This window comes from Macaca nemestrina, chromosome 1 (genome assembly GCF_043159975.1).
Source record: "Macaca nemestrina isolate mMacNem1 chromosome 1, mMacNem.hap1, whole genome shotgun sequence".
NCBI lineage: Eukaryota > Metazoa > Chordata > Mammalia > Primates > Cercopithecidae > Macaca > Macaca nemestrina.
This window is the reverse complement of record NC_092125.1, coordinates 29,283,563-29,355,651: the sequence shown is the minus strand read 5'-3', so window position 1 is coordinate 29,355,651 and position 72,089 is coordinate 29,283,563. Positions and strand designations below refer to the sequence as shown.

The following is a 72,089-nucleotide window of genomic DNA, read 5'->3' as shown; positions in this document are numbered from 1 at the left end:
GGGAAAGGGAGGCAGTTAACTTGCATATAGTGAAGGGTGAAGAATGTTTCAGGCAGAGAGACCAGTGTATGGAAAGATCCCAAAAGCCAAATGGAACATGGCATGTTTGAGGATTTTAAAAAGCAGCTTGATAGCTCTGTTGTTCCTAAAGTAAAAGGGAAGAGGTGGAGGGGGTGGGGGGAAGGTGAAAAAGGGGGCCAAAAAGCAAAACTTCAGAGATGATCAGAGACCAGACTGCAAAAAGTCATGTAAACTGAGTTTGTATGACTGAGGGCAATAGGAGCCAATGATTAGATTTAAACTGGGATATTACATAGTCTAGATAAAATGTGTAAATTTTATTGATATCACATAGGAAATACAGCTTAATGTATATTATTCCTTAGTGACTTTTTCCTTCGACAAGTATTAATTGAGTGTGAACTATGTACCAGTGATTGTGCTAGCTGCTGGAGCTATAAATGATTAGTGTTTGAAACCTTTCTTTAGCTGAAATGTGAAGAATGGTTTGCCTGGCACAGGAGCAGCTGTGTTAGGGGCTATAACGATAATCCAAGGAGTAGTGAGAGGAGGCTTGAATCCTGCAGTAGACGTTGAGAGAAGTAGGCAGGGCTGTATTGTTTCCTCGGATTGTTTTTGCTTCCACAGAAACTCCATCATGATTCTCTTAAGAAACTAGGGATTTATTCTTGCAATGATGTGATTTCAGAAGGCAAGCATTCTAAAACCCATTTGTGACCATTAAATGTAAAATGTATTTATTTTTGTCATCCAGGCTACAGTGCAGTGGCTGATCACAGCTCACTGTAGCTTCAACTGCCAAGGCTCATGTGATTCTCCTGCCTCAGCCTCCCAAGAAGCTGGGACTACAGGTGTGTACCACCTTGCCCAGCTAATCTTTTCTTTTCTTTTTTCTTTTCTTTTCTTTTCTTTTCTTTCTTCCCCTCTCCCTCCCTCCCTCCTTCCTTCTTTTCTTTTTCTTTCTTTCTTTTCTTTTCTTTCTTTCTTTTTTTTTTTTTTTTTGTAGAGATGGGGGTCTCACTATGTTGCTTAGGCTGGTCTCAAACTCCTGGGCTCAAGGGATTCTCCTGCCTCGACCTCCCAGAGTGCTGGTATTACAGGCATGTGTCTAGCTGCAAATTTAAAATTTTATTAACAAACTAGTATGGCACTTGACTGATGGTTGTGGTTTTGTTTGTTTGTTTGTTTGTTTGGGATTTTTATTTTATTTTATTTTGAGACAAGGTCTTGCTCTGTTTTCCAGACTGGAGTGCCGTAGCACGATCTTGGCTCACTTCAACCTCTACCTCCTGGGTTCAATTGATTCTCCTGCCTCAGCTTCCCAAGTAGCTAGGATTACAGGAATGCACCACCACACCCAGCTAATTTTCGTATTTTTAGTAGAGATGGGGTTTTGCCATATTGGCCAGGCTTGTTTTGAACTCCTGGCCTCAAGTGATCTTCCCGCCTTGGCCTCCCAAAGTGCTGGGATTACAGGAGTGAGCCACCATGCCTCCCTTGTATTTTTAAAATATGTAAAGTTTTTACGCATTTGAGAAATAAGGGTTCTGTGTCTCAGTGAGAGAACCACCAACGGCGGTGGACACTGAGATGTGCTGCCCGGTCCCTCTTGGGGAAGGAATGACTTATTTTAGAGTTCTTGGGAGTGCTGGGTGAGAATGGCCCTCTTTGAGACTGAGCCTTCTTTTGAGATTGCCTCAGCTAATGAGAACTGCCTTGCCCAAGGTCGCAACTCTTTTCAGAGGTGTCCACCATCTAAATGACTGATTGGTGTGAGGGTACAAAGATCTGGGCCTTTTATCTCATCTGAGGACCATTGTGAAGGGACATTTCAGTTTCAGAACTCCATGTACTGTTGGCAAAGGCCTTTATTGGGACTTATCATAGATCAACTGCTCAGTCTGTCTGATTCTGCTTCTCTCTCCTCTTTTCCCCTGGTGGTCCCTAAAACATGCTAGTTAGTGTTCTGCATGCTAATTTGACTGTTACCCCAAGGAAGCCAGCCTGCAATACCATCATCTATCCAGTTTGCTCAAGCCAGAAATCAGGGAAATCCACCAGATGTCATTCTCTCCTTTATTCTGAAAATCCACTATATCTAATCAATTGCCAAGCCCTTATTTTTTTTCCCCATTCCAGTTGCCACCATTGTAATCCAAGTCACCACCATATGTCATTTAAGTAAACTATTTTTTTTTTTTTTTTTTTTTTTTTGAGACGGAGTCTCGCTCTGTCGCCCAGGCTGGAGTGCAGTGGCCGGATCTCAGCTCACTGCAAGCTCCGCCTCCCGGGTTCACGCCATTCTCCTGCCTCAGCCTCCCGAGTAGCTGGGACTACTGGCGCCCGCCACCTCTCCTGGCTAGTTTTTTTGTATTTTTTTAGTAGAGACAGGGTTTCACCGTTTTAGCCAGGATGGTCTCGATCTCCTGACCTCGTGATCCGCCCGTCTCGGCCTTCCAAAGTGCTGGGATTACAGGCTTGAGCCACGGCGCCCGGCCCACTTAAGTAAACTATTAAGGTCACTGCTATTTTGTTTTGCTGTCTTTACCTTTGTCTTTATCAAAGTCACTTATTTTTTCTTACAATTTTATTACGCTGAATAGATTTGTTGAGGTATATATGACATCCAGTATGCTGTGTATATTTAAAGAATACAGGTCAGCTTGGTGTGGCAGTGCATGCCTGTAGTTCCAGCTACTCAGGAGACCAAGGTGGGAGGATCATTTGAGCCCAGATGTTTCAGACCAGCCTTGGCAACATAGCAAAAACCTCATCTCAATTTAAAAAAATAATAATAAATTAAAAATTAAAGTATATATGTTGATACATGTTGACATTTTGGTGTGTCCCTTACCCATCTTTCCAGCTCCCCCTGGCAGGGTTCTCTTTTTTTCAGCCAGGCAGGACTGGACCTTAAAACCGAGTTCTGTGATGCCTTGCTTCTCATGCCTCAGGGCCTTTGCCTGTGCTCCTTCCTCTGTTTCTACTCCTCATTTTCATCTGCTTTTATCCCTGCGTTTGCATCATCTTAAATTTTCTCCAGACCTGATCATAATGAATATTTAAATGTAATATGTATTTAATATATATGTTTAAAGTAATTGCTAAGTAATGTTTATTAAGCGCTTACTTTTTGTTAGGTTTTTGTGCTTTTGACATTTTATCTGGTAAGCCTCACAAAACTTAGAATTTGCATTATTTCCCTTATGTTGCAGATAATAAACTGTTCCTTCCCCTAGATCATGAAACTAGAAAGTAGAGTTGTGGCTCGGCACGGTGGCTCATGCCTGTAATCCCAGCACTTTGGGAGGCTGAGGCGGGCAGATCACGAGGTCAGGAGATCAAGACCATCCTGGCTAACACAGTGAAACCCAGTCTCTACTAAAAAAGAGAAAAAAATTAGCCGGGCGTGGTGGTAGGCACCTGTAGTCCCAGCTACTCTTGGGAGGCTGAGGCAGGAGAATGGTGTGAACCCAGGAGGTGGAGCTTGCAGTGAGCCAAGATCGCGCCACTGCACTCCTGCCTGGGCAACAGAGCAAGACTCCATCTCAAAAAAAAAAAAAAAAGTAGAGTTGCTGGATTTAGGATTCAGCTACTTGCTGAATCCTTAGACCTGCCAAAGACACTCTCTTTTTGCCAAAACTCTAATCAGCCTCCTCTGAGTCCTCTGCTTGAATAAACCTCTCTGGGTTTCCCTCTCTGTCCTCATAGAATCCAGTTTGAACAAAAATCCCACTAAATCAATTTAGTGAAAAATTCCCCACCATTGGTATCTCATTACCCCCATATCTTACCACTCTAGGCTAACCTCAACAATAATCCTATGAAGTTGATTTAGCTAGAAATCCCCTTATCCTTGATGTTCCCTCTAAGTAATTTTCCAACCACTGACTCCCATCTCGCTACTTGTTACAAATTTCCCTTGTTTTTGTTGGAGTCAGAGTTGAGTCTAGTCTCCTTCCCCCACTGCAAGACCTCATTACAGTCGTTTCTATACCCATTGCCATGGCCCTCCTCCAATAAAGTCAGCTTTACTGTCTTTAACAAGTGTCAGAGTAATTTTTCCTTTAACAGACCAAGATAAGTTACTGGTTACAGGCTACTGTGTAACATCCTGCAGTTTTCCTTCATAACACTCATTGCTGTGACTATTAAATGTCTGCCATGTGTGATCTATATCTACATCAGGGCCTAGTGCACAGTAAAGGCATACTTTATATTTCTTGGGTAGATATTGAATGGGTAGTAACTTCCATTGCACTTGCAGGTATAATTGGTTAGTAACAATAGCTTGGGTTCTGAGCCAGGGAAGTTCAAATTCAAATTGTGCCAATATATAACCTTTAGCTGGTATTTTACCTCTTGAGGCTTTGTGGGATTTTTTTTTCTTTTTTTTTAACCTGTGAGATAGAGATAATAATACACCCCCCACCACACCTCTTATAGAATTGCTCCAAGGAATGAATTAAATGATGTCAACAAAAGTTCTTAGATAGGATATGACACATTTTTTCCTCTTTCCAACATTACATGTAAAAAGTATCCAAGGGCAGTGATATAGTTTGGCTATGTCCCCTCCCAAATCTCATCTTGAATTGTAACTCCCATAATCCCCATGTGTTGTGGGAGAGATCTGGTGGGAGGTAGTTGACTCATGGGGGTGGGTTTTTCCTGTGCTGTTCTCGTGAGTGCATAAGTTTTGGAAATCTGATGGTTTTATAAAGGGCAGTTCCCCTGCACACTCTCTCTCGCCTGCTGCCACATAAGACATGGCATTGCTCCTCCTTGCCTTCTGCCATGATTGTGAGGCCTCCCCAGCCATGTGGAACTGTGAGTCCATTAAACCTCTTTTTCTTTATAAATTACCCAGTCTTGGGTATGTCTTTATTAATAGTGTGAAAACGGACTAATACATGCAGGTATCAAAGTTTATAATTATTTTGTATCCTCTGCTATGCCTAGCATATACAAAGTAAACAGGACATAGCAAGATAAAATTTTTATTTATTTTTTTCTTCAGACACAGGATCTTGCTCTGTCACCCAGGCTGGAGTGTAGTGGTATAATCATAGCTCACTGCAGCCCCAACGCCTGGGGTCAAATGATCCTCCTGCCTCAGCCTCTCAAGTAAATGGGATTACAGGCACAAACTAGGGCACCTGGCCCTCAGCACCTTAACATTTTAATGAGTTTATTTAAACATTCAGTGATTCACAAATTAAGCGGCACTAGATCACAAGTGATTCAGGGCTCCACTGAGGGAACATGAGGAAATTTTTATAAGGTGCTCACACAAGCAAGACAAATAAAATATTTGGTTAAAGAGAAAAGTCCCGAATTAGAGGTTAGAGTTGGTAGTTTATGATTGTTAATGTCTCTAACGGTTAGCTTGTGGTTTCTTTTCTTTTTGAAACAGGGTCTCACTCTGTTGCTGAGGCTGGAGGGCAGTGGCACAATCACAGCTCACTCTCTGCCCAGCCTCCCAAGCTCAACAGATTCTCCCACCGTAGCCTCCTGAATAGATGGGACTATAGTTGCATGCTCACGATGCCCAGTGAGACGGGGTTTCACCATGTTGCCCAGGCTGGTCTCAAACTCCTGACCTCAAGCAAATGCGCTCACCTTGGCCTCCCAAAGTGCTGAGATTATAGGCATGAGCCACCACACCCAGCCAGTTTGTGGTTTCTGATTGGTTAAGCTTATACTTTGTTTTACTGTGTACACTGAGTGGGCTTTTGGTTTGCTTATGTAGGAACCCAAGGCACTGCAGCCTTCTCAGCCTAATGGCTTTCCAATTAATTATTTTAGCAATATATTGAATGCCAGTAGGCATTTCTGCGGACTGGGATTTAGGATTCAATCTCCTTACTTTACAAGTCCGGAGATAAATAAGGCAAAGCTTTCTTTCTTTTTTTTTGTTGTTGTTTTTTAGTTAGTTTGTTTTTGAGACAGTTTCGCTCTTGCTGCTCAGGTTGGAGTGCAATGGCACAATCTCAGTTCACAGCAACTTCAGCCTCCCTGGTTCAAGTGATTTTCCTGCCTCAACCTCCTGAGTAGCTGGGATTACAGGAATGCAACCACCATGCCCGGCTAATTTTGTATTTTTAGTAGAAATGGGGTTTCTCTGTGTTGGTCAGGCTGGTCTTGAACTCCCAACCTCAGGTGATCTGCCCACCTCGGCCTCCCAAAGTGCTGGGATTAGCCTTCCAAAGTGTTGGGATTACAGGCGTTAGCCACACGCTCAGCAGCTTGTTTTTTGAGGTAGGGTCCTGCTGACTGCTCAGGAGTGAAATGGAATAAGGCAACACAGATCAGAGTTGAGCCAGCATCTATCTGGCCAAATGATGTAAGAAGCAAGATACTTAGAAGACTCATAGACCAATAGGCCTCGGGTGTGGTCAGAGCTCACAGAGTTGCTCATTTCCACAGTGTTTCAAATACATTTTTATTTATTTATTTTTGTTTTTGAGACAGAGTCTCGCTCTGTCCCCCAGGCTGGAGTGCAATGGCACGATCTCATCTCACTGCAACCTCCACCTCAAGGGTTCACGTGATTCTCATGCCTCTGCCTCCCTAGTAACTGAGACTGCAGGTGCCCACCACCATGCCCAGCTAATTCTTGTATTTTTAGTAGGGACAGGGTTTCACCATGTTGGCCAGGCTGGTCTCAAACTCCTGACCTAAGTGATCCGCCCGTCTCAGCCTCCAAAGTGCTGGGATTACAGGTGTAAACCACCGAGCCCGGTGCATTTCCAGTTTTGATTCATTTGTTTATTTACTCATTCATTGAACATTTACATACAACTACTATATGTGTAAGCTGCTCTAGGTACCCTGGGCAGTAATTCTCACATGCTGTTGGTATTGGTCAACAGAAAAAGCATCTGAGGAACTGTTAAGATAACAGATTCTTGAGTCCTACTCTCTGAAGTTCCTGATAAAGGGTAATCCTGGGGACTGGTGTTTTTTTTAAAAAAAACTCTTCGTGTGATTCCGATACACTCTTCTGAGGGAGCAAACTAATGAAGGCATTGTTTCTATTCACAAAGATGAATGGGAGAAGAATAAACATAACTTATAAGGAAAACTGCATCAAGGTACATTAGTTTTTTTGTTTTTTGGTTTGTTTTTTGTTCTGGTTAACATGAATTTATTTGCCCATATTATCCTTCCTGCAAAACATAGCCTAAAACTTCGGGGGAGGGTCATGTGTTGTTACTTTATCATGCGACTGTTGTTGGGAGTGAAAGTGTGCTGGTAGAAAACGATGTGGGCTGATATTTTGTGTTTTTATATATGCTGGTATGTAATTAGAACACATGTGATAAGTAAACTCTATGTAGCTCTGGTAAATTTCAGGCTAGAAAAGGGTGCAAATAGAATTTTCTTTTCTTTTTTTTCTATGTATTTAGGTCTAGGGCAACAGTAGAATTTTCTGGAGAGGTATGACATCCTTACCAAGTAGGGTGTTCTTCCAAAAAAAAAAAAAACCCAACACTTCACTGATATATAAACAGGAAGTATTGATAAGTGCCTTTCTATCAATTTCCAGAAAATGTCCCCATCATCGCTCATCCTGTGGACAGTCCTGGAAGTTATGAATGGGGGTAATGTAGGGATGCTGTATGTCTCCACCCTACAAGCACAAATTCAGCGTGAACACTGAATATGAATATATAAATGTACATATTTGGGACAGCAGGTAATGTCCTGAATGCAGATTTTAAAATGTATAAGAAAAAGCTTCTCAGTCTGGGCAACATAAGGAGACTTTGTACAAAAAAATTAAAAATTAGCCAGATGTGGTGGTGTGTGCCTGTGGTCCTGGCTGCGCAGGAGGCTGAGGTGGGAGGATAGCTTGAGCATGGGAGGTCAAGGCTGCAGTGAGCTATGACCACACCACTGCATTCCAGCCTGGGCAACAGAGCAAGACACTGTCTCAAATGAATGAATGAATGAATGAATGAATGAATGAATAAAAAGAAAGAAAAGAAAAGTGAAAGCTTTTTTCCCTACTCAGTTCCAGGATGCAGGATAATGCATATCCATTACATTTTACATAATGTGAAATTCAATACTTGCTATGTTGGAAAATTTTAGTTTCAATATTAATTCGAATCAACAAATACTGTTGAGCATCTTTTATGTGTGAAAGAATCTTTCTAAACATTTTAGTGAAAATAAAATACTGGTACTTAGAGTTTACTCAGAGCCACATTTTTTTTTTGGTTTTTTTTTTTTGAGACGGAGTCTAGCTTTGTCACCCAGGCTGGAGTGCAGTGTCGCTATCTCGGCTCACTGCAACATCCACCTCCTGGGTTCAAGTGATTCTTCTGCCTCAGCCTCCCGAATAGCTGGGATTACAGGCATACGCCACCACGCCTGGCTAATTTTGTATTTTTAGTAGAAACGGGGTTTCACCATGTTGGTCAGGCTGGTCTCAAATTCCCAACCTCAGGTGATCTGCCCGCCTCGGCCTCCCAAAGTACTGGGATTACAGGCGTGAGCCACCGTGCCCTGGCCCTGGGCCATGTGTTTTATAGGCTATCTCAAAATTGCCATTATTAGTGTCTGCTTTTAGTATGGAGGGTAACGTCGTCTGTGACCCAATGGTCATTTATGTTTTGTGATTTTTACATTTTTTTTTAGGTGTGAGGTTTTTTTGCTTTTTTTTTTTTTTTGAGACAGGGTTTTGCTGTTGCTGCCCAGGCTGGAGTGCAATGGAGCGATCTCGGCTCACTGAAGCCTCTGCTCCACCAGCTTCAAGAGATTTTTCTCCCTCAGGCTGCCGAGTGGCTGGGATTATAGGTGCCCACCACCATGGCCTGGCTAATTTTTTGTATTTTAAGTAGAGACAGTGTTTCACCATGTTGCCCAGACTGGTCTCGACCTCCTGGTCTCAGGTGATCCACCCACCTTGGTCTCCCAAAGTGCTGAGATTACAGGCGTGAGCCACTGTGCCCGGCCTAGGTGTGAGTTATCTTAAGGGTGTTTTGTATTATCTCTATGTGGGAGATAATTGAGTCATAGGACAGACTATTAACACAGGCCTTTCCAAATGACTAAGTGTCTCATGCAAAGTTATGGACACAGGCTTTGACAACCATCCTGCTTTAGCTTTAAATTTATCGTTTGATCAAAATTTTTCATGATGGATCTAAAATATTTTTCTTTTTTAAAAAGTATGATTAAATATATTAAACTGATGTTGGGTTAAAACGTCAGGAAGAAACAGATAACTAAAAATAACAGGATATGATTAATGGTTTTGATTCATAGGGCTATTTTTAACCTCTTCTGTAGTCTGAGTGCCCGGATTTATATTTGCAGAGCAATATGAGAAAGAATAAGATTGCAATTTTAATTTTGAAAGTTTTCCCCCTTTTAAAATTCTTAGTCTCATTGAAAATCTATCACTTGAAAACTCGATCCATTTATGAATGCTCTGATAAAATTAAGTTTCTCCTGGACTAGATCTTAGCCTAGCTAAGGATTTCTTGTTAATGTTATGGGATATGACAAAGTTATTGTGATTACGTTGTTTAAAAAATTCTCATCTCTTAGAGATACTTGTAGAAATATTTATAAGTAAAAATGATGCAAAAGGCCAGGCGTGGTGGCTCATACCTGTAATTCTAGCACTTTGGAAGGCCAAGGCAGGCGGATATTGCCTGATCCCAGGAGTTCAAGACCAGCCCAGGCAACATGACAAAACCTTGTCTCTACAAAAAATACAAAAAGTTATCCAGGTGTGGTGGTGTGTGCCTGTAGCCACAGCTACCTGTGGCTGAGATGGGAGGATCACCTGAGCCTAGGAGTTTGAGGCTGTGGTGAGCCATGATCACACCACTGCTCTCCAGACTGGGCAGCACAGTGAGATCCTGTCTCAAAAAAAAAAAAAAAAAAAAAAGGATTGGGCATGGTGGCTCACACCTTATCCCAGAACTTTGGGAGGCTGAGGCAGGCAGATCACTTGAGGCCAGGAGTTCAAGACCAGCCTGGCCAACATGGTGAAACACCATCCCTACAAAAAAATTATAAAAATCAGCTGCATGTGGTGGTGCACGCCTGTAATCCCAGCTACTCGGGAGGCTGAGGCATGAGAGTCACTAGAACCTGGGAGATGGAGGTTACAGTGAGCCAAGATCGCATACCTGCACTCCAACCTGGGTGACAGAGTGAGACTGTGTCTTGAAAACAAAAAGAATCATGCAAAATCTTGGTTTTGCTTTAAAAATATTCCACCACTAGCTAGGGGTGGTGGTACACGCCTGTAATTCCAGTTACTCGGGAGGCTGAGGCATGAGAATCGTTTGAACCTGGGAGGCGGAGGCTGCAGTGAGCCAAGATCACATAACTGCACTCCAGCCTGGGTGACAGAGTGAGACTGTCTCAAACAAACAAATAAACAGTATATGTATTCCACCATCTTCTCTGTAGGCCTAAATCTGAATTTACAAAAAAACAAAAAATTAACAATTAAAAAAAAAATACCATCTTGATTAGTATGGTGGTGAGTTAATAAAAATAAAAAAACTAATATAAAAAAATGAAAGAAAAATATTCCACTAAACAAAACAAAGCAAAATGAAAAAGAATGTAGGGGAATGCATTTGTAATAAGAATGGCAGAATATTGATAACTGTTTAAAGTGGTGATAGAGATTCATTATATTCTCTCATTTTACAAATTAAAAAGATTTCCAAAATAAAATATTCTTTAAAAGGGTTTTCTCCAGGATATATTCTACATTATATTTTTACTTCACCCTCTTTTAGAAATCTTTCTTTTGGCAAACCTTCTGTCTTAGTCAGCTTGGGTTCACCCTCTTTTAGAAATCTTTCTTTTGGCAAACCTTCTGTCTTAGTCAGCTTGGGTTGCTATAACAAAATACCATAGACTGTGTGGTTAAACAACAGACATTTATTTCTCACAGTTCTGGAGGCTGGGAAGTCCATGATCAAGGTGCTGGCCAGTTTGGTTTCTGGTGAGGGCTCTCTTTCTGGCTTGCAATGGCCATCTTCTTGCTGTATCCTCACATGCCGGACAGAAAAAGAGAGAGAGAGAGCGTGCTTGATTTGGTATCTCTTCTTATAAGAGCACTAATTGCACCATGGGGACTCCACTCTCATGACATCATCTAAACCTAATTACTTCCCAAAGGCCTCACCTCCTAATACCATCACATCATGGGTTAACTCTTCAACATATGAATTTTGGGTAGACATAAACATTCAGTGCATAACACCTTTTCCCTGAAGCACATCTAGAATGTAAATGATGATAATGACACTATTCATTCTTTGTTCATGAACATAAATTCATCACCTTTTTATCAAATAATGTGTGCTTGGTGCAATTGCTGCTGAGGTAAGGGGATTCAAAAGGACCCTGTGATCTGGTCACTAGGAGCAGACCACATTTCTGATCTTCAGTTTCCTATGGTAAAATGAGCAAACTGGACGGGATGAGCTCAACAATCTTCCAGTTCTATGTGTCCTTGAGCATAGCTTCATGGAAATAAGGACCACAATTATCCCTTGGTTAGAACAATTAGATGTTAAAAACATATGCACTTAATGGCAAGTGACTTTGAACCCCATACCCATTCCTTCATATGATAATAGAATACTCTTCATAGCACTCCTTCTCCTGCCAAGCGTCTGCTACTTTTGTTACAGTAGGTAGTCAGACATGACTAGGACAGGAGAGGGTAATGCCCCTACCAGTAATGTCAAGTGACCATTAGGTGATGGTCAGGTAATTGTTAAACTGTCTCTATAAAATAATAATTGGTCTCAGCTGGTGCCAGGGAAAGGCAGTCTCCCAATAAATAACACCTGAAGCTGGTGATCAGCAACTTCCCTGTAAGATTTCAGGAGTGTGGCAAGTGGGCTCAAGCATGTGCACTAAGAGGCAAAATGGCAGAGTTTAACTGGCACATGACCTCCTTCTAGGAACACTTAGCTGGTAAGGGAAGAATGCCTCAGGTCAACATGTGTACAATTTCAGTAAACATACTGTGCATGTGGCCCCTCCAAAGGGCTGGCAGGCCACTGTGCATGCGGACAGCTCACCTCAAGGGAAGGATCAGGGGAGAAGTAACAGAAGACCCCAAGTCAAAAGTCACACCATGCACTTGAATCTCACAAGTTGTCTGCTTGGCCCTCTTCCAAGGGTACTTTACTTCCTTTGGTTCCTGCTTTAAAGCTTTTTAATTAACTTTCACTCCTGCTCTAAAACTTGCCTTGGTCCCTCCCTCTACCTTATGTCACTTGGATATATTCTTTCCTCCGTCGAGGCAAGAATTGAGGTTGCTTCAGACTCATATGGATTTGCCACTGCTCACATACTTTGGTGCTTCATGAATATGTTCCTTGGTGCTAACATTGTCTCTCCTGGTGCTAGTTTATTTCCAAGAATAATCTAGAGTTTTCAGCCAAATAGTCACATTCAAGAACCTACCTTACAGACTTAAGTGAATCTTTGAAATCTGCTGGCAATAATATTTATTTGTAGTAAAAGATGACCTAGTTGTTGCCAGACAATTTATGCTCTTGCTTCCAGTATTTATGACATTATAAAATATCTTATTAATCAAAACTGTTGGGAATTTAACTCACCCAGCTTTTTTAAAAAATGAGAGTTAATTCAGTTTCAGACTTAATATGACTATTTTCCTCAGCTACAAAGAAGTGAAATCAGGAACATGCTAACAGAATAAGCCAAACATAGTTTGGTATTCAGGTATTAGAACATTGGGAAGACTTAAAACTTCTATTTTGACATCCTATTTTAAAAAAGGAAAATATGGCTGGGCATAGTGGCTCATGCCTGTAATCTCAGCACTTTGAGAGGAAGAGGCAGGAGGATTAAATGAGGCCAGAAGTTCAAGACCAGCCTGGGTAACATAGTGAGACCCTGTTTCTACAAAAAAAATAGAAAAATTATCTGGGCATGGTGATGTGCAACTGTAGTACCAGCTACTCAGGAGGCTGAGGAGGGAGGATTGCTCGAGCTCAGGAGGTGAAGGCCGCAGTGAGCCGAGATCTTACCACTGCACTCCAGCCTAGTTGATAGAATAAGACCTCATCACAAAAAACAAACAAACAAAAACACAAAACAGGATGTTCTGAAGAAATTAAATTAAAATAAATGTGGCTACTAGAGCATGTATTTAGCAGAAGCATGAACCAAAGGTGTTTACAGGGTTGAATACTGCTTGTGTGGAGAATTCAAAAGTTAATTATATATGTTTTTTACAACAGAAAAGGGTAAATTGGCCCCCCCTTACACAAAATCATCTTTTATTTGAAGCTTTTTACACTAAATCATAGTTGTAATCACTTTTTTGTTGTTGTTGGTTGTTGTTAGTATTATGATTTAGGTATAACAAATATCTCTATTAAATATTATCCAAATAGTATCTTACTCAGGGAGACGTAGAGATTTATTTTGCAGTCAACCTGACTAAGTGTGTCTTTTTAAAATCTTTTCTTTGGAACTGGGAGTATAGAATGTAACTGTATGCCTTAGTTAACATTTTTTATTGGCAGAGGGATGGGGATGGGTGGGCTGAAACAAACTGAGATAAATTGGAAACTTACTTTTTCTTCTACTTTACAAGTAAAAGAAACCATCTTGGGTTTGTTCTTTTTTTCAGCTCCTTCACTCATTCTTCCCTTCTCCTTTTCTTCCTTCCTTACACATTTATTGGGCTCTTTCTCTCTGTTAACTCTTAGGGATTTAGAGACATGGAGATGGGGAGCTAGAGGAGAAGTTCTGACATGTCAGTCATAAAGTCCTAAATCTAGGACAGACCTGTACAACACTATCTTTCCAATCCATGGACCACAGCTCTGATTCCACCTGCAGTTCTAGAATTGTGTTTTCAATTTTTTGTTTGTTTGTTTGAGATGGAGTCTCACTGTGTCACCCAGGCTGGAGTGCAGTGGCACGATCTTGGCTCACTACAACCACTGCCTCCCGGGTTCAAGCGATTCTTCTGCCTCAGCCTTCTGGGTAGCTGGGATTACAGATGTATGCTACCATGCCCTGCTAATTTTTGTATTTTTAGTAGAGACAGGATTTCACCATGTTGATCAGGCTGGTTTTGAACTCGTGAACTCAGGTGATCTACCTACCTCGGCCTCCCAAAGTGCTGGGATTACAGGCGTGTGCCACCATGCCTGGCCTCTAATGATTAATTGGTCTTTTTTTTCTATCATTTGTTAACAATTGCTCTTGAGCTTTATGTGCATTTCTCATTAAACTCTCCTACGAAACCCTTATAAGACAGGTAGTCTGGCCATTTTGCAGGTGAGGAGATGGAGGTTTATTATTTTTCTTTTATTACTTTTATTTATTTAATTTTTAAGACAGGTCTTGCTCTGTTGCCCAGGCTAGAGTTCAGTGGCATGATCACAGCTCACTGCAGCCTTAACCTCCAGGGCTCAAGTGATTCTCCCACCTCAGCCTCCCAAGTAGCTGGAACTACAGGCGTGTGCCATCACCCCTGGCTAATTTTTGTATTTTTTGTAGAGATGGGGTTTCAACATGTTGCCCAGTCTCGTCTCAAATTCTTGAGCTCATGTGATTTGCCCAACTAGGCTTCCCAAAACACTGGGATTAGAGGTGTGTGCCACCGTGGCTGGCCCATTCATGCTTTTTTTTGGTGTGTTTTTTTTTTAAATGACCAGCTCTCATGAGAGGTGCTTTTTAAAAACTACCTTATCACACTGTGTATACCAGGATCCCCAAATGTCTGCAGGAGGTGAGAGTCCAGTGCAGACTGTGGATGTCTGGGTGAATTTGTGCTACATTAAAGTGGCAGAAGCTATTGATTGGCTCTATGCAACTGAGGCTAGGCAGAAATGCAGTTTTGGTGTTATAGTGGTTCTAATGTTTTTGAAAGAAGCCAAATAGAATTTTTTGGGGGTGAAATCTTCCAGTCGTTAAGTGATGGCATTTAATTACACACACAGTTATAAATAACGTGCGATCCAAACAAAACATGTCTGCCGACACCTCAGTCTCAACACTTCTACAACTGCAAGGGCTTCAATTATGCAAATGTTGGCACTCCTTAATTTGTTTTCTCTATCATCTTTCTCCAATTCTTTTGAATCCTGTATTTCACTTTTCTTGTGCTCCTTCTAATTTCATCCTGATTCTTATTGGATTTATTTATTTTTTCCTGTACTTTTAGTTCACATGTTACCTCCTATTATTTCTCATCATTTCTTCCCAGAGTTCTTTTCTTTTTCTTTTTCTTTTCTTTCCTTTTATTTTTATTTTTATTTTTTCATTTTGAGACAGGGTCTCACTCTGTCCCCCAGGCTGGAGTGTAGTGGTGGGAGCTCGGCTTACTGCAACCTCTGCCTTCTGGGTTCAAGCTATTCTCCTGCCTCAGCCTCCCAAGTATCTGGGACTATAGGCACCCGCCACTGTGCCCCGCTAATTTTTGTATTTTCAGTAGAGACAGGGTTTCACCATGTTGGCCAGGCTGCTCTCGAACTCCTGACTTCAGGTGATCCACCCGCCTCGGCCTCTTAAAGTGCTGGGAGTAGGTGTGAGCTACTGCGGCCAGCCTAGTTCTTTTCTCTCTTGTCTTGTCTTGTCTGTCTGCCTGCCTGCCTGCCTTCCTTCCTTCCTTCCTTCCTTCCTTCCTTCCTTCCTTCCTTCCTTCCTTCCTTCCCTGCCTTGTTCCTCCCCTCCCCTCCTCTCCCTTCCTTTCCTTTTTCTTTCTTCTCTGTAGTCTAGGCTGGAGGGCAGTAGTGGGATCATGGTTCACTGCAGCCTCAAACTCCCCAAACTCAAGCGATCCTCCCACTTCAGCCTCTTGAGTAGCTGGGACTACAGGCACGTGACATCACACCTGGCTAATCTTTGTATTTTTTGTAGAGACAATAGGGTTTCACCATGTTGCCCAGGCTAGTCTCAAACTCCTGGGATCAAGCAACTTACCCGCCTCAGCCTCCCAAAGCGCTGGGATTACAGGTGTGAGCCATTGTGGCCAGCCTCATCTGTTTTTTGATAGCTATTATTCTCCTGGTTAGAATGATTTGTTCATTGGTAAATTTGTAATTTTTTTCAGTTTTCCTTTTCTTTTTTTTTGAGACACAGTCTCACTCTGTCATCTGGGCTGGAGCACAGTGGCCCAATCTCAGCTCACTGCAACCTCCACCTACCAGTTTCAAGTGATTCTCATGCCTCAACCTCCCAAGTAGCTGGGACTAAAGGCGCCCACCACCACACCCGACAAATTTTTTGTATTTTTAGTAGAGATGGGGCTTCACCATATTGGCCAGGCTGGTCTCAAACCCCTGACCTCAGGTGATCTGCCCACCTCAGCTTCCCAAAGTGTTGGGATTACAGGCGTGAGCCACCAGCCTGGCCCAAAATTTTTCTTTTGGTATGCTTGTATCAATGCTTTCAGTGCCAGATTTTTTTTGTTTTTTATTGCCTAACAATGAATGAGTTAGATTGTCTTCTTACTTTTTACTTTTTTTTTTTTTTTTTAAGACAGAGTCTCACTCAGTTACCCAGACTGGAGGGCAGTGGCATGAACACAGTTCATTACAGCTTCAACTTCCTGGGCCTGAGTAATCCTCTTGCCTCAGTCTCTGGTATAGCTGGGACCAAAGATGCATGCCACCACTCCTGGCTAATTTTTAATAATACAAAATAAATTTTGTAGAGACAGGGTCACACCTTCTTGCTCAGGCTGATCTCAAACTCCTGAACTCACGCAGTTCTCCTGCCTCAGACTCCCAAAGTGCTGGAATTACAGGCATGAGCCACCATGCCTGCCCGAGTTAGATTTCCATTAACCTAACTATTTGTAGGAGATTATTGCATAGCAAAAGAGGTGAGACAGGGTAACCTTTGAGACTTTACAACCCAAAAGTTTTCTCCTTTGCAGCAAAAATACACCAGTCCTATCTTTTTGAATTATCTGTGTAATTCTTTAGGTAGTCCTTCCATGCCTGCTTCTCTGGATCACACAATGTCCAGGAGGGCTCCTGCTAAGAGCCTTGCTTACCCCACTTCCCATAACCCTTTTCGCAAAGAAGTGATATTGCCTTCGAACTGCAGACTGGGCCCCCTTGCTTTCAGAAAGTGACCCCCACCCAGGTATTTCCTGAGCTCGAATAAAAAGAACCTCTCATCACCCTTCAAATTTCTTCTCTCCATTTTCTGTCATAAGGCTTTTGCCCAGTCTCAGCTATTTTTAACTGCCCTAATAGGTGTTTTGGAGTCTGCAGATTTTATCTATTTTATCCTAGTCTCACTGAAAATGGAGGATTTTGGCCAGGTGCGGTGGCTCACACCTGTAATCCCAGCAATTTGGGAGGCCGAGGCGGGCAGATCACCTGAGGTCAGGAGTTCAAGACCAGGCTGGCCAACATGGTGAACCCCTACCCCTACTAAAAATACAAAAATTAGCAGGGCATGGTGGTGCATGCCTGTAATCCCAGTTACTCGGGAGGCTGAGGTGGGAGAATTGCTTCAACCTGGCGTGACGGAGGTTGTAGAGAGCCAAGATCACACCACTTCCCTCCAGCCTGGGTGCCAGAGCGAGACTGTCTCAAAAAAAAAAAAAAAAAAAAAAAAGAAAAGAAAAGAAAAGAAAATGGAGTGTGCATTTGTTTGTTTTTGTAATTGTGATAAAATATATGTAACATAAAATCTACCTGTTTTTTTTTTTTTCCTGGGAGATAGTGGAGACAATCTTACTCATTGCAACCCCCCACCTCCTGGACTCAAGCCATCCTCGCACCTTAACCTCCCCAATAGCTGGGAGCTGGAATGACAGGTGTGCACTGCTGTGCCCAGTTAATTTTTTTTTTTTTAAATTTTTTGTAGAGAAGGGATTTCACTATGCCAAGGCTGGTTTTGAACTTCCGAGCTCAAGCAATTCACCTGCCTCAGCCTCTCAAAAAGATCTGGGATTACAGGTGTTAGCCACCATGTCCAGCCAAAATCTACTCTTTTAACCATTTATTTTTAAGATGGGTCTTAGGCTGGGTGTGGTGGCTCATACCTGTAATCCCAGCACTTTGGGAGGCCAAGACAGGTGGATTGTTTGAGTTCATGAGTTTGAGAACAGCCTGAGCAACATGGTGAAACCCTGTCTCCACAAAAAATACAAAAATTAGCTAGGCATGGTGGGGTGCACCTGTAGTTTCAGCTACTCAGGAGGCTGAGGTACGAGGATGGCTTAAACCTGGGAGGCGGAGGTTGCATTGTGCTTAGATCAGACCACTGCAATCCAGCCTCAGCGACAGAGCCAGACCTTGTCTCTAAATAAATAAATAAAGATGGGTCTTGCTATGTTGCCCAAGCTGGTGTCAAACTCCTGGCCCCAAGTGATTCTCTCACCTCAGCCAGCCAAAACTGCTGGGGTTACAGATGTGAGCCACTATGTCTGGCCTTAACCATTTTAAAGTGTGCAGTTCAGTGGCATTAAGTATATCTACGTCATTTGGGTTTTTTTGATCTAGGATCTTGCTTTGTCACCCAGGCTGGAGTGCAATGGCACAATCACAGCTCACTGCAGCCTCAACCTCCCAGGCTCTAGCAATCCTCCTACCTCAGCCTCCTGAGGAGTTGGACCTTTATTTTTTGTAGAGACAAGTTCTCGCTATGTTGCCCTGGCTGGTCTTGAATACCTGGGCTCCATCGATCCTCCCACCTCGGCGTTTCACAGTGCTGGGAATACAAGCATGAGCTATTGTGCTGGCAATATATTCATATCATTGTACAATCACTGTCACCATCTAACTCCAGAACTTTTTCATCATCCCATACTGAAACTCTACCCATTAAACACCAACCGGTTCCCTCCTCCTCCAGTCCCTGGCAACCACCATTCCACCTTCTGTCTCTATGAATTTGAGTACCCTAGGTACCTCATATAAGTAGAATCATACAATATTTTTCCTTTTGTGTCTGGCCTATTTTTTTACTTAGCACAATGTCTTTCTAGTTTATCCATCTTGTAAAATGTATCAGAATGCCATTCCTTTTTAAGGTTGAATAATATTCCATCGTATGCATATACTATATTTTGTTTTATTCATCTGTTGCTGAATATCTGAAGTGATATTGTTAGCTTTCTTTCCATGTAAGCATTCATCTTGTGGGTTGCTTTCTTCTTGTGGCTATTGCGGATAATACTGGTATAAACATTGGTGTAGAAATTGTATATCTGTTTTTGTGTTTTATTGTCGTTTTTCATGTTGCTTTGAATGCTTTTCGGGAGGTTCAGGATGCTGATTCAGCTATAGTTATTTTGGTAGTTGTTTTGGAAGCTGCATTTCAAAATAAATATTTTAGATGATTCTCAGGATTAGGCAAGTTCGGAAAGCACTTCCTACCATTTCCATCTGAATGAAATCAGGTCAAAATGACATCAGAGATAGTCTCTCACAAGAAAAGAAGCACCAAGAAATCTGGGTAAGGTTTTGGGCAGGAGAGGCACTGATGATAGCAAGAGGGAGGTTTGGTGCTTTGAGCAGGTTAAATACATACAAACCAATTGTTCTACTAAGCACCATCTGTCAGAACTGTTCCTGCTTCTGTGAATCACTATGCAAGCAGAGAGAGGATGAAATAGATGGGCTAAAATTGCCTAATTCCCTTTCTGGGTTGACTGTATCTTAGGAAAATCCCCATTTGGCTCTGCTTTCAAGAATGACAAGCTTAACTCAGCATTTCTGTGCATCTGCTGATGCTCATATTTTGAACTGGGGGATAACCCAATCTATGTCAAAGTAACTATTGATTCTTGGTTTTAACATAGTAATTTAACAATCTCTAAAGTTGTCCAAGGGTAGTCTGCAGGGGCCTTTGAAAACAGTATGCTGAGAATAGATAGGGCTCAAGGACAGTATCTCCAATTGAACTTTTAATGAACTCCCGTAGGCGCCAAGAAGGCGGGCAGATAAGGAAGAGTATAGAAACAAAGAACTGAGTAGAAGGTTACATCTGGGAAAAGAAAGTTTGTTTTGCATTGCATTCTTTCTGCTGACGTGGGGTTTATGGAGTATAAATAAAGTGAGGCGGAGGCTCTGAATGCGGCCGCCATGTTCTCTGTGTGTCTTTGTCTTTTGTGTGTTCTTTCATTCTCCACCACCCCCGGAACGGACCCCAACAAGTGGCGCAGCGAGCAGGGTCAGCACGGGTGAGTAGGGGAGAACAAGAAGGGGAACCCCCTAGGGGCGGGTAAGGCCCAGATATTGTTAAGGGGAACCTTCTTAAGCTTTCATTATGGGGAATTCCATCTCTCTGGCCTCAGAATATTTACGGCTGTTTCAAGGACTATTGCTGTCTATAGGAGTAGAAGTGAAAGAAAAAGACTTTGAAGCGATTGTTTGCCCATGTTGAACAACATTGTTACTGGTTTCAGTATCAGACTAAAGTGCAGCTGAATCGCAGAGAATGGTTACAGGTAGTAAAAACTCTGCTTAGAGCTCTCCAGTTAGGGGATATTATGCCTCTAAAATTGTGGACCTTGTGTGACTCTATCACTCAGACATTAGAGTTACTTGAGACTGATTCAGGGTGTGGTAATGTAGCCACAGGAGGAAAGGTATCTGAGGATTTGGAAAAAAAATAAATCTGAAATGAAGCCCATTTGTGCCAGGATAACAGAGGATGGGGGGGTAGCAAAAGGGGGAGAAGAGAAAAAGCCAGCTCTTCCTTCTTCTAAGGGAAATTCTGACATGCAGAGTATTATGGAAATGCTTCAACAAATATTACAGATATATTCTTCTAATTCACCTTTGCGAGCTTTCCCTGTTTCTTTTCTTTCTGCCCTGTTAAAAGAGGATTTTCCAGAGCCTCCAATTCCCCGGCTTCCTTATCTTTGCCTTTGTTTGGCAAAGTTGAAGCCCTGTTCACATCAGACATACTTTAAATTTATACTAAACACCTGTTTAATATGTTAAAACCAGTGTATATGTATATCTTATTGTTTGTTAAAATATTATGAGTATTTCAATAGTCAATAAATAAACACATTAATATTAACTATTAATATTAATATAGTATTAATAACCCCAGCTAGGAAATTGTTATGTTATAGGGGTGCATAGGTTCCACCAATTTACACTCCAAACAGAAGTTGAGTATTCGAGTTGCTTAACACATTAACTACCTCTTGATATTTTCTGTGTTTTTAAATTTTAACCATTGTATTGTGTATGTAATGATTCTCAATTTGGTATTAATATACATATTTCCTAGTGAGTAATGATGTTAGACATATAGGTTTATTGTCATTTCTTTGTTCTGCTACTTTTGGTTGGGTTATTTGCCTTTTCTTATTAATATGTTGAGATTCTTTATATTTGGGGATATGAGTATTATTATATATTATATATACTTTTAATTAAAAAAAAAAATTTAAGGAGCTGGATCTGTTTCCAATTATTTGTGCTTCTTTTGCTCCTAATGCTCAGTTTTCAAATGGTGGCAATAATGCCCAATTTAATGCCTTACAAATTAAATTTTTAAAAAGAAATGAAAGCTGCCATTTCTAACTATGGATCTCAATCTCCTTTTATCCTTGGTCTTCTTGATGTTTTTTCATCAGAAAATTTGATGATTCCTATAGACTGGAAGACTTTGGGGAAGGCTTTTCTTGATCGTTCTCAGTGGTTACAATTGCACAGCTGGTAAATGAACAAGGCACATGTATAGGCTAGAAAAAATATTATGTGTGATCCCCCTGGACTCACTGAGGAACAACTCACAGGCACGGGCCAATATGCTACTCTTAATGCTCAGGCTGGTTTAGATGATGTTGCCTTTACTCAAATCAAGACTTTGTTTTTAAGGGCCTGAAATAAGGTAGAGATAACAGGAAAATGTTCCCTTTCCTCTGTGAAGATTTTACAGGGCACAAATGAACTATATTCAGATTTCGTAGCCCGTCTTCAGGCTGCTGTCTTCAAAATTGTGGGTGCTGGCCTTGCTTCAAAAATTTTGTTACAAACATTGTCTTTTAAAAATGCTTATGCTGACTGTTAAAAATTGTTAAAATCGTTCAAGGCCAATGGGGCCAATTTAGATAAATATATTAAAACTTGTGTTAGTGTTGGAGGGGCTATTTATGATGCTCAATTATTTGCTGGAGCTTTGTCTAAAGCCTTAAAAGGAAATAACAAACAAGGTGTTTGTTTGCAGTGTGGTAAACCTAGACATTTCAAAAAAAAGAATGTCATAAAAATTGAACACTTTTATCCCTCAAGGCAGAAAGCTGCCTTCAGAGGTGTACAAATATTGTGGTAAAGGTCGACATTGGACAAATAAATGTCGTTCCAAAACTGATAAAAGTGGAAATTTACTGTCTCCTCTCCTGGGAAACGGGAGTCGGGGCCCACAGGCTTGGGGCCCCAACAATTACAATACAAGTCTACTACAATATTCAGTGAGCAAGGCCTACAACATTAAGGAATAAATTCAAGTCCTCCTTAAGGATCCCACACCTTACCCCAGTTTCTCAGCTTTATGCGGCAACTAAGCAGAGCGCCGCTGCTGACTTAGCTATTACTCAGCCTTATACTTTGTCTCCTAATAGAGGAGTATATAAATTAGCTATTAGAGTGTGTGACCCTTTGCCAAAAGGACATGTAGGACTTTTGTTAGGTCAAAACAACAGTGCTATACGGAAGTTAATGATGATTCCAGAAATCATTGATCTTGATGTTACTAATAAAATTCTTATTATGGTACAAGTTTCACAATTTATACGCCTAGAGGCAGGGGAACGTATTCTCAATAGGGAGGATTTGGTAGCACAGAAAAAACTGTTTTTTGGGAAACTTTAGTTTCTAATCAAAAGCCCTTATGTTCATTGCATATTAATGGAATAGTTTTTAAAGGGTTAATTGATATGGGGGTGAATATGTCTATTATTTGTTTAAATTAGTGGCCTATACAATGGGAAAAAAGACAAGTTTCAGTTATACTCACTGGCTTGGGTGCTGCTTCTGTGATTTATCAAGATGTAGAACCTTTAACCTGTGTTGGTCCTAAAGGTCAACAAGGTCAAGTGTTTTTTTTTATTTTTATATTGTTCCTATCAATATTAATTTTTGGGAACAAGATCTTTCACAACAATTTGCTGCTTTTTTAAACATTCCTCATATTTCCTCAGCTGCCAAAAATAAGATGTTCAAAATGGGCTACAATCCTTTAAACTCATAGCCACCACTCCTATTTAGGTGAAACAGTGACCATTGTTTAAAGAAATACTTAGGACTCTAAAAGAGTAAGTCAAAAAACAAATGGCCGAGAGGAATATAAAGCCACGTATTTCTGCATGGAATTCCCGTCTTTGTTACAGCCTGGTCTTCCTAATCCTGCCCTTATCCCACAAAGTTAAAACCAGAGAAAAGCAGCAAGATGCTTTTGTATCATTACAAACTCAGCTTTCTTTCTACTCACTTAATATTGCCACAGAAAAAATTTAACTGGATTTTCTTATTCAATATTTAGGTTATACCTTGGGGGCACAAAATATTCGACCCCAAAAAATTCAAATTCGACGTGATCATTTAAAAACATTAAATGATTTTCAAAAGCTTCTAGGAGACATTAATTGGATGCGTCCTGTTTTAGGAATACCAACATATCAGTTATAACATCTTTTTTCTATTCTAGAAGGAGACAGTCACTTGGACAACTCACACCATTTAACTCCTTTGGCTTTACAGGAACTCCAGCTTGTTGAAGAGCAGCTTCAAAAGGCCCCTCCTTTTGTTTATTTCATACTTTACCTTCTCCCACAGGAATGATTCATCAAACTAATCGACCACTAAAATGGATCTTTTTGTCCAATAAAATATCTAAACGCTTGGCTACTTATATCGATCGTTTAGCTAGCTGAACTGATCATCAAAGGACAGCATCACTGTCGACAACTTTGGGGAGGAGATCCTTCCTTAATTATCTCTCAATTCACTCATAGTCAGATCACTTATCTTCTTGCAACTTCTGATTCTTGGCAAGAAGCTTCATCAATCTTGAGTTACAGTTTATCCTTATCCCTCGGTGCAACAGGGAGAATTGTTTGCTGTTCTGATAATCTTACTTGATTTCCCTACTACTGGTTGTAACATTGTTAGTGATTCTCAATACGCCGTTTATGTTACTTCTTATATTTCTCAGGCCACTTTACCTCTTTGTGCTACTTCTTCTCTTCAGAAATTCTTTTCTTTGTTATCCTTTACTTTGAGCCAACGTCGAGCTCCTTTATTCATCACTCATCTTCGTTCTCATTCTCAACTTTCTGGACCATTAGTTCATGGTAATACTCAGATTGATTTGCTTTTAATAGGCCACCTACATGCTGCAGAACAAAAATATACTCTACATCATACTAATAGTTCTGGCCTTCAACGATGGTTTCATTTAACTTATAAACAAGCTCGTTCTCTTATTCGAGCTTGTCCTTCCTGTGCTCCTTTGAGCATTCCATCCTTCCATCCTAGGGTTAATCCACGAGGTGTCCCTTCTTTTAGATGATTAAAGTATGTTCATCATACCATTGATACCTTTTCTCATTTCTGTTATTACTCATCTCTTAGCTTATTTCGCCATCATGGACATTCCTCATACCTAAAACTAATAATGCCCCTGCCTATGTCTCTCGTAAATTACAAGTTTTCTTACAGCCATACAATATTCAACATATCACCGGTATCCCGGGCAACAGTCAAGGTCAAGCCATCATTGAGTGCGCAAATTTAACTTTAAAAACTTTTTTTTTTTTTTTTTTTTTTTTGAGATGGAGTCTCGCTCTGTCGCCCGGGCTGGAGTGCAGTGGCCGGATCTCAGCTCACTGCAAGCTCCGCCTCCCGGGTTCACGCCATTCTCCTGCCTCAGCCTCCCGAGTAGCTGGGACTACAGGCGCCCGCCACCTCGCCCGGCTAGTTTTTGTATTTTTTAGTAGAGATGGGGTTTCACCGTGTTAGCCAGGATGGTCTCGATCTCTTGACCTCGTGATCCGCCCGTCTCGGCCTCCCAAAGTGCTGGGATTACAGGCTTGAGCCACCGCGCCCGGACAACTTTAAAAACTTAACTATTAAAACAAAACAAAAAGGGGGAAATGAGCCCCCCAGAAACCAGATTTTGAAACCAGATTTTGAAGGTTCTTTTTACCTTAATTTTTTTGAATCAATGGAGACAATTGCAAGACTCTGCTGTCGTAACCCATCTTTCCTCAACTCCCTCGGTGATAGTCCCCACTGACAATTTAAAGGTTTGGTATCCTAATGAAGAAGGTAAGTATGTTCAAGGGCAAGTTCTAAAACAGGGACGGGGCTATGCTCTTGTCCTTACAGGGAGCGGGCCTGAGTGGTTTCCTACAAGATGATTGAAACCCTGTTGAAAAGAAAACTGGATTCAGCATGCATTTCTTCCTTTGTTGGATGTGCCTTGGTGGGGGACTTATTTCTCTTAGTGAGGCTTTGTATGAATATTGGACTTATATTCCCTTTCTGCCCTTGTATCAGGGAGTCGCCTGGGGGGAGGCGGAAATTAAGGTTTTCACCAATGACACTACTTGGATGCCGTCCCCCTATATAGACAAGGATAATATAGAACGGGAAACGGGAATTATAAACAACACATATCAATTTGGAGTGGAAGGAGTTCCAATATGTATGGGAAATAGTTCTCATTGTCTCTGAAAATCGCATGAAGCCTGGGCTGTTCGTTATAATCATAGTCATGTGGCTGCTAATACTGTTATTATTGTAACTAGAAGTTTTTAATATAATCATACTGTATATAGTATTGAAACTATTCCTAGTTCTTTACTTTTTTGTCCTATTCTAGAGGTTTCTCCTAATATTGAGGTGCTGGAGTGACAACAATGTCGGGGAACTAAACCCCGGATTTTATTAGAATACAATGGGATGCAAATAACTGATTGAAGTGTGCACGGTGATTTTCAAACAAAATTTAGTCACATACCTTTGAAATGACACTGGGTAAATAAAAGTATTGCTGCTAACAGTAATGAAACCTTGGTATGGCGTGAAGGAGGCCTGAAGTACAGAGTTATTTTTGGAAGTTGTTAGTTGCAGGCGATGCCATTAGCACTTTTGTGGGGAATATGCCCCTTAATCTTTCTAACCCGAATAACTCCTTTCATATTCAGTTATATCGGAATACCTCCTGATATATTATTGCTTGTGTCCGTAAGCCCTACCTATTATTAGCAGGGAATTTGTCATGGGATAATCTTACGGGGATTGTTAATTGTACAGATACATGTACATTTTTGTCTTGCCTCAATCATTCCTGATGGCACAACTTTACTGGGGATATTTATATCCTCAGGGCTCGTAAGGAAATTTGGCTACCTGTTAACCTTATGTGACCATGGGGGGCATCACCTCTTGAGACTTATATTTGGACTTCTCTCCAGCGAACCCTCCGTGCCCTTGGACTTATAATTGCCTCGGTGATGAGCCTTGTCGCCATCGTCTCCACTGCGGCCATAGCAGGGCTCGCTCTTCGTCAAAGCATACAAAATGCTGAATTTATGCAGCAATGGCATGAACAATCTCACCGGTTATGGCTTCAACAACAAAACATTGACTCTTAACTTGCTGAAAGATTGGACAACATGGAGCAAGCATTGACATGGCTTGGAGATCAGCTCACTGTACTCAGTACTCGGATGACATTACAATGTGATTGGAACTCCACTCAATTTTGTGTAACGCCTGTGCCTTTTAACATCTCTCAAAATTGGACTGTAATCTGAAAATTATTAGTAGGCCATAAAAATATTAGTTTGGACATCCAAGAGCTCACTCAGAACATTTCCGAAGCATTTCAACAACAATTACATGTGTTGTCCGGAACTGTAACCCTTCAGGAGCTGGGTCAGCGCCTTGATGCCTTTAACCCATGGACCCAGATGAAGACATGGATTTCTACAATCTCTGGAAGTATATTGCTTTGGGCACTTGGATTGGGTCTACTTCTTTTGGTGATTCGATGCTCCCTCCGTCGAGTCCAAAAACAAAAGAAAACACAAGAACAAATATGGGCTACCTTTTTAGGATTGAGGCAAAACAAAAAAAAAAGGGGGGAAATGCAGGGGCCTTTGAAAACAGTATGCTGAGAATAGATAGGGCTCAAGGACAGTATCTCCAATTGAACTTTTAATGAACTCCCGTAGGCGCCAAGAAGGCGGGCAGATAAGGAAGAGCATAGAAACAAAGAACTGAGTAGAAGGTTACATCTGGGAAAAGAAAGTTTGTTTTGCATTGCATTCTTTCTGCTGACGTGGGGTTTATGGAGTATAAATAAAGTGAGGCGGAGGCTCTGAGTGCGGCCGCCATGTTCTCTGTGTGTCTGTCTTTTGTGTGTTCTTTCATTCTCCACCACCCCTGGCACGGACCCCAACAGTAGTCAGCTAGTCTAAACTCATCTCTTGTGGTGGCTTAGAGTTTTATCAAAGGAATACTGTAAGATACCCAAGGAATAACTTTCATGACACAAGCCAACTGTAGCCATGGGAATATTTTGAGGCAATTTGTTAGTGAACTTCTGTTTAATCTCCATAAAGCAAAGCTACAGTGAGTCAGAGAAAAGCAGTTTGGGATTTTGCGGCAAAGATACACTCAGGTGGCTTTCTAGAGGGAGAAAAAGGAAACATTTGGCTAGTTGCTGGCACATTTTTATTCATTAAGCATATATTTATTTAACTCTTGTCATATAATAGAAACAATGGATAAAGCAGAGAAAAAGCTTTTTTCAAAAAAAGTCCCTGAGGTTATCGCACTTTCATTCTGCGGGGGAAGCAGATAATTACAAAGTGAATAAATATAAATATATTTTCAAACAGCAGAGTACAAAGCATCAAGTTGACCTAACTAAATACTTACTAGTAACTAATTAAGTTTATTGCAAGATTCCTTCAGATTGCTAGGGCCAATAGTTTATTTCAATTACAATTTTATCTAAAAATACATAATTTAAAAACAAATCTTCCTGACACTCAATTACTTTGCAAAGTAAGGTATTCATCTTTTTTTAAAGACTGAGAAAAGAGCCTGTAATCCCAGCACTTTGGGAGGCTAAGGCAGGTGGATCACCTGAGGTCAGGAGTTCGAGACCAGCCTGGCCAACATGGTGAAACCCCCGTCTCTAAAAATTACCTGAACATGGTGGAGGGCACCTGTAATCCCAGCTACTTGGGAGGCTAAGGCAGGAGAATCACTTGAACTCAGGAGGCAGAGGTTGCAGTGAGCCGAGATCACCTCATCAGTGAGGTGAGATGCACTTCAACCTGGGCAACAAGAGTGAAACTCTGCCTCTCAAAAAAAAAAAAAAAAAAAAAAAAGACTGAGAAACTGTGAATGCCTACATGGAAAGAGAGCTAACAATGTCACTTAATCATATGGCTAAATGCAAACTGGCTAGTATGGATTCTAAGTACTATGACTTTTCAGATAAGAACCAAGATTTTTTATGGTTTTAGGGCCTGACAGTTTGGACACTTTTGTATGCCCAAACAGGTTTTAAACATCTCCCACAATTTCTTAAATTGGCTTATCCACTTGTTCACTTGCTTTAGTGTTTCATCCGTTAGAAGAGAGTGGGAGGTGAGAAGAGGATAATGTTATTATGTGCTGCTCCCTGTAGGCTGTTTGTATATAAAAATGGCATGCTGGAATTGTTAGAATGGTGCTTGTATCTAACTGAGGAAAGCAGTGGTTGACTTTTTTGTTCAGTAAAGTGTAGAAAGAAAGATTCCCAGATGTTAGAGTCCTTCATTATGTATACTGTTGCGTGGAAAACCGTGATGCTGTTCTTGGATCTGACATAACCTTTGAGGAATGAAACATTGATCACTCTGGCTCTATTTGAGCAGGCTAAGGATTTGAATGCGTTTCACTTTTGCTGGACAGTTCTGCGCAAATAAGGTACAACTTTCCCAAAATATTTACATTGAAAAAGTGACTGGCTGTTTCAGTTGCAGATTTGGATAATTATCATATATTGTAATTACACATGTCACATGTAATATTACAAAGAATACATAAAGTATAAAGTATATATATATGAGAGGGGAGGGAAATGTTAAAGCAAGTGGGCCAAAGGGGTAGAAAATAAACAACTGATGAATTTAGATAAAAAGTATATTAGAATTTCTTGGACAGGCGCGGTGGCTCATACCTGTAACACCAGCACTTTGAGAGGCAGAGGCAGGCGGATAGCTTGAGCTCAGGAGGTTTAGACCAGCTTGGGCAACATGGTGAAACCCCATCTCTAACAAAAATACAAAAATTAGCTTGGTGTGGTGGTGGGTGCCTGTAGTCTCAGCTACTTAGAAGGCTGAGGTGGGACTATGGCTTGAGCTCAGGAGGCGGAGGTTGAGTCAAGATTGTGCCACTGCACACCAGCCTAGGCAACAGAGCCAGACCTTGTCTCAAAAAAAAAAAAAAAAAAAAAAAAAAGAAAGAAAGAAAAAGAAAAAAAAAGTATATTAAAATTTCTGGACTTAGTCTTGCAAATTTTCTGTTAAGTTTGAGTTATATTAAAATAAAATGTTAAACAATTTCCTATCTTGGTGGAACTTACCTTTGTGTTTAGGTGGCTGGGTGGGGTGGGATGTGGGGAGAGTTGCAATGTTTTTTTCTGTTTAATTTTAAAACTTTATTTTTTAGAAAAGTTTAAAGTTTACAAAAAAATTTAAAAAACCCACTGAGCAGAAAGTACAGATTCCACATACACCCCTCCTTAACACAGTTTCCCATATTATTAAACATCTTATATTAGTATGATACATTAGCTGCACTGATGAACAAATATTGACACGTTAGTATTATTAATAACTTAAACTCCATGGTTTGCATTATAGTTCACTCTTGTGTTGTATAGTTTTATGGGTTTTGTCAAATGAGTATTATTGTTTACCACCATTACAGTATTGTACAGAATAATTTCACTGCTTTCAAAATCCCTTGTTTGTCACCTATAAATCTCTTCTTATACTTTAACCCCTGACAGCCACTAATCTTTTTACTATTTCTACAGTTTCACCTTTTCCAGAATGTCACATAGTTGGGATCCTACATGTATGGCCTTTCAGACTGATTTCTTTCATTTGGAAATATGCATTTTCCTCCATGTCTTTTTGTGGCATGATGGCGCCTTTCTTTTTTCACCGAATACTATTCCATTGTATGGATGTACTTGGTTTCTTTATCCATACACATGTTGAAGGATATCTCGGTTGCTTCCATTTTTCTTGGGGGGGGCAATTATGAATAAAGCTACTATATACATTTATGTACAGGTTTAAGTGTGAATGTAAGTTTTCAATTCATTCGGATAAATACCTAGGAGTGCAATTACTGATCATGCGGTAAGTTTGTGTTTAGCTTTGTGAGAAATTGCCAAACTTCCTACTGAAGTAGCTGTGCCATTTTGCATTCCTACCATCAATGGTTGAAAATTCCTGTTGTTCCACGTTCTTACTAGCATTTGGGATTGTCAGGTTTTTGGATTTTAGCTATTCCAATAGGTGTGTCACTGCATTTCATTATTGTTTCACTTTGCAATTCCTTGATAACATATGATGTAGAGTGTCTTTTCATGTGCTGATTTACCATTTGTATTTCTTCATTGGTGAGATTATCTGTTCATGTGCTTTGTTCACATTGTTCAGATCTTTTGTCTGCTAGAAGGTTGCAATTTTAAATAGTGTGGCCAGGGAAGGTCTCATAGAGACTTTTGAATAAAGATCTGAAAGAAGTGAGGGAACAAGTTGTTTAGAACTCTAGGGAAAAAACATTCCAGGCAGAGGGAAAACATCTGCAAAGGAACTGAGTCCAGAGTGTGTTTGGTATATTCTAGGGTAACAGGTGGCCAGTGTGGCATGAGGGATTGGCCAGAAGGAAGGTATTAGGAGATAAGGCCTGAGGCACTGGGCTCAAGCTTATGTGGCCTTGTGGACCATTAGGCCTTTGCTTTTATCCTGAGTGAAGTAGGAGACCAGAGGATCTTAAACAGAAATTGACGTGATCAGACTTATGTTTAATAGTATATTCCTGTTGCTTCATTAAAAATGGGCCAGGCCGGGCATGGTGGCTCACACCTGTAATCCCAGCACTTTGGGAGGCTGAGGCGAGTGGATCACCTGAAGTTCGGAGTTCGAGACCCGCCTGGCCAACATGGTGAAACCCTGCCTCTACTAAAAATACAAAATTAGCCAGTTGTGGTGGCACAAGCCTATAATCCCAGCTACTCCAGAGACTGAGGCAGGAGAACGTCTTGAACCCAGGAGGCAGAGGTTGCAGTAAGCTGAGATTGCACCATTGCACTCCAGCCCAGGTGACAAGAGTGAAACTCTGTCTAAAAAAAACAAAAAACAAAAAACAAACAAACAAACAACAACAACAACAAAAAAAACCAGAAAGAAAAGAAAATAAAATAGACCAAAGGCAGGTGGATACAAAAGCAAAGAGAATGATTAGGAGACTGTTGCAGTAATTAGGCTATAGGCGATGGTGACTATGCCCAGAGGGGCATTGATGGAAAAGATGAGAAATTATTTAATTCTGCATATATTTGGAAGATGAGGGGATTGAATGATGGGTAGGAGAGAAACAAAGGAATCAAAGATAGTTCCAAATTTGTTCTGTTTAATTTTTTTCCCATAAGCAACGGAAAGAATAATATTGATTATGCTCTAGTATCACAGGTCTATATGAGGCCTTCTTTTTTCTCTTTATTCCTGATGCCCATTCTGATTTTTTCTCTCTCTCTCACAGGCATCACCAGTATGCTTGGAAATTATGTGTTGCTTAGAGTGTTTTAAATTTTCACTGGTACTTTGATACAGATTTGGTTTCGTTTCCTACATTTTCCCACTTGACACTATGTCTTCAAGAGTTAGCTAGATAGCTGAGTGTATGTCTGGTCCATTAATTCTGACTACTACCCAGTTTTCAACTGAATACATATATCACATATGATGGAGTTCTGTTCCTGCCTATCATGTCCCAGGTTTTTCCAAGCTCCTGCTGCTACAAACAATGCTGAGACACACATTCTCATATCTGTTCCCATTAATACCTGTGTGCAAGTTTCCTTGGAGTGAGATTTCTGGAACATATTAAGTTGCATAAATACTGGCAAGTCACTTTCCAGTATGGCTTCCTCAGTTTACAGTCCAAGGTTACCCCATCTTCCCAATTCTTACGAATTCTTGATATTACTAACCCTTTACATTTCTGTGAAGTGGTATCTTATTGTTATTTTAACTTGAATTTTTTTCTCACTAGAGAGTTTGAGGATCTTTTTATAGATTCACTAGACATTCAGATTCCTTCTTCTGTGATTTGCCTATTTTATCCTTCGTCTAGTGTATTAGGCTGTTCTTGCATTGCGGTAAATAAATACCTGAGACTGGGCAATTTATAAATAAAAGAAGTTTAATTGGCTAATGGTTCTGCAGGCTCTACAGGAAGCATAACAAAGGCATCCATTTCTGGGGAGGCCTCAGGAAGCTTTAGGTTATGGTGGAAGGTGAAAAGGGAGCAGGCATCTCACATGATGGGATCAGGAGCAAGAGAGAGAGGGAGGTGCCACACATTTTTAAATGACCAGATCTTGTGAGAACTCAGTCACTATCGTGGGGACGGCACCAACAGGATGGTGCTAAATCATTCATGAGAAATCTGACCCCATGATCCCATCACTTCCTGCCAAGTCCCACCTCCAACACTGGGGATTACGTTTCATGGGCATGGATGCACATCCAAACTCCATCATCTAGTTTTCTACTGGACTTCATGTCTTTTGCTTCTTGATCTACAGAATTTCTGTGTATATTCTACATAACAGTTCCTGAGTTGTATAGGTGGCAAATATACTCTTCTAGGCTATCATTTGTCCCCTAACTTTATTTATGATAGTCTTCTTTGAAAAGAAACTGTGGTGTTTTTGTAAAATCCACAAATTTCTCCCTTTATGGTAAGATTTTCAGGCCTTTCTTACTAACAACTCCATTTCAAAGTCACAAAGATATTCTTCTATACTTTCCTTATCTTCATTGATTTCCATTTCAGATGAAAGGAATCCATTACAGTTAATATTTGTATATGGTATGAGGCAGGAATACAACTGGGTTTTTCTCCATGTACCAGCTCTCCCAATGTCATTCACTAAAAACCAAACAAAACAAAAATCTACCCTTGTTTCTTCATTGATTAAAGATGCCATTTCTATGATATATGAAGTTTCAGTATGCACATGGGTTTGTTTTGGGACTCCCTATTTTGTTCTACTGATCTATTTGTTCTTTATTTGTTTTTTTTTTTTTTTTTTGAGATGGAGTTTTGCTCCTGTCACCCAGGCTGGAGTGCAGGCTGGAGTTGTCCAGGCTGGAGTCACTACATGTGGCTAATTTTTGTATTTTTAGTAGAGACGGGGTTTCACCATGTTGGCCAGGCTGGTCTCGAACTCCTGACCTCAGGTGATCCACCCACCTCGACCTCGCATAATGCCGGGATTACAGACATGAGCCACGGCGCCCAGCCTATCTGTTCTTGTGCCAGTATTAAATTATTTTTATTTCTGTGAATGTGATTTGTCTTAATATTTGGTAGAAAAAAGTCTTCTATCTTTGCTCTTCTTTTTCAAAATTAGTTTAGCTATTTGTGTCTTAGCTATTCTTCGTTCATTTCAGAATCAATTTGTCACATTCCCCTCAAAATCCAGCTGGAGTCCTAGAGAATGGGCTGTCCAGTTTCCAAGTGGGAACGTTCATAGTGCCATTGATGAGAGATTAAATATGGGTGATGTTGAGAAAGGCAGAAGACTTTTGTTCAGAAGTGTGCTCAGTGCCACACGGGTCCAATCTTCATGGTCTCTTTGGAAAACAGATGAGTTCACTGGATTCTCTCTCACAGACATTAGTAAGAAAAAAGGCATCACCTGGGGAGAAGAGACACTGATGAACTATTCGGAGATTCCCTAGAAATCTATCTCTGGAACAAAAATGATGTTCACAGGCATTAAGAAGGAAACAGAAAGGACAGACTTGATAGCTTATCTCAAAAAGCTCCTAATAAGTAATAATTGGCCACTGCCTTATTACAAAGCAGAAATGTCTCATAACTTTTTTTTTCTTTTAAGGGATAGGGTCTTGCTCTGTTGCCTAGGCTAGAGTGCAATGGCACAACCATGGCTCACTGCAGCCTCAAATTCCTGGGCTCAAGCAATCTTCGCACCTCAAGCCTCCTGAGTAGTTGGGACTACAGGCGTATGCCAACACACCTGGCTAATTTTTAATTTTTAATTTTTTGTAGAGACAAGGGCTTGCTAAGTTGTGCAGGCTGGTCTTGAACTCCTGGACTCAAGCAATCCTCTCACTTTGGCCTCCCAAAGTGCTGAGATTATAGGTATGAGCCACTGTGACCAGCCTCATGACTTTTTAAATGTGTGTCATAATTTAATTGATCTCATACACCAGAATTCAGATCATTAATGACTGACAGAATATTTTTGTTGGACAGTCCTGATTTAACTAAGTCTGGCTTATGGTTAAATGAATACAATTGTTTCTTGAATTTTGAGAGTAATTCCAATTCAGTAAATGCTCTCACTGTTTCCTCTTCTAAAGATAAGTTTGGACTTGATTAGTAATGTTAAACTTTTCACAAAGATGGAGAATGCCATCACAAAGTCAATTAGAAATTGGTTTTATGTTTTGATTTATATAGTTATATAAATGAATATATGAATACATTTAAATACTGGGGAAATCCCTTCACTGTCTCAGAATCAAGCAAGAATTACTTGTGTTTTAATTTGTGTTCATTAGCCTGTTAAGGGCAAGGGCTGAAGATAAGGTAGCAATGTGTGCTTTATATTTTTGGTCTTAATTATATCAATCTAATTAGAATTCCTGGTATCCAAAATGCTATTTTTATTTTCTTTCTTTCTTTTTCTTTTTTATTTTTTTGAGACAGGGTCTCGCTTTGTCTCCCAGACAGGAGTGCAGTGGTATGATAAACAGCTCACTGCAGGATCAACCTCCCAGGCTCAAGCCATCCTCCCACCTCAGCCCCCTGAGTTGCTGGGACTAGAGGCAGGCACCACCATGCCAGGTTGGTTTTTGAAGAATTTTATGTAGAGACTGAGTCTCACTTTGTGGCCCAGGCTTGTTTGAAACTCCTAGGCTCAAGCAATCCTACTACCTTGGGCTCCCAAAGGGCTGAAATTATAGGAGTGAGCCCTACCTAAAATTCTACTTTTCAATTATTGAAAGGCATTTTAGTGTAGTTTATGTGTAACACCAAATAAAGAATATTAATCACTTATAAGAAGTTCAGGCCAGGTATGGTGGTTCGCGCCTGTAATCCCAGCACTTTGGGAGGCCAATCACAAGGTCAGGAGATCAAGACCATCCTGGCTAACACGGTGAAACCCCATCTCTACTAAAAAGTACAAAAAAACTAGCCAGGTGAGGTGGCGGGTCCCTGTAGTCCCAGCTACTCGGGAGGCTGAGGCAGGGGAATTGCTTGAACCAAGGAGGCAGAGGTTACAGTGAGCCAAGATCATGCCACTGCACTCTAGCCTGGTGACAGAGCAAGACACTGTCTCAAAAAAAAAAAGAAGTTCAGGTGGAATTTTGACTGAAAATGTGTTAAACATTGTTATTTTTAGAAGAGCCTACAGATTTCTACTGTAAAGCTATTTTATTTTTCCTTTTCTTTTTAAATTATTATTTTTAAACAGAGATGGGGTCTTGCTATGTTGACCAGGCTTGTCTGGAACTCCTGGCCTCAAGCAATCCTCCCATCTCAGCCTCCCAAAGTGCTGGAATTACAGGTGTGAGCCACTGCGTCCAGCCTGTTAAACTATTTTATACATATAGTATAGCTACATTTTTTCAACTTCTTTTGTCTTTAAGAGTTTTTTTTTTTTAATTTAAATTTTTATTTTTGAGACAGGGTCTCACTCTGTCACTCAGGCTGGAGTGCAGTGGCGAGATCTCGGCTCACTCAACCTCTGCCTCCCGGGTTCAAGTGATTCTCCTGCCTCTCCCATGTAGCTGGGATTACAGGCATGCACCACCACACCCAGCTACTTTTTGTATTTTTAGTAGAGACGGGGTTTCATCATGTTGGACAGGCTGGTCTCAAACTCTTGGCCTCAAGTAATTCGCCAGCCTCGGCCTTCCAAAGTGCTGGGACTTACAGGCATGAGCCACCGTGCCCAGCCTTTTGTTTTTAATAGGGTTTTAAGGGTATTTTTAGGGCTCTTCACTGTGAAAATTATTAGAGTTATATTTAAAGATACATTTATGGCTGAGCGCAGTGGCTCACGCCTGTAATCCCAGCACTTTGGGAGGGCGCGGTGGGTGGATCACGAGGTCAGGAGATCAAGACCATCCTGGCTAACACGGTGAAACCCCGTTTCTAGTAAAAACACAAAAAATTAGCCAGGTGTGGTGGCAGGCGCCTGTAGTCCAGCTACTCAGGGGGCTGAGGCAGGAGAATCACTTGAACCCGGGAGGCAGAGATTGCAGCACTCCAGGGTGGGTGACAGAACAAGACTCTGTCTCAGAAAAAAAATAGTAATAATAATAATAAAGATACATTTACAAAGGTGTAATGAATATTTGGAAATTGTCTACATGTCTACTAATAGAGGAATGGTTAAATAAATAGAAAACAAACTGATGTATGCATTTGCGGAAAATGCATTTAAATCATACTTTCAAAGAATATTTATGACATGAGAAAATATTGTTATACTGTTATATCATTACTTGATGAGATTACAGGGATTTGAACAGTCTTTATTATAATTTGTAGGATATGTCCCAAGTTTTCTGAAATAAACATGATTTATTTTTACAATTTTTTTTGTAAACCCGCCTGCCGGGTTCAAGCGATTCTCCTGCCCAAGCCTCTTGAGTAGCTGGGATTACAGGCAAGCGCCACCACGCCCGGCTAATTTTTGTATTTTTAGTAGAGACAGGGTTTCACCATGTTGGCCAGGCTGGTCTCAAACCCCTGACCTCATGATCTGCCTGCCTTGGCCTTCCAAAGTGCTGGAACTACAGGTGTGAGTCACCGTGCCTGGCCATAATTATTTTCCTTTAAAGAAGTTGTTGGAAGCAAATTAAGTTTTGTATTTGTCATCTGAATGTATTACAGGAATATTGGGAAAATGATTTCTGACTCATCTGATGAGCTCATCAAGCAATAAACAATAACTCACATGTAAATTTTCTAGTTTGACTTCCTGCCTCCTCCATCTGCTAGGACTTCTTCCAGTTTGTTAGACCACCTGACTCAACTAAGTATAAGTAAACGAAATTTCACACATTCATTTTTTTCATGTTACAAATATTTAATAATCTGCTGCTATGTTCCAAGTACGCCACTAAATCCATTAAAGATAAAGGAATCACTTAAATTGTCTCAGTCCTAACAGGGTTTAGTTCAGTTGGTCCTCTGTTTCTATGAATTCCAGATCTGTGGATTTAACCAACCATGAGACAAAAATATTAAAAAAAAAAAAAAAAAGAAAAAAGAGAAAAAAAATGGTTGTGTCTGTACTGAGCTTGTATAGACTTTTTTCTTGCCACTATTTCCTAGACAATGAGGTGTTACAACTATTGACATACCATTTACATTGCACTGGGTACTATAAGTAACCATAAGATGATTTAAAGTATACAGAAGGATATGCAAATACTATACCACTTTATTTTATTTTATTTTGAGATGGAGTTTTGCTCTTGTTGCCCAGGCTGGAGTGCAAAGGCGTGATCTCGGCTGATTGCAACCTCCACCTCCTGGGTTCAAGCAATTCTCCTGTCTCAGCCTCCCGAGTAGCTGGGATTACAGGTGCATGCCACCACGCCCGGCTAATTTTTGTATTTTTAGTAGAGATGGGGGTTTCATCATATTGGTCAGGCTGGTCTCAAACTCCTGACCTCGGGTGATCCACTTGCCTCAGCCTCCCACAGTGCTGGGATTACAGGCGTGAGCCACCGTGGCTGGCCTACTATACCATTTTATATGAAGGACTTGAACACTGATATGGTTTGGCTCTGCGTCCCCACCAAAATCTCATCTTGAATTGTATTCCCATAATTCCCATGTGTTGTGGGAGGCACCTGGTGGGAGATCATTTGAATCATGGGGACAGTTTCCCCCATACCGTTCTCATGGTAGTGAATAAGTCTCATGAGATCTAACGGTTTTATCATGGTTTTTGCATCTTCCTCATTCCATACTGTTCTCATGGTAGTGAATAAGTCTCACGAGATCTGATGGTTTTATCACGGTTTTTGTATCTTCCTTATTTTTCTCTTGCTGCTACCATGTAAGAAGTGCCTTTCGCCTCCCACCATGGTTCTGAGGCCTCCCTAGCCATGTGGAACTGTAAGTTCAATTAAACCTCTTTTTCTACCCAGTCTTGGGTTTGTCTTTATCAGTGGCATGAAAACGGACTAATACAAACATCAATGGATTTTGGTATGGATGTTCAAGTCCCTCATATAAAATGAGGTCCAGAAACCAATCCCCCGTGGATACCAAGGGATAACTCCGTGACACATAAAGATTCAGGATTTGGCTGTCAAGTTCAACCATGCCAACTCTCAATATTTCTGTGCTCCAACTACCCCAGATTATTCCCCCTACTTTTCTCATGCTGTGTCCTCACTTGGAATTCCTTTGTCTTTTTATCCACCCATAAAAATCCTACTTATTAGCTAAGTACGGTGGTGTACACCTGTCGTCCCAGATACTCAGTAGGCTAAGGCAGAAAAATATCTTGAGCTCAGCAATTCAAGGCCAACCTGGGCAACACAGTGAGACCCCCAGCTCTGAAAAAAAAAAAAAAGCAATATATTTCTTACAGTTTTGTGAGAACTTCTCTGATTCTCCTATTTCCTCTAACATTCCATGAGCACTTCAAATGTAGCTCTAACTTGGCACATTCTTCACGCTGCTTTGTTTTTGTCAGTCATTTTTTTTTCCAAAAGCAAAGATGATGGCATGACCGCTGTCTGCATTAAATACTGCAATTACGATCTTAGTGAACAGGAAAAATGGAAATTCAAGCACCTATATTTTCAAACAACACACTCCACACAATACTTTTTTTTTTTTTGGAGACAGAGTATCGCTCTGTCACCAGGCTGGAGTGCAGTGGTGTGGTCTTGGCTCACTGCAACCTCCGCCTCCTGGGTTCAAGTGATTCTCCTGCCTCAGTCTCCCAAGTAGCTGGGATTACAGGCATGTGCCACCACGCCCAGCTAATTTTTGTATTTTCAGTAGAGATGGGGTTTCACCATGTTGTTCAGGCTGGTCTTGAACTTCTGACCTTGCGATCCGCCTGCCTCGGCCTCCCAAAGTGCTGGGATTACAGGTGTGAGCCACTGCGCCCGGCCCACACAATACTTTTACCATTGCTATATTGGTCAGTAGATGGAAAAACTGAACACTGGGGAAAATTGTCCTGGCAATCTTGGGCAAGTACAGGACCCCGCTGGCGATAGGCCACTGCACCTGTTTAAAAGTTTCTATCAAAGAGACTTCTTGGTTTCATTGAGGCTGAGGGGTGATTTACAGAGACTTTAGGAAATTAACAGACCACAATCATTTAGAAACCAAACGAGGGAAACCAGCAGAAGACGAGCAAACAGGACCCAACAGTGTCCCTGAGGGCTCTGTCCACTTGGATAAATGGTATCTTATTCTTATTTCCATGGGTTACCTTTCAATCACCAAGCTTTGCTCTACAGGACTGTGTTCCCCTGAGGAGGCGCCTCTTTCTACTTTGCACAGAGAGGCTGAATAGGTTCCAGCTGCCCCTGTAAGCGAAACAGGTTTCATTCCTTTTCCCAGACTCACCCATCAGCTCACTCTTCTTCCATGATGAGGAGTGGGCAAGGGGATTATGGGGAGGCAGACGGTATTCCTTCTATATTTCTCCTCCCTGGGCTGTGCAGTTAAAATCCTTTCCACCTTTCTTTACTACATGAAGAATTTCCTATGTGGAATTCCCACCTGTAATCATCTTATGTAGTTCTGACAACCACTTGGTGGTATTCTTACTCTCATTTTATAAACATGTGGTAAATTATGCTGAGAAAATGGAGCCAGCAAGAATCGACTAACCATTTTGAAATTTTGGATGAAATGAGAAAAAGTTTGAGGTGCAAAGTCAAGACCTGTTTTTGAAGGAGAGACTTGAACTTGTTTAGAGGACAGTAGTTCTCAAACTTGAGTATGCATCAGAATCACCTGGAGAGCTTGTTAGGCCTTAGTCTGCTTGGCTGCAGGCCCAGAGTTTCTGATTCCCTAGATCCGGGGTGGGACAGGAAAATTTGCCTTTCTAACACATTCCCACATGATGCTGATGCTGTTGAGACCTCACTCTGAGAATCTGTTATAGGCCAGGTTAAGGGAGGCAAAATATGGCTCACTGAATGTTTTTGTATCACTCCTGAAGTAAGAATGGATTTTACATCTTTAAAAACAGTATTTTGTTCATGTGAAATATGAAATTCAAGTTTCATTGTCCATAACGTTTTATTGGAACACAGCCACACATTTATCATATATTGTCGATTGTTTTCACGTTATAACAGCAGAGTTGAACAGTTGTGACAGATAGTAAGGCCTACTAATACAGTGTGGATATTTGTCCCTTCCAAATCTCATGTTGAAATATAATCCCTGTGTTGGAGGTGGGGCCTGGTAGGAGGTAACTGGATAATGGAGGATCCTTCATGAATGGTTTAGCACCATCCTTTTGGTGATAAGTTAGCTCTTACTCAGTTAGTTCACTTGAAATGTGGTTGTTTAGGCTGAGCGTGGTAGCTCACGCCTGTAATCCCAGCACTTTGGGAGGCCAAGGTGGGTGGATCACCTGAGGTCAGGAGTTCGATACCAGCCTGGTCACATGGCGAAACCTTGTCTCTACAAAAAATACAAAAATTAGCCGGGCACGGTGATGCATGCCTGTAATCCCAGCTACTTGGGAGGCTGAGGCAGGAGAGTTGCTTAAACCTGGGGGGTAGAGGTTACAGTGAACCGAGATTGTGCCAATGCATTCCAGCCTGGATGACAGAGCAGGACTCCATCTCATCTCAAAAAAAAAAAAAAGAGAAATGTGGTTGTTTAAAAGAGTGTGACAGGCTGGGCACAATGGCTCATGCCTGTAATCCTAGTACTGTGGGAGGCTGAGGTGGAAGGATTGCTTGAGCCCAAAAGTTTGAGACTAACCTGGGGCAATGTGGTGAGACCCCATCGCTACAAAAAAAAAGATCAAAAACATTTGCTGGATGTGGTGGCTTAAGCCTGTAGTTCCAGCTACTCGGAGAGGTAGAAGGATGGCTTGAGCACAGGAGGTCGAGGCTGCAGTGAGCCCCGATGGCACTGCTGTATTCCAGCCTGGGTGACAGAGAGAGACTGCGTCTCCAAATAAATAAATAAAATAAAAAAGTGTGACACCTCACCTCCCCTTCACTCTCCTGCTCCCACTCTCGCCATGAGACATGCCTGCTCCAGCTTTGCCTGCCATCATAAGTAAGATCTCCCTGAGGCTTTACCAGAAGCACAATGCTTGTTGTACAGCCTGCAGAACTGTGAGCCAATTAAAGCTCTTTCATTTTTAAGTTACCCAGCCTCAGGAATTTCTTTATAGTGACAAAACAATTTCTTTATAGTGGCAAAAATTTCTTTATTGCAAAATCAACCTGACACACCTACAAAGACTAAAATATTAACTATGTGGTACTTCACAGAAAAAGTTTGACATCCCCCTGGGCTAAGGTAATGCAGGAGAGAGATAGCTAAGTGAAGGGGCGGCATTCTTTGTGGGGCAACAGGGAATGCAGTTAAGAAAGAGGAATGTCTTATTCTCTAAAATTGGAGAGAAGTTGGTGAGAATTAGGGAGAATCTAGGTAAAATTACAGGTATGTGGCTTGGTTGAAATTTGATGAAGGTCAATTGATAGAAGTGAAAAAGGGTGGGGAGTTGATAAAATTGGCTAAGGTTTAGATTAATCTTTAAAGTGGAATAGGAGAAATTGCTAAAAGACCTCATTGAGGTTGAGGGTTGTTAATTTTTAGTGGTACATTTGCATAATGAGTATCATTTTATTCAATTGTGCTTATTGTCCCAGTGTAAGAGTAGAGAAGGCAGTTGTGGAATTGACCCAGAATTTAAAGATAGGTATGCCTTGGAATCAAGGCTGTTCATGAAAAATTGTGCATGTGATCCACCACATAAGAGTATCCTGGGTTCAGAAGGAAAAGAGGTTGGGAGAAGATTGGGAGAAATGAAAGAATAAGAAGTAGAAGAACTGTCTTGTGAGAGTCAAAAGGACTGTCTAGTGGGTGCTTGAAAGATGAGAGTCCTAATAGGAGGATGAGTTATTATAGTTTGGAATATAATTAATGGGTTAATAAAGTAATTCCAGATGATGTCAAGGTTCAGAAATGATCACAAGAATGAGTAGCTGAATGAAGGAGAAACAGTAATTATTGAAGTTGCAGGCATCAAGAAACTAGGAAACTAGAGTGTTAGAAGGCTTATCCACTGGACATGGAAAACTACCAAGTATTCCAAGAATGTTAGCATGTAAAATAAACAGATGTCAGAGAAAGAATAACTCTCAAAAGGGCAGTGACACTTTAAGGAGAGTGAAGACCTGAAAGTGCTATTAGGAGTGAGGAAAATCCTAACCTCACTTACCCACCTTTGGGTATATAGGGTGGGGAAAAGGCTGACCACATTAACAAGGCTGTAGGGGAAATGTTCTTGAGCCAAAGCTGAGTGTTAATCATGACTAGGAATTGAGGTAGTATTCTATGAATTTGGGATGCTAAGAGGGTACAGGTATGGGAGGGAAGGAATAATAAAGCAATATGGGAAGGAGGGTATCGGGAAAAATATGTTTTTGTTCCTGGTCATTTATGCCAACTCTGTGATAGCTAGTGTGATTGAACAATTATAATGGCCCTATGTGGGATGGCCCTAAGTCTCAAGGTGGAGTCAGATGGTGAGGTCTGGATGCTGAGGCTGGTGCATTAAAGGACTTAGATTGCGAGTTGTGGACCTTATCTCTTAGGAGTTTTAGGCTGATGCAGGCTGAAGCCTGGTAAGTGAGGATTTCATAGTGAAGAATTTCCTTAATTACTCACTTGACAAATGATTATTAAATAACTAGTTATATTTCAGGCAATGTAAGATACTTAATGAACACAGAAATGAATTAAAGACAGGATTGCTGTCTTTGTGTATGTAAAAAGTTTAGTGTAAGAGTATGATAAACGAACACAATGTAATATTAACTTTTTTGTTTTTTTTCTGTTAAAATTTACTTTTTATTTATTTATTTATTAATTTTTGAGACAGGGTCTCCCTTTGTCACCAAGGCTGGAGTGCAGTGGCACGATCTCAGCTCACTGCAGCCTTGACCTCCCAGGCTCAAACCACCCTCTTGCCTCAGCCTCTAGAATAGCTGAGACCACAGGGGTGCACCACCACACCCAGCTAAATTTTGTATTTTTTGTAGAGACGGGATGGGGTTTGGCCACGCGATCTGCCTGCCTCGGTCTCCAAGAGTGTTGAGATTACAGGTGTGAGCCACTGTTCCTGGCAAAATTTACTTTTTTTTTTTTTTTTTTTTTTTTGAGACGGAGTCTCACGCTGTTGCCCAGGCTGGAGTGCAGTGGCGCGATCTCGGCTCACTGCAAGCTCCGCCTCCCGGGTTCCCGCCATTCTCCTGCCTCAGCCTCCTGAGTAGCTGGGACTACAGGCGCCCGCCACCGCGCCCGGCTCATTTTTTTGTATTTTTAGTAGAGACGGGGTTTCACTGTGGTCTCGATCTCCTGACCTTGTGATCCGCCCGCCTCGGCCTCCCAAAGTGCTGGGATTACAGGCTTGAGCCACCGCGCCCGGCCCAAAATTTACTTTTTAATATAATGTTATATTATTTGCCTGCACTGTGAAAAACAGCAGACAGAGCAATGTAGAGTTAAAAGTACAGTGGAGGGACACGTGTGGGTTAATGGCAGAAGTACACACTCCATTTGAGATAAAGGCAAGCTTCCTGATTGAGGTCTTCACTGAAACTCAAGAGATGATTTGGATGTGGGCCAAGCTGGGTAGAGTAGAGGTGCTGAGAGTTCAGGAGGAGGAAATGGGAGATTGTAAGCAAAATGAAAGTGCAAATGTCTAGAGTTTTAAAGGAATAAGCATGTTTACAAATTGTTAAGAATGTTGGGGTGGAATGGTTTATGGCTGGAAGAGTTCAGAAATGAGACAGGTGCTCTGAAAGCCAAGTTCGGTCTTTTTTCATGACGGTGTTGGTGAGTCACTGAGAATTTTTAAGCCAGGAAATGACATGATGAAATTACTTTTTTTTTTTCTTTCTTTTTTTTTTTTTCTGAGGCAGAGTCTTTCTGTATCACCCAGACTGGAGTGCAGTGGCATAATCTCGGCTCACTGTAACCTCCACCTCCTAGGTTCAAGCAATTCTTGTTCTTCAGCCTCCAGAGTAACTGGGAATACAGGTGCATGCCACCATGCTTGGCCAATTTTTATATTTTCGCTAGAGATGGAGTTTCACCTGTTGACCAGGCTGGTCTCGAACTCCCCGCCTCAAGTGATCCACGCACCTCGGCCTTCTAAAGTTCTGGGATTATGGGTGTGAGCCACTGTGCCTGGCCCAAAGTTACCATTTAAGAAAGTTTATTTTGGCTGGGCATGGTGGCCCATGCCTATAATTCCAGTGCTTTCAGAGGCTGAGGCAGGCAGATCACTTGAGGCCAGGAGTTTGAGACCAACCTGGGCAACATGGTGAAACCTTGTCTCTACTAAAAATACAAAAATCAGTCAGGCGTGGTGCCACATGCCTATAATCCTAGCTACTCAGAAGGCTGAGGCATGAGAGTCACTTGAGCCTGGGAGGTCTAGGCTGCAGTGAGCTGAGATCTTGCTACCGCACTACAGTCTGGGTGACAGAGCAAGACTCTGTCTCAGTAAAGAAAAGAAAGAAAGAAAGTTCATTTTGGTGGCAGTATGGAGAATGAACTGAAACAAACACTTCCCTCCCTAATTACTCACAATACAATACTTGGCACTTAAATTGTAGTACTTCTCAAGCCCTCTTTTATATTAAAGATGTTTGTGTAAACTGTCTTCCCTACCAGTTTATGAGCTCTCAGGTGCCAGAGAGCCTATTTTATTCAAAGGCATAATATCTCCTCTCATTACTTAGAATTTTCTTGAATCTGCTAGATCATCAGTAAGTGCTCGTATGAATATCAATATACACTTTTATAGACAGTAATCTTTCACATTTAATTGTTTCCCTCTTCCTCAGGCCCTGATTCACTCTTCCCTAGAGTGAGAAATCAATGTCATTTCTTCCGTATATGGTACTCAAAATCAGGATTGACAATTTGACAAAATATATTTTTCTTTAATTTTGAATTTATGTATATATCAAGTCCGCAAAACATAAGTTACATTTGGTTACATGTTTTTGTTTTCATCCAAAAGAGGAAGATTATATAAAACTGGGACTGCTTTGGGAAGCCTAAGATGCATGGTTTCTATGCTTTTGTACATCAGGGACTTGGAGAGAACATGATGAGGTCACCTGTTTTGTGAGTTGAGGCGGTGTGATCTGCGTTCCCCAAGTCTGAATCATGTTGAATAAACTGATCGTTAACTTTCCAGACTATAATCCTTAGAGAGCAAATTTGGAGTACAGAGTGGTCAGCAGTCTTAACACTCCTTTTCCTGACTCATCTGAATAGTCAAATAGGAGAGAATAGAAATATATATTGCTCTGCGTGTGTTTTTTTATTTATTTTATTTTTTTTTTTTTGACGGAGTCTCGCTCTGTCACCCAGGCTGGAGTGCAGTGGTGCGATCTCGGCTCACTGCAACCTCTGCCTCCTGGGTTCAAGTGATTCTCATGCCTCAGCCTCCCAAGTACCAGGGATTACAGGCATGTGTCACCACACCTGGCTGATTTGTATTTTTAGTAGAGATGGGGTTTCACCATGTTGGTCAGGCTGGTCTCGAATTGCTGACCTCAAGTGATCCACCCACCTCGGCCTTCCAAAGTGCTGGGATTACAGGTGTGAGCCACTGCACCGACCTCTGCATGGGTTCGAGTCCTACGTGCCTTCTCAATTCAGAAAACCTGTTCTCAGACTTCTGCGGTGTTATCACTGGGATTTCCCAGACTGACTGAATCACCGATTATCGAAAGCAATATTAGGCCTGAACAACGATGTTGCTGATACTGAGCCTTGCACCTGCAAAATGCTCAGGGTTTTTATGGTTTAAAATGTACCCTAGGAGCCCAGATAAAATGATACTTTGACCTCAAAGACTTCCTCTGTTTCTCCTGTGGGACATTCCAGACAGCCTTATCCCCTCTGCCTCTAGTCCCTCTCTAACATCACTTGCCATGGATTTCCGAGTTTTCTAGTTTTCTGTGTCTATTTTTTCTATCAGACTATCAGCTCTAGGAGGCCACAGCCTCAGTCACATTTGCATTTGTATCTGTAGGGGCCAAGGGAAAACTTGCCCTCAGCCCTTTGAAGTTTCTCTGAAGCTGGGCACTTTGGGAGGCCAAGGCAGGAGGATTGCTTGAGGCCAGGAGTTTGAGGCCAGCCTGGGCAATATAGTGAGACTTCATCTCTACAGAAATTTAAAAAAATTAGCCAAGTATGGAGGCACATGCGTATAGTCCTGGCTACTAGGGAGGCTGAGGTGGGGGAACTGATGGAGGTTGCAGTGAGCTGAGATCTAGTCACTGCTATCCAGCCTGGGAGGCAGAGTGAGACCCTGTCAAGAAAGGAAAGAAAAGAAAGAAAGAAGGAAAGAGAGAGAGAGAAAGAAAAAAAAAGAAAAAATACCATGAAGTTTTCTGAAAAGCAACTGACAAAAGGTAGATTAATAGGATAAAAGGACACAGAATCTATTAACGTGCTGGGCACAGGGGGAGAATCACACGGTGATCACCCAACAACCCAGCGGTACAGAAGCTTCTATACACTGTTTCATGGCGGGGGGAGGGATGGAGGAATGAATAGGCCCAGTGCTCAGACTGTGGTTCTCTTTGGGAGCTGACTGGGAGTAACTCCAAAGTTGAGGGGCAGAACAAAGGTTTTTTATTATTATGTAGATAAAGCCCCTCAGGTAATCTCTTGAAGTTGCCCTCAGAAAAATAGATGAAAATTCTGTCTGGACATGATGAAGACCCCTGGTCTCTTTTACTCTCTGGTGGTTGATCTTTCCTGGTTATTTCGTGAGATTTTCTAGGGAGGGAGTCTTAAAACAATTTCCTTTCTTTTGGAAAGATGCTTTCTTCATCAGATAAGGAAATTCCCGAGAGATTCCCTCCTGGTGGCTTGGAAAAGAGGATTAGAGAGACCAGGGGGCGGGGAAAAGTCAGAGAGCGATTTTGGTTCTGAGACCTATTCTGATGAAATGCATAGGAGGCAAGGAAATACTGGATAGAAGAGGGCAGCCCCAGCGAGGGCCCCAACCTCAAGCCTGGAACTTCTGCCCAAAGTGAGAACATGCATTCTTGTTTTCCCACTTTAATGCTGCTTTTTGGCCTGCCCGCCCCGATCTTGTGCGCATAAAAACCCCAGGCTCTACTGGCAGAGCAACAGAGCGGAACAGCAGAGAAGGAGAGAAGAGAAGAAGCAGCTGGACACTGGAGAGAAGCAGCTTGACTTCAGAGGGACAACTTGACAGCAGGACTTTGGAGAAGAGTTCAGCTGGGGATGGAACTAAGCTGGCCGAACTCCAAGGGAAGACTACCTTCCCACTCCATCCTTCTCACTCCATCCCCTTTCCAGCTGCCCATCCTGCTGGGAGTCACTTTCATAGGGAATAAAATCCCCCACATTTACCACCTTCAATTCGTTCATGTGACCTGATTCTTCTGCATGCCGAACAAGAGCTCAGTATACAGAGGGCTGTCACACCCAGCTGTTAAACACTTAAGCCATTTGTAGACAGCAAAGTTAAAAGAGCACACTGTGACATGCACCCTCTGAGGCTCTAGGGGTTGCAGGTACCCCCAAGATGCTGCCAGGGGCCACATGGGGTTCCGCTCCTGTTGGCTCCCAGAAGCACTTATCTTGGCCCCTGCTCCTGCCCACCCGTAAGCTCCCCCTCCCACAAGGGATTGAGAGCTGTGGGCTGAGTAAATGAGCCACCCCCTTCATGAGTCCTGCAAAGGGGTCAAGGGAACTATCCCATTTCACTGAGGCCTTTCAATTTTCAAAAGCACTCAGCAAGCCAATGGCCATATTTTGGGGAATCGTTTTCTGCCCCCCAACATATCCCTCGATGTACTCGGTATGGTGCTGTGTGTGTGTCTGTGTGTTGAGTATTTGCTAAACAAATTTAACTGAATTTACCTTTAAATGGTTAGGCAAATAAGATAAATTATAAACTAATATAAAGTTTTTGAAAAACTTTAGCACCATTTTATTCTTATTTTAGGAGACAACCCTGCCCCCTGCCCCCTCAGTTAGCTATGCTAAAGACTGGCCTTGGCCAAAGAAAAAGAAAAAAATTGAAATTGGAAAGTAAAAGTTGCTAGTGGTAAGAGGTAATAAAGAAATAGAAATAGATCCAGAAGACCCAGAAAGCTCTTTCTAGAGCAAGAAAAGGAGGTAAACGGAACTCACACTGTATCTCAAGCCATGCTCAAGTGGTTAAGAGAGGGGAATACAGAATATATATCTGCACAGTTCTGAGGATGTTTTAATCATCATAATTTCAGTGGCACTGGAGAAGGTACGAACCCCAAATACCCGAGACAGGACTCAGTTAATTTAGAAAGTTTATTTTGCCATGGTTGAGGACCCGTACCCATGACACAGCCTCAGGAGGTCCTGACAACATGTGCCCAAGGTGATCAGAGCACAGCTTGATTTTATACATTTAGGAAGACATGAGACATTAATCAACATACGTAAGATGAACATTGGTTTGGTCCAGAGAGGCGGGACAACTTGAAGCAAAGGCGGGACAACTTGAAGTGGAGAGGGGGCTTCCAGGTCATAGGTAGATAAGAGACAGTTGCATTCTTTTGAGTTTCTTATTAGCCTCTCCAAAGGAGGCTATTAGATATGCATTTATCTCAGTGAGCAGAGGGGTGACTTTGAATAGAATGGGAGGCAGATTTGCCCTAAGCAGTTCCCAGCTTGATTTTTCCCTTTAGCTTAGTGATTTTGGGGCCCTAAGATTTATTTTCCTTTTACAAAGGCAAGTCAACCTAGGGGCAGTTCTCTTCCCCCCCTCAGTGTGTACCTCCTAAAAGGCCCATTACTTGGAGAGGTTTCTCAGTGAGAGCAGTGTGGAGCCAGAGGCGAGAGAGGGCAGAGGTACCAAATGTAGGAAAACTACTGTGTGTGATATAATTCCTCTCCAGTTTTTCAGTAAACTTACTAAATTTACAAAATCACAAGGGTGACTACATTTTTGGAGAAAACGGGCTAAATGTAGAACGTTATGTATGGGTTAAGGAAATAGACTAATAAGGGGTTGTGATTATTACAGTTTTAGCAAGATCCCCAGAGGAGAGTTGCTGATGCTACTTGGGAATGCATCTGTCCCCAGAGGCTGGAAGATCAACTGAAGGAGGGAGAAATGTTGTTTACCCCAACGTTGCATGAGAAGGGGTCAAGGAGATTTAGGGTGGGTTTCTTGGGATCTCAGGAAGTGGGAAGGAAATGGATTCTCTGGGTATAAAGTCAAAAACAAACTGTTTTACCTCTTTACTCTCACATATCACAAAACAGTTCTGTGACCACTTATGTGGAGATTTTCTGTGTTAGAAACAAGTGCTTGGCATAGCCAAAAGAAACCAGCACTTAGACGGAAAATTTCTCAGCAAGGCAGCTTCACTTCTGCAGAAGGGTGCTGCTTGTGCCTGATGCATTCTCAAGAGCACACTGAACAAAGGAGGGAAGGAGCTTTTAACCCTAACGTAGTTCCTGTTTCTCTATTGACTGGGGTTCCTTCCCCTATTGACTGGGGTTGGATGCACAATCTAAGCTGATCCCAACTGACTGAGACTTAAACCTTCTCAAATAGGGTAAATGCATGATTTGCTAAGAGAAAAAGGGGGGAGGAAGGGAGTAGGGTTGATTTAAAACTTTTACAGCTTGTGACCAGGAAGTTGAGGCTTTGAAGAGAAACTTAGTTGTCCCAACATTCTGCATACACCAAACAATTTTCCAGCAGACACCAACTATGTGTCCTCTAATTCGATTCAATCCTGATGTTATCTGCCTGGAATTAGTGTCCGATCCCACAGGTTAAGGGGTCAGTGCCACAAGACTGTCCCCCATTCAGATGTCAATTGCAAGTCCCAGATTGTTACCTGTACTTCTGACTGACTGGCTATGGTTCGAGGTTCCAGCTGGGCATGGTGGCTCATGCCTGTAATCCCAGCACTTTTGGAGGCCTAAGGGGGAGGATTACTTGAACCCAGGAGTTCAAGACCAGCCTGGGCAATAGGGCAACAGGTCTTTTGTGAGACCACATCTCTACAACAACAACAGAAAAATAAAATAAAATAAAATAAAATTTCTGGGTGTGGTGGCCCATACCTGTATACCTAGGTACTCCAGAGGCTGAAGTGGGAGAACTGCTTGAGCCCAGGAGGTTGAGACTGCAGTGAGCTGAGATAGCACCACTGCCCTCCAGCCTGGGCAACAGAGCCAGACCCTAAATCAATCAATCAATCAATCGGGGTTCCCATATCTCCTTTCCTTGGATTCCATTAATTTGGTAGGGTGGTTCACAGAACTCAGGGAAATCCTTTACTTACATTTTCCAATTATAAGGGATAAAAGGAAGCATACAGATGACCAGCCAGATGAAGAGATGGATAGGATAAGGTATGAGGTTGTAGATCTTCCATCCCCTCTCTGGCACAACACCCTCCTTCCCAGTACTTCCAAGTGTTCAGCAACCTGGAAGCTTATTGCATCTCACTCAGTCTTTCCAGTCACTCAGACTGACCCCATCCTGAGGCTATCTAGGGGCTCCACCCTAAGGTCACCTCGTTAGCACACACTCAGCTGTGAGCCAAAGGGCTTATTAAGAGTAACAAAAGAAACTTCGATCACTTAGAAAATTCCAAGAGTTTTAGGAGTTCTGTACAAAAGACAAATATTATAACAAAAGATGCTTTTGTCACCCTTAACACTAAGGAAACTAGAATAATTTAGGAGCTCTGTGTCAGGAAGCTGGAATGAAAGCCAAAAACAATAGACAGTTGGCCTTTTGTATTCATGAGTTCCGCATCCACAGATTCAACCAACCACTGATCAAAAATACTCCAAAGAAATTTGTGTCTGTACCGAACATGTACAGACTTTTTTTGTCTTGTTATTATTCCCTAAACAATACAGTATAACAACTATTTACATAGCGTTTACTTGTATTGGTTGTTATCAGTAACCTAGGTATGATTTAAAGTATATGGAAGTTCTTCCTGGCTGTTTCTGGGGAAAAAGAATATACAGTATATACATCCTCTGCGGAGGATGTGTGTAGGTTATATCCAAATATTATGCCATTTTATGTAAGAGTCTTGAGCATCTGCTGGCTTTAGTATCCACTATTGGGTCCTGGAACCAATTCCCCATAGATAACCGGAGACAACTGTATTGCTTTTCTTTTTTAAAAAAATTAAAATAAGAAAAAAATTTATTACAAGCCCACAACTAACTTCATAATTGTAATTCTTTTCTTTTCTTTTTTGTTTTTTTAGAGGTTGGGTCTCGCAATGTTGCCCAGGCTAGTCTTGTACTCCTGGACTCAAGCAATCATCCTGCCTCAGCCTCCTCAGTTGTTGGAAATATGGGCACGAGCCATCACGCCTGGCCCAACAACAATATTTCTTATTGCACACTGGGGCTGGAACAGGCTAGGACTTCTGAGACCTCTGAGAAACAGCTCAGGCTCTGCCTAAAAAATGGGGGTGAGGCAAGCCGATTGCTGGGTACCAGCAGCAATGACAGAGACAGATTGGAAGAGAGCAGATCTTAGGAGTGCAAAAGGTTTATTAGAAAGAAAAAACAAAGTAAAAAAAATAATAATAATAAAAGAAAGAAGCAGATCTACCTGGGTAGGGCTGTTCACAAGAAGCCAGGCTGTTGTGAAGCAGTATGGTGAGGCTTGGGTGAGTGATGACTGGAGTGTACAGATGGGTCAGGAGGTGGCAGCCATCTGTAGTGACCGGGAAGCTGACAGACAAGGTTGGGAGGATACCCAAGTATCTGTGAGCTACCTCACCCCTTAACGATTCCCCTTTCTTTGAGGAGAAAATAAGATCTAAGTTAGAAATACCCAGAATGTGGATGTAGTGGGTGTGGGGCAGGGGCTGGGGTTGGTAGAAACAATAGAAACCCTGTCTTCCTAGCTGTTTCCACAGGCTGTCCTGGCCCAGGGGAAATAAACTGTTACACTAGCAGTTCCTAGCCCCGGAGCTGCGGACCAGTAACAGTCTGGCCTGTTAGGAACCGGGCTGCACCACAGGAGGTGAACAGCTGGCAAGTGAGCATTACTGCCTGAGCTCTGCCTCCTCTCAGATCAGTGGCAGCCTCAGATTCTCATAGGAGCACAAACCCTATTGTGAACTGCACATGCAGGGGATCTAGGTTGTGCACTCCTTATGAGAATCTAATGCCTGATGATCTGAGGGGGAACAGTTTCATCCAGAAACCATTTCTGCCCACCACCCCCCGCCCGCCCCCACCCCACCCTGTTAGCGTGGAAGAGATCAGAGTTACCCTGAGTTACCAGCAGCTGTCCATACAGGTCTACAGCAACTTTAGTCCTTGCCTCCTCAGAAGGAAGAACTCAGCTGAGGAGCATAAAGCAGAAAGAGACCGAGGTTAAGTTCCAGAGCAGGAATGGAAGTTTATTTAAAAAGGCTTTAAGGCAGGAAATAAAGAAAAGAGCCCTCGGAAGAGATCCAAGTGGGTGCCTGAAGGTCAAAGAGAGAAAAAGAATATCAAGTCCCCATTGAACCATGATCTTAGGATTTTAAAGGCTCACCTCTTTCCCAAGATTCTTTCCTTAGGGTGGGCTTTCCACATGTGCAGTGCTTTCCTTACTCTTTGGGACTGAGCACACACAGGGGGTTTAGGGAGCTATACACATGCTCATCTGAAGTTTTTTTCCTTTTTCCGGTGGCGTGTGTCCCTGAAACATCATACTTTGCCATTTTGTCTCTCTCTCTCTCTCTTTTTTTTTTTTTGAGACAGGGTCTCACTCTGTTGCCCAGGCTGGAGTGCAGTGGCATGATCTCAGCTCACTGCAACCTCTGCCTCCTGGGTTCAAGTGATTCTCCTGCCTCAGCCTCCTGAGTAGCTGGGACTACAGGCGCAGTGCCACCACGCCTGACTCATTTTTGTATTTTTCAGTAGAGATGGGCTTTCACCATATTGGCCAGGCTGATCTCTAACCCTGACCTTGTGATCTGCCTGCCTCGGCCTCCCAAAGTGCTGGGATTACAGGTGCGAGCCACCGTGCCTAGCCTGCTATTTTTTCTCTTAACATGCATGCCCCAGAAGCTGCTTCTCCACGAGGTCTGCATTCAATGAACACTTTTAATGTTAACAGGTGTGGACCATCAGGAGATTGCCTCTCCTGGCTGCCTAATTATCATTTTTAGAGAAGCAATGTGATAATTGCTGAACCATCACTTGACATTCCTAGTGGGTGGGGGAGAGCCATCTCCTGCCCTGCTCATGCCTGTAATACTACACGCCCAGCCCCAGCCCCAGCCCCAGCTGAGGAAATATTGTCTTCCATGAAACTGGTCCCTGATGCCAAAAAGATTGGGGACTGCTGTGTTACACCAGCTGAAGTTAACTATGATGAAGGGAACTATGGTTATTTTTTAAATACTGTAACTAGCTTCAATTTTATCATGGCCAGTAGAAAAACAGAACATTTGTGCTTCATTCTCTTGCATGTGAGAGGGGAGAGAGAAAGTTATGTATCTAGCTTCTAGAATTATGATTTTAGTACTAACAATAGTCAGTATTTACTGAGTACTTATTATGTGCCAGGCATCACATTTAAGTATCCTGACAACCCTCAAGTAGGTTCTCCTGTCATCCTTTTACAGACGAGAAACTGATATTCTGAAAGGTTTATTAACAGCTTGGAAGTGCCCAGATTAAGATTCCAACTCTGCTCTATGCATCTGTGAAGCCGGTGCTCCTGACTGCTGGGCTATGTTGCTTTGTCTGTGCTTGAACAATAAGGGATCCTATCTGTGCATGTCCTGACCTAGGTGAGCCTTTAGGTATGTAAGGCACTCTGACTTGGGAGACAGGTTTTCACTAGCTTCTTGAGGTCATAAACAGGAGAGGCTGGAACTGACTCAACAGAGGCCCTCTCCAGCTTTGTCCTGAGGGGATCAAGCTCCTCTGGGAATGCAGAATAGGCAAGGAGGAGAAAATATGAGGGCTTTGAGAGGAAAGAATAAGAAAATCCCAGACTGTAACTTGTGAGCAAAGGTTTGTCCTTCCTGCCAGCAGTGTTTTCATAAATCCATCTCTCTCTAAGGACTACATTTATTCATCATGTCGGACTCCCTCTCCCATTAATTCATTCCAAAATAATGATCAGTGTTATTGGGTGAAATGGGAATGCATTAAAGGGTGTAAAAAGGAGAGTTTAAGAGTTTACATTTTAAAATGATTACTCCGGCAGGCTGGGGGTAAAGCAGCTCCAGTTTTTTTATAACCAACTTTTTTCCCATCCTCTGTAATTCAGGGGTAAGGGGAGAGAGGAAAGAAGAAAGTTCAATACCTCACCTCTTTCACTATCCCCTAAAGTTCCAAGATTTCCCAAGATGTTTCTCTCCCTGCTCACTTCAGAAACTTACTTGGCCCGTTCTGGAATCCCAGCCAAATTTACCTTCTCTCTGCCCCATTAGGGCTCCTTAGCATCTTAACAGAAGGCTTAATGCAAAGAGGGCCTTGCACTTGTCCTAATATTGAGACAGATTAGGGACGGGACTTGGTCCCTCCACCCCCGTTAATACATAATTTTCCTCTTTTTCTGTCCTACCTGCTGACCCAGGGACCTTGAAGAAAGGAAGACAAGTAGCATCCCATCATCTTACTCAAGGCACCATACCCACTGATCTCAGGACTTTGAAGAAACTAAGATAGGCAGCATCCCACCCTAAGTCTTAGTCAAGGAAGTCAACTCTATCATCCACACAAATACAAGACCAGAAGAATGATGATCTTTACCCTGTAGAGTTGCCTCATTATTACACTAAACTCTCCACGCAGGGAAGGGCTTATTTGCCATTTTTTGATCATGTGATGTGTGTACTAAAATGATTTCGCACTGTGTCTGCACACCCTGTGTTCTACCCCATACATGTCATGACGTTTGCGTACCTCGTGCTTATTCACGTCACCCTTCTTAAAACACCAGAAAGACCTGTCCTTGGGGAGCCAGCTGGAGAACTCCTCACTCCAGTGCTCTTTCCCTTGTGTTTGAGCATAAGCCCCTAACAAAGCTGTGTTTGGGAAACTTGCTTGGCCTCCTGTCAATTTCTATTGCGTGGGAGCCTAAAAACCTATGGTCCCTAACACTGTGTCACTAATATCCTGTACGGGCAGGCTTTTTGGTTTTATTTTGTTTATGAGACAGGGTCTTGCTTTGTTGCTCAGGCTGGAGTGCAGTGGTGTCATCATAGCTCACTGTAATCTTGAACTCCTGGGCTCAAGTGATCCTCTCGCCTTACTTTTTATTTTTATTTATTTTTTGAGATAGAGTTTCACTCTTGTCGCCCAGGCTGCAGTGCAACGGTGCGATCTCAGCTCACTGCAACCTCTGCCTCCTGGGTTCAAGCAATTCTTCTGCCTCAGCCTCCCAGTAGCTGGGATTACAGATGCCTGCCACTACGCCCGGAATTTTTGTAATTTTAGTAGAGATGGGGTTTCACCACGTTGGCCAGGATGGTCTCAAACTCCTGACCTTTGGTGATCCACCTGCCTCGGCCTTCCAAAGTGCTGGGATTACAGGCTTGAGCCACTGCACCAGGCCTGATCCTTTTTCCTCTAGATTCCCAAGTAGCTGAGACTACAAACATGCACAACCATGCCTGGCTAATTTTTAATTTTTATGTAGAGACAGAGTCTTGCTATGTTTATCAGTCTGGTTTTGATCTCCTGTCTTTGACCTATCTCCCGCCTTGGCTTCCCAAAGCACTGGGATTACAGGCGTGACACACCACACCCAGGCTGGACTCAAAGACTTTCTGATTTGCGATTGGTTAAAGAGGTTAAGCTTTGTACAAAAATTTGAGATCAGCAGAAAAGAATGTTAGCTCTGACTTGTGAGTGTGACCTCCTTCAGGCCCCTCAGGAAGAGATTCAGAAGAACAGCCATCAGAGTTCAGTCCTCCGTTCCCCCTTAGTTGAGCTCTGTGTGCCAGCAGATCCATTTGGTGGGGATGTGGGTCTCCGACAATTCAGAGACATATTTTAAGGTGTGATCTTTAGTTTCTATAGAGAACAAAACATCTGACTGTAACTTCCTTAGCCATTGTTTTATTTATTTATTTTTTAATTTTTATTTTTTGAGACGGAGTTTCACTCTTGTTGCCCAGGCTGGAGTGCAGTGGCGCTATCTTGGCTCACTGCAACCTCTGCCTTCTGGTTTCAAGCGATTCTCCTGCCTCAGCCTCCAAACAAGCTGTTCATTTACTTCTCAAGGCTAGCTAGGTGTCTAGAATTTCCCTTGAAGGAACTCAAGATTTTCCTTCATTTCCATGCTGAGGGAGAGGGGAGGGGACCGGGGGGTGAGGGGAGTGGACCCACAGGCTTCAAAGAGGGGTCTGTTCTGTCTCAGTTTTACCCATAGCTGTTGGAAGTTTTTTGTTTTGGAGGGGGGTTGGGAGGTGGGGTGGCGGTGGAGATGTTTCTCTCTCTCTCTTGTTTTTTAAAATGAAGTCACAATCTCTTGCCCATCTGTCTTATTGATGACTCTTCAGTATGGACACAGTAATGACAGAGATAGGAGGCAGCCAAGAGTCTCCCAGTGAAACCCCTCCTTCAAGCCTAAAACACTCTGAAGGCTGAAAAACCAGACTGCTGGTCTGGATGAAGCCTGCCTTTTCCCAACTGATTCTGAGTAATGCCCACCTGCGCACTGGGAGGACTGGGTGAAGCCTCAGGAAGTTCACGCTATTTGTAGTGGTGAGGATTCTGGCCTCTCCTGTTCCTGTGGTGACCTGGGATTCAATCTTTGAGGGGGAGAACCTGCTAGAAGGACTCTCAGTTTGCTGGAGTTCCTGTTTCTCTCTATCTCTTTTTTTTTTCTTTTCACTCAATAAACCCTGCCCTACTAACCTTACAGTGTGTCCCTGTGCCTCAATTATCCTGGTCATGTGACAAGAACCTGTTTTTTTTCTACAACAGTAACAATGATAGCTAGTACACATGTCCTTACTTCATGTACTGCTCTGCACTGCTGCAAACACTTTAGTAATTTAGTCCTTATTACATCCTTCTGAAGAAGGTACTGTTATTACTCCAATTTACAGATAAAGAAACAGGATTCTGCTGAGAGAGGGAAAACAAACGAACACAAAAACCGGAAGCACAGAATGGTTAAACCACTTGTCTGAGGCCCACAGCTAATAAATACCCTTAAAAAGTATGCATAACTTACAAAGAATGTTTTGGAGCAATTTTAGAGCACCAAAACATCAATGTCCGTTTATCTTAAGGTGAGTTTAGTTGTGTGCAACTCTGTATTGCTTTAACTATCTGGATGGAGCCATTTCACTATTTCTCACCCGCATTTCCTTTTATGGAAAACAGCACAAACAAATAGAAGACTCAGGAATTCTTTAGTCACATAAGAACAGACCATGCCAAAGTGAAACACTGTGTTAAAATACCAGATGAGCGTGAACGTTATGCAACATTTTCAGAAATTAAGTGTTCTACAAAGACACTGACTTGTTACCAGTCTTATCACCTATAGGTGTGTCTCTGGCCCTTGTTATTGTAATTATTTCCTGTTTTGCTTTTGTTCCCACTCACCTGAAATGAGTCACTCAGATAACTCAGAAATTTGCCTTTAGAGCCAGAAAGCTCTAAGTAGGAATGAAAGGAACTGAAATCTGAATAAACTATTGAAAGGAGACCCACTGCTGAAACTTCAAATTTAGTTCCAAGGAGAGATAAATAATGAAATAATGTTAAAATAATCCATTGCTATACTGTCAGAGCAATCCTACACTGGATTCTCTCCCACAAGCACACACAGAGGTTTGTTAGAATAACCACCACAGGACCAGCGTGGTGGCTCACTTCCGTAATCCCAGCACTTCCGGTTGTTACCAGGTGGTCCTTGCTCTCAGAGCTCCCAAGAAGGTGGCGGGCTGCTTCTAAAATGGTGGCAAGCCTTGTGTTCTCTGACCTGGGGTTCTTAGCCTCATGGATTCCAAGGAATGGAATCTTGGGCCATGCGGTGAGTGTTATAGCTCTATTAGAAGCCATGGGTCACAGAACAGAACAGTGGAACCCAGTGACTAGTGTTCAGCTCGATTAGGATGAACCCGGGCTCTTAGCTGTGCAGGAACAATGGCAAGTCTTTAGCCCGATTGTGAGTGGCAATGGGCACCTCGCCAGATCAGGAGCACAGCGGACACCTTGTCAGACCCTGAGGGATGGAAGTCAGCCGGGGTCTGCGAGGGGTGGCAAACAGCAGTGGTGGAAGGCGAGGGAAAGCTCAGCTCCAGCGGTGTTGGACCAGAAGAGTGCAGTTTCAAGATTTAATAGAGTGAAAACAGAGCTCCCATTCAAAGGGAGGGGACCCAAAGAGGGTAGCCATTGCCATCTGGAATGCCTGGGTTTACATCCTGATTATTGTCCCTCCCACTGTGCTCTCAGGTGATAGATGATTGGTTATTTCTTTACCTCCTGTTTTTGCTTAATAAGCATTTTAGTGAGCACTCTTTACTACCTGATTGGTTGGGTGTGAGCTAAGTTGCAAGCCCCGTGTTTAAAGGTGGATGTGGTCACCTTCCCAGCCAGGCTTAGGGATTCTTAGTTGGCCTAGGAAATCCAGCTAGTCCTGTCTCTCAGGGAGACTGAGGAGGGTGTATCACTTGAGGCCAGGAGTTCAAGACCAACCTGGCCAACATGGTGAAACCCTGTTGTTACTAAAAATACAAAAATTAGCTGGGTGTGGTGGCGTGTGCCTGTAGTCCCAGCTACTCGGGAGGGTAAGGCACGAGAATCACCTGAACTCAGGAGGCAGAGGTTGTAGCAGTGTGCTGAGATTTCACCACTGCACTCTGACCTGGGTGACAGAGTGAGACCCTGTTTTGGAAAAAATAAAATAATAATAATAAAAAAATCACCACCACAGTACTGATACTGATTTTGTGATGGGTCACAACAAAATCACTCAATCTTTCTGCTTCCTGTTGTTTCTGGATCAAACTGAGGGCCAGGCTGCTATTTATCGTGACCCAATAACGAGATGCAGATAAACTGGGGAGGAAGACAGTTTTTATTTCTGTAACTGATTACAGGGAGAAGGCCTGGAAATTATCACCAGACCAACTCAAAATTACAAAGTTTTTCAGAGCTTGTATAACTTCTACGCTATATGTTTTTGTGTAAGTGTGCATTCATCTAAAGACATTAACTTCTTTTTAATCTATAACTAAGTGATTAACTTCTTTTAATCTATAACTAAGGTCTGGGTCCTGGAGACCTTCTTCTGGAGCCTCAGTAAGTTTACTTAATCTAAATGGGTCCAAGTGCCAAGTGTTGGGGTGATTGCACTTATCTTGTCTCCTGCTAAATCACAGAGGTTTGGGGAGTTCCTTCAAATTTCCAATAAACTTGTTTGTGGAGGCCTGGAGAGTTTCTTCAGACCCCCAATAAAATTTGTGCAATCCTAAATGGGCCCTGTTAAGAATTCTTTCATTATTCTGTCATACTTTAAGGCTAAGGAAAGGCCTAAGCAAAACTCATGGTGGGCTTTTGTTATATTGCAGCATTTGTACAAGGGCACTAGCTTTTAATATTTAACTTAACCAGTCAATCAGTACTAAAACAGTTGTTATGTAGGCCTGCCACACTGTTGCAGTGATGTGATAGAGCCAGACTAATGCCACTTATGCAAATCACCAACTTTTAACTTGATTATATAACTCTAGAGCTGTAATGAAAAGGCTTTCATAGGTCATCTAAGTAAGAGGATGGTAAGTTTTTTTCCATTTTACCAGTAGATTCTTGTTTTTATTTGTTTCTTTTCTAAAGTTGATTAATTATTATTATTTTTTATTTTTAGAAGCAATGTCTTGGTCTATTGTCCAGACTGTTATGCAGCAGCAGGATCATAACTCACTGCAGCCTTGATTGCCTGAGCTCAAGGGATCCTCCTGCATCAGCCTCCTGAGTAGCTGGAACTACAGGTACATGCCACCATGCCTGGATAATTATTTTGTTTTATTTTTTTTTGTAGAGACAGGGTCTTGCTTATTTGCCCAGGCTGGTAATTCATTTTCTAATTGACAAATAACATATTGTATATGTTTATGGTGTACAACGTGATGTTTTGATATATGAATACATTGTGGAATGATTAAATCAAGCGAATTGACATATTCATCATCTCACATACTTAAATGTGTGAAGATAACATTTAAAATCTACTCTCTAGCAATTTTCAAATATACGCTACCTTATTATTAATTATAGTTATCCTGTTGCACAACAGATCTCCACAACTTATTACTCCTAACATCAACTTTGTATCTTTTGACCAACGTCTACCCATTTCCTCCTCCTCCCCAGTCACCTCCATTCCCAGCCCTGGTAAACACTGCATACCAAAAATAAAATTCTAAACCCTCTAGCTGACTGATGGGTCCTCCCCTTTGCCCAGGGCATTCCAAAGTTATCCTGAAAAACTAGTTCAGGCCATAATGGGGAGTGGGGATCAGGCATACCTCATTATGCCCTCCTCCCTGCTGGAATTCAGGTACAGCTGACCAGCATTAACGACAATACAGAGCCCTTAAGACTGATAAAATAGTGCTTGCTTTGGCAGCACATATAGTACACTTGGAATGATACAGAGAAGATTAGCATGGCCCCTGTGCAAAGATGACATGCAAATTCATGAAGCAGTCCATAAAAAAAAAGACTGACAGAACAGAGTCTTTAAGTCTGATAAGAAACATTTACAATCTATTCTCTCTGAAACCTGCTACCTGGAGGCTTCATCTGCATGATTAAAATCTTGGTCTCTACAACCACTTATCATAACCCAGACATTTCTTTCTATTGATTCCAGGTCTTTAGATAGTAACTCTTTCAACCAACTGCCAATAAGAAAATCTTTGAATCTGTGTGTGATCTGGAAGCCCCCCACCTCCTTCTAGTTGTCCTGCCTTTCCATACTGAAGCAATGTACATCTTACATGCATTGATTGATGTTCCATGTCTCCCTAAAATGTATAAAACCAAACTGTAGCCCTACCACCTTGGGCATATGTTCTCAGGATCTCCTGGTACTGTCACAGACCATTGGTCACTCAAATTTGGCTTAGAATAAATGTCTTCAAATGTTTTACAGAGCTCAACTCTTTTTGTTGATGCTACCACTCTACTCCCTGTTTCCATGAGTTTGATTTTTTAATCCTAGCACACTGGAAGGCCAAAGCAGGAGGATGACTTTAGTCCACACGTTTGAGACCAATCTGGGCAACATAGTGAGACCCTGTCTTTACAAAAAATTTTGAAAAAACTAGCCTGATGTGGTGGTGCCTGCCTGTAGTTCCAGCTACTCAGGAGGCTGAGATGGGAGGATTGCTTGAGCCCAGGAGTTCTAGGGTGCCATAAGCCACAGTCATGCCACTGCACTACAGCCTGGGTGACAGAGTGAGACCCTGTCTTTCCAAAACAAAACAAGAAACAGGGAAGTCCCAAGATGGCTAAATAGGAACAGCTCCAGTCTACAGCCCCAAGTGTGAGTGACACACAAGATGAGTGATTTCTGCATTTGCAACTGAGGTACTGGGTTCATCTCACTGGGGCTTGTTGGACAGTGGGTGCAGCCCTCGGAGCAGGGTGGGGTATCGCCTCACCCGGGAAGCACAAGGGGTCGTGGAATTCCCTTTCCTAACAAAGAGAAGCCATGACAGACAGTACCTGGAAAATTGGGACACTCCCGCCCTAATACCGTGCTTTTCCAATGGTCTTAGCAAATGGCACACTAGGAGGTTATATCCTGTGCCAGGCTCAGACAGTCCCACTCCCACGGAGCCTCGCTTACTGCTAGCACAGCAGTCTGAGATCAAACTGCAAGGCGGCAGCAAGGCTGGGGGAGGGGTGTCCACCATTGCTGAGGCTTGAGTAGGTAAACAAAGTCGCTGGGAAGCTCGAACTGGGTGGAGCCCACTGCAGCTCAAGGAGGCCTGCTTGCCTCTGTAGACTCCACCTCTGGGGGCAGAGCATAGCTGAACAAAAGACAGCAGAAACTTCTGCAGACTTAAACGTCCCTGTCTGACAGCTTTGAAGAGAGTAGGGTTCTCCCAGCATGGAGTTTGAGATCTGAGAATGGGCAGACTGCCTCCTCAAGTGGGTCCCTGATCCCCAAGTAGCCTAAAAGGGAGACACGTCCTAGAGGGGCTGACTGACACCTCATACAGCTGGGTGCCTCTCTGAGACGAAACTTCCAGAGGAAGGATCAGGCAGCAACATTTGCTGTTCTGCAATATTTACTGTTCTGCAGCCTCCGCTGGTGATACCCTGGCAAACAGGGTCTGGAGTGGACCTCCAGCAAACTCCAACAGACCTGCAGCTGAGGGTCCTGACTGTTAGAAGGAAAACTAACAACCAGAAAGGACATCCACACCAAAACCCCATCTGTACATCACCGTCTACAAAGACCAAAGGTAGATAAAATCACAAAGATGTGGAGAAACCAGAGCAGAAAAGCTGAAAATTCTAAAAATCAGAGCACCTCTTCTCCTCCAAAGGAATGCAGCTCCTCGCCAGCAACGGAACAAAGCTGGACAGAGAATGACTTTGAAGAGTTGAGAGAAGGCTTCAGATAATCGGTAATAACAAACTTCTCCGAGCTAAAGGAAGACGTTCGCACCCATCACAAAGAAGCAGGCAGACCTCCTTGAGCTGTGGTGGGCTCCAGGCAGTTCGAGCTTCCTGGTTGCTTTGTTTACCTACTCAAGCCTCAACAATGGCAGGCGCCCCTCCCCCAGCCTAGCTGCCACCTTGCAGTTCAATCTCAGACTGCTGTGCTAGCAATGAGCGAGGCTCCGTGGGCGTGGAACCCTCCGAGCCAGGTGCGGGATATAATCTCCTGCTGTGCCATTTTCTAAGACCATTGGAAAAGCGCAGTATTAGGGTGGGAATGACCCAATTTTCTGGGTGTCATCTGTCACTGCTTTGCTTGGCTAGGAAAGGGAATTCCCTGACCCCTTGCACTTCCTGGGTGAGGCAATACCTCGCCCTGCTTTGGCTCTTGCTTGGTGCACTGCACCCACTGTCCTGCACCCACTGTCTGACAAGCCCCAGTGAGATGAACCTGGTACCTCAGTTGGAAATGCAGAAATCACCCTTCTTCTGCTTTGCTCACACTGGGAGCTGTAGACTGAGCTGTTCCTATTCGGCCATCTTGGAACTGCACCTGTCATTTTTTTTAATGTAGCTTCTTAGTTTGGCTTTGGTGTCAGGGTAATGCTGGCCTTGTAAAATGTATTTGGAAGTCTTCCTTTCTCCTCAGGTTTTTGGAAGAGATTGAGAAGGATTGGCATTAGTTCTTTAAATGTCTGGTAGAATTCAGCAGTGAAGCTAACAGGTCCTAGGCTTTTCTTTGGTGGGAGACTTTATTACTGATTCACTCTCTTTACTCATTATTGATCTATTCAGATTTCCTATTTCTTCATAATTCAATCTGGGGAAGTTGTATGTTTCTAGGACTTTATCCATTTCCTCTAGGTTATCCTATTTATTGGCATATAATTGTTCATATTAGTCTCTTAACAATCCGTTGTGTCTCGACAGTATCAGTTCTAATGTCTCATCTTTCATTTCTGATTTGATTTGAATCTTTTTTTTAGTCTTGCTAAAGGTTTGTTGATTTTGTTTGTCTTTTAACAAAATCAACTCAGTTTTCTTGATTCTATTATTTTTCTAGTCTCTATTTCATTTATTTTTGCCCAGATTTTATTCCCTTCTGAGAGACAGGACTAGCTGGATTTCCTAGGTTGACTAAGAATTCCTAAGCCTAGCTGGGGAAGGTGACCACAGCCACCTTTAAACACTGGGCTTGTAACTCAGCTCACTAAAATAGCAATTAGGCTAAAAGCAGGAGGTAAAGCAATAGTCAATCATCTATCACCTGAGAGCACAGGAGGAAGGACAATGATCGGGATATAAACCCAGGCATTTGAGCTGGATTGGGCAACCCCCTTTGGGTCCCTTCCTGTTGTATGGGAGCTCTGTTTTCACTCTATTAAATCTTGCAACTGCACACTCTTCTTGTCCGTGTTTGTTCTGGCTCAAGCTGAGCTTTCACTTGCCATCCACCACTGCTGAACTCCACCATCACAGACCCACCATTGACTTCCACCCCTCAGGATCTGGCAGGGTGTCTGCTGTGCTTCTGATCCAGCGAGGCACCTATTGCCGCTCTTGATTGGGTTAGAGGCTTGCCATTATTCCTGCATGGCTAAGTGCCCAAGTTCATCCTAATCGAGCTGAACACTAGTTGCTGGGTTCCATGGTTCTCTTCCGTGACCCATGACTTCTAATAGACCTATAACACTTACCGCATGGCCCAAGGTTCCATTCCTTGGAATCTGTGAGGCCAAGAACCCCAGGTCAGAGAACAGAAGGCTTGCCACCATCTTGGGAATGGCCCGCCACCATGTTGGGAGCTCTAAGAGCAAAGACCCACCAGTAACACTTCCTTCTTCTAACTTTGGGCTTAATTTGTTCTTCTTTTTCTAGTTCCTTGGGGTGTAATGTTAGGTTGTTTTCTTTTTCTTTTAGATCCTTCTTTTTCAATGTAGACATTTATTGCTATAAATTTTCTTCTTACGGTTGCTTTTGCTGTTATCCCATACATTTTGGTATGTTGTTTTTACATTTTTGTTTGCCTTAAATTATTTTAAAATTTCCCTTTTGATTTCTTTTTTGACCCATTGTTTGTCCAGGATCATGTTGTTTAATTTCCACATATTTTTGAATTTTCCAAAATTCCTCTTGTTGTTGATTTCTAATTTTATATCATTGTGGTTGGAAAAGATGCTTGATATAGTTTTAGTCCTCTTAATTTTTATTTTTTATTTTTTTGAGATGGAGTCTTGCTCTGTCGCCCAGGCTGGAGTGCTGTGGCGCGATCTCGGCTCACTGCAAGCTCTGCCTCTCGGGTTCATGCTATTCTCCTGCCTCAGCCTCTCAAGTAGCTGGGACTATAGGTGCCCACCACCAGGCCCAGCTAATTTTTTGTATTTTTAGTAGAGATGAGGTTTCACCATGTTAGCCAGGATGGTCTCTATCTCCTGACCTCATGATCTGCCTGTCTTGGCCTCCCAAAGTGCTGGGATTACAAGCGTGAGCCACCGCGCCCGGCCTAGTCCTCTTAATTTTTAAAATAATTATCATATATAAATTATTATACAATATAACTATATGTTATAATTACCTACATGTTATCATACAACACATTATATTCTACACACTATATTGCACACTGTTAATATAATAAATATAACAGGTGATGTGTTGTCTGTAATATTAGAGTGAATATAAAGTCTAATATGTTATATATTATTATATTTGCATATAATAACCTTAGGGAGATATGTACAAGATTTTAAATTGCATCTGGTTCTCCCAGCACTGTATCCCTCTCCCTGGTTTATTTCTTTTCTTTTCTTTTTTTTTTTTTTTTTTTACAAAAACACGTGTTCTTCTTCTTTTTTTTTTTTTTTTTGAGATGGAGTCTCACTCTGTTACACAGACTGGAGTGCAGTGGCTCAATTTTGGCTCACTGCAGCCTCTGCTCCTGAGCTCAAGCAATCCTCCTGCCTCAGCCTCCCAAGTAGCTGGGATCAGAGAGGCATGCCACCATGCCCAGTTAATTTTTGTATTTCTGGTAGAGATGGGTTTCACCATGTTGCTTAGGCTGGTCTCGAACTCCTAAGCTCAAACCATCCACTTGCCTTGTCCTCTCAAAGTGCTAGGTGTGAACCATTACACCTGGCCAAAAATAAGTGTTCTTTTAATCACTAAAGGCAGGGTATTCATGCAATTTATTCAAAATCATCAACTTTTTTCTCTTTCTTTCCCTTCTATAGTCCAACATCACATCTATCACCCCTGCTACCACTACCCCTGCCCCTCCTGCTGCTATTTTCCATTTGCTCTCTGGGTTATTAATGCCAATCTCCTTCTAATATGTGAATTATTCTGAAGAATGTTTTGTGTGCACTTGAGAAGAATGTATGTTCTGTTACTGTTGGATGGAATATTTGTCTATGTCTTTTAGGTCCATTTGGTCTACAGTGTACTCCAAGTTCAATGTTTTCTTTTCTTTCTTTCTTCTTGTTTTAAATTACATGGATAAATTCTCTATTGGTGATTTCTGAGATTTTGATGCACCCATCACCTGAGCAGTGTAGACTGTACCCAATGTGTATTCTTTTATTCCTCACCTTTCTCCCACCCTTCTCCCCAAGTCCCCAGAGTCCATTATATCATTCTTCTGCCTTTGTGTCTTCACAGCTTAGCTCCCAATCATAAGTGAGAACGTATGATATTAGGTTTCCCATTCCTGAGTTACTTCACTTATATTAATGGTCTCCAACTTCATCCAGGTTGCTGCGAATGCCATTATTTCATTCCTTTTTATAGCTGAGTAGTATGCCATGGTGTATATATACTATATTTTCTTTATCCACTTGTTGGTTGATTGGGCATTTAGGCTGGTTCCATATTTTTGCAATTTTGAATTGCGCTGCTATAAACATGCATGTGCAAGTGTCTTTTTCATATAATGACTTCTTTTCCTCTGAGTAGATACTCAGCAGTAAGATTCCTGGATCGAATGGTAGTTCTAATTTCAGTTCTTTAAGGAGGCTCCATACTGTTTTCCATAGTGGTTGTACTAGTTTACATTCCTACCAGCTGTGTAAAAGTGTTCCCTTTCGACCACATCCATGCCAATATCAGTTTTTTTTTTTTTTTTTTTTTTTTTTTTTTTTTTTTAGTTTTAAATTATGGCTATTCTTGCAGGAGTAAGGTGGTACCACATTATGGTTTTAAATTCACATTTCTCTGATAATTAGTGATGTTGAGCATTTTTTAAAATATGTTTGTTGGCCATATGTATATCTTCTTTTAAGAATTGTCTTCAGCCAGGCACAATAGCTCACACCTGAAATCCTAGCACTTTGGGAGGCTGAGGCGGGTGGATTATGACATCAGGAGTTTAAGACCATCCTGGCTAAAATGGTGAAACCCCATCTCTACTAAAAATACAAAAAAAATTACCCGGGCGTGGTGGCACACACCTGTAATCCCAGCTACTCAGGAGGATGAGGCAGGAGAATCGCTTGAACCCAGGAGGTGTAGGTTGCAGAGAGCTGAGATTGTGCCACTGCACTCCAGCCTGGGCAACAGAGTGAGACTCCGTCTCATCAAAAAAAAAAAAAAAAAAAAAAAAAAATTGTCCATGTCCTTAGCCCACTTTTTTTTTTTCTTTTCCATTTTTAATTTTTTTTATTTATTTATTTTTTTGAGACAGGGTCGCTCTCTGTTGCCCAGACTGGAGTGCAGTGGTGTCATCTCAGCTTACTGCAACCTCCACCTCCTGGGTTCAAGGGATCCTCCTATCTCAGCCTCCCAAGTAGCTGGGACTACACCCACAAGCCACCACACCCTGCTAACTTTTATATTTTTTGTAGGGACAGAGCTTTGCTATGTTGCCTAGGCTTGTCTCAAACTCTTGGGCTCAAGCGATCCACCCACCTTGGCCTCCCAAAGTGCTGGGATTACAGACATGGGCCATTGAGCCCAACCCTTAGCCTACTTTTTGATGGGATTGTTTGTTTTTTTCTTGCTGATTTGCTTGAGTTCCTTGTAAATTCTGAATATTAGTCCTTTGTTGGATGCATAGTTTGTAAATATTTTCTCCCACTCTATGAGCTTTCTGTTTACTCTGCTTATTATTTCTTTAGCTGTGCAGAAGCTTTTTAGTTTAAACAAGTCCCAGCTATTTATCTTTGTTTTTGTTGCATTTGCGTTTGGGTTCTTGGTAATGAACTCTGCCTAGGCCAATGTCTAGAAGGGTTTTTCCAATGTTGTCTTCTAGAATTTTTATGGTTTCATGTTTTAGATATAGGGTCTTTGATTCATCTTGAGTTGATTTTTGTATAAAGTGAGAGATGAGGATCCAGTTTCATTCTTCTAGATGTGGCTTACCAATTATCCCAGCACCATTTGTTGAATAGGATGTCCTTTCTCCACTTATGTTTTTCTTTGCTTTGTTGAAGATCAGTTGGCTGTAAGTATTTAGATTTATTTCTGGGTTCTCTATTCTGTTCCATTTGTCTATTTTCCTGTTTTTATGCCAGTACCATGCTGTTTTGTTAACTATGTTTTGTAGTACAGTTTGAAATGCTTCCAGATTTATTCTTTTTGCTTAGTCTTGCTTTGGCTATGCTGGCTCTTTTTTGGTTCCTTATGAATTTTAGGATTTTTTCTAGTTACGTGAAGAATAATGATGGTATTTTGATGGAAATTGCTTTGAATTTGTAGATTGCTTTTAGCAATATTTTCGTTTTCACAATATTGATTCTACCCATCCATGAGCATGGGATGTATTTCCATTTGTTTGTGTCGTCTATGATTTCTTTCAGCAGTGTTTTACAGTTTTTCTTGTAGAGGTCTTTCACCTCCTTGGTTAGGTATATTTCTAAGTATTTTTTTATTATTATTTTTTGCAGCTATTGTAAAAGGGGTTGAGTCCTTGATTTGATTCTCAGCTTGGTTGCTATTGGTGTATAGCAGTGCTGCTGATTTGTGTACATTGATTTTGTATCTTAAAACTTTACTGAATTCATTTATCTGATCTAGGTGCTTTTTGGATGAGTCTTTAGGTTTTCTAGGAATATGATCATATTTGACATATTTGTCAAACAGTGACAGTTTGACTTCCTCTTTACTGATTTGGATGCCCTTTATTTCTTTCTCTTGTCTGATTCCTCTGGATAGGTCTTCTAGTACTATGTTGAATAGAAGTGGTGAAAATGAACATCCTTATCTTGTAACAGTTATCAGCAAAAATGCTTTCAACTTTTTCCCATTCAGTACAGTGTTGGCTGTGGGTTTGTTGTAGATGGCTTTTATTACCTTAAGGTATCCCTTCTATGTCAATTTTGCTGAGGGTTTTAATCATAAAGGAATGCTGGGTTTTATAAAATGCTTTTCTGTGTCTATTTAAATGATCATATGATTTTTGTTTTTAATTCTGTTTATGTGGTGTATTACATTCACTTCTATATTTAAACCATCCCTGAATCCCTGGTATGAAACTCACTTAATCATGCTACATTATCTTTTTGGCATATTGTTGGATTCAGTTAACTAGTATTTTGTTGGGGATTTTTGCATCTATGTTCATCAGGGATATTGGTCTGTAGTTTTCTTTTTTTCTTTTGTCCTTTCCTAATTTTGGTGTTAGGGTTATACTGACTTTTTTTTTTTTTTTTTTTTTTTTTTTTTTAGATGGAGTCTCGCTCTGTCACCAGGCTGGAGGGCAGTGGAGCGATCTTGGCTCACTGCAACCTCCGACTCCCTGGTTCAAGCGATTCTCCTGCCTCAGCCTCCCGAGTAGCTGGGATTACAGGCAAGAGCCACCACACCTGGCTAATTTTTGTATTTTTTAGTAGAGACGGAGTTTCTCCATGTTGGCTAGAATGGTCTTGATCTCCTGACCTTGTGATCCGCCCCCTTAGCCTCCCAAAGTGCTTAGATTACAGGTATGAGCCACCATGCTCAGCTGGTTATAATGGCTTTATAGAATGATTTAGGGAGGATTCCCTCTTGCTCTATCTTTTAGAGTAGTTTCAGTAGGATTGGTACCAATTATTTTTGAATGTCTGATAGAATTCAGCTGTAAATCCATCTGGTCCTGGACATTTTTTTATTGTTGGCAATTTTTAAATTACCATTTCAGTCTTGCTGCTTGCTATTGGTCTGGTCAGAGTTTCTACTTCTTCCTAGTTTAATCTAGGAGGGTTGTATATTTCCAGGAATTTCTCCATCTCCTCTAGGTTTTCTAGTTTGTGAACATAAAGCTGTTCATAGTAGCCTTGAATGATCTTTTGTATTTCTGCTATATTGTTTGTAATATATCCCATTTTGTTTCTCATTGAGCTTATTTGAATCTTCTCTCTTCTTTTCTTGAGTAATCTTTCTAATGGGCTGTCAATTTCATCTTTTCAAAGAACCAGCTTTCTGTTTCATTTATCTGTTTTCTTTGTTTGTTTCTTTTTTTAAAAATTATCATTATACTTTAAGTTCTAGGGTACATGTGCATATTGTGCAGGTTTGTTACATATGTATACTTGTGCCATGTTGGTGTGCTGCACCCATCAACTCATCAGCACCCATCAACTCATCATTTACATCAGGTGTAACTCCTAATGCAATCCCTCCCCCCTCCCCCCTCCCCATGATAGGCCCTGGTGTGTGATGTTCCCCTTCCCGAGTCCAAGTGATCTCATTGTTCAGTTCCCACCTATGAGTAAGAACATGTGGTGTTTGGTTTTCTGTTCTTGCGATAGTTTGCTGAGAATGATGGTTTCCAGCTGCATCCATGTCCCTACAAAGGACACAAACTCATCCTTTTTTATGGCTGCATAGTATTCCATGGTGTATATGTGCCACATTTTCTTAATCCAGTCTGTCACTGATGGACATTTGGGTTGATTCCAAGTCTTTGCTATTGTGAATAGTGCCACAATAAACATACGTGTGCATGTGTCTTTATAGCAGCATGATTTATAATCCTTTGGGTATATACCCAGTAATGGGATGGCTGGGTCATATGGTACTTCTAGTTCTAGATCCTTGAGGAATCGCCATACTGTTTTCCATAATGGTTGAACTAGTTTACAATCCCACCAACAGTGTAAAAGTGTTCCTATTTCTCCACATCCTCTCCAGCACCTGTTGTTTCCTGACTTTTTAATGATTGCCATTCTAACTGGTGTGAGATGGTATCTCATTGTGGTTTTGATTTGCATTTCTCTGATGGCCAGTGATGATGAGCATTTTTTCATGTGTCTGTTGGCTGTATGAATGTCTTCTTTTGAGAAATGTCTGTTCATATCCTTTGCCCACTTTTTGATGGGGTTGTTTGTTTTTTTCTTGTAAATTTGTTTGAGTTCTTTGTAGGTTCTGGATATTAGCCCTTTGTCAGATGAGTAGATTGCAAAAATTTTCTCCCATTCTGTAGGTTGCGTGTTCACTCTGATGGTAGTTTCTTTTGCTGTGCAGAAGCTCTTTAGTTTAATTAGATCCCATTTGTCAATTTTGGCTTTTGTTGCCGTTTGTTTGTTTGTTTCAATTGTATTTAGCTCTGCTCTGATCTTCATTATTTCTTTTCTTCTACTGGGTTTGGATTGTTCTTGTTGCTCTAGTTCCTTGAGGTGTGGCCTTTAATTGTCTCTTTGTGCTGTTTCAGACTTTTTGAGGTGGGCATTTAATGCTATAAACTTTCCTCGTAGCATTGTTCTTGCTGTATTCCTGAGGTTATGATAGGTTTTGTCACTATTATCACTCAGTTCAAATAATTTTTTTTGAGATGGAGTTTCGCTTTGTCATCCAGGCTGGAGTGCAATGGTACAATTTCAGCTCACCACAACCTCCACCTCCCAGATTCAAGCG

General features: G+C 41.8%; 1 long non-coding RNA gene and 1 other non-coding gene across 2 annotated transcripts; both read left to right on the top strand.

Annotated features, from left to right (window-relative positions):
- The first annotated feature begins 19,837 nt into the window (after positions 1–19,837).
- LOC105484406 (uncharacterized) lies at positions 19,838–47,996 on the top strand. Its single transcript, XR_011611078.1, has 3 exons — positions 19,838–20,209; positions 35,037–35,174; positions 47,724–47,996. It is a non-coding gene; the product is annotated as an uncharacterized lncRNA (long non-coding RNA).
- A 13,203-nt stretch (positions 47,997–61,199) lies between these two features.
- On the top strand, positions 61,200–61,306 carry LOC112427254 (U6 spliceosomal RNA). The gene has a single exon (XR_003018762.1). It is a non-coding gene; the product is annotated as a U6 spliceosomal RNA (small nuclear RNA).
- The last annotated feature ends 10,783 nt before the right edge of the window (positions 61,307–72,089 follow it).